Raw genomic sequence first — 65,338 nt, forward strand, 5'->3', positions numbered from 1 at the left:
ATTCTTCCAAATTTTATCATTATATAATTCATAATTCATAATCATCATAAAAATAACTAATTCAAATACATGGAATCTCAAAATTTTATTATTATGATTATTTTTTTAAAAAAAAGAGATTCGAACCATTAAATCACTATGCGGCGGCTTAGAGCAAATATTCAACAAATCATGGCATTGGGAAACGAGGGTGATCTAACATCATGCTTGATTTGATATGAAAATTAAATTTTGCATATTTCAACACATTTGAAAGCTAAAAATCGTTTTTTTTAATAAAATTTAAATCTTGATAGGAAAAGAGGAGAGATCTCCCGTGTTTGACAACTCAAAGTGGGACCATTGGGTATACGTGTCTCTTTGTTCGACGGACGCCTCATTTAAAACCAACATGAACAACACAAGACTCATGCCATTATTTCTCCTTTATTATTAATAAAAAACAAAGACCTTTTGAAAGTGGTCCCCACCTATTTATTCGACTTCTAATACTTGGACGCGTTCCAATACAAAGTCAAAACCCTTACATTGTTTTTCGGAAAATATAATCATTAAGTTAATCGACACCAACTATGCAACGACCCGTGGCGGCGATTCTGATAACCTTCACGTCAACGGCCACGATCCGATTACTGTCTCCCCCCGGCATAGCACTGTTGGGATCGAGGAAACCATGTTTAGTTATTTAAGTTTGATTTATATTATGTATCACATACTTTAATGAAGAGCCTGTTTAAAGGAGACAGTTAGCTGGTTTGCTGAAGATATATATATCAGGCACACGGATATGAAGATTATATATNCTTTCGAGCTCGTGCGCATACGTTTTCATCTCATGTTTTTTTAATGGTGGTCACTGTTTTTGTCACTTGTCAGCGATAAAAATCCATAAATAATCGGACAAGAAATCGAAAGAAGAATCAAATCAAAATCATGATAACGTGTTCTTAATCATCAACAGCATATCTTTGAATGAACAAATTAAAACAAATATAATGTGATGTCTCACAATGTAGCAAGTGCTAGAAAATTGGATTGAGTTCAATAATCTATAGCTAGGAACAGGATTTATTTAAAAGAATGAACTTATAATAACATATCTATTACGTGCTCAACGTACCAATTTATAAACTACATGAAATCATTAAAAATATCTGAAATTTCAAACTGAAAAATGTCGCTGCTGCTTTCCCTTTTGTCGTCTTGATCAGTGCTGCTGGTAGTACCGTAGATATAGTTCGAATTAGAATGCAACGGGGCTGGACTCGATGAAGGGGTCGATATATTTGACAGAACGGACTGGAAACCAAAATCATTGCTGCTATTATTGGAGTGAAAAGTAGGAGTCTCTGAAGATGAATTTATAGGATCCATGACATGTTGGCCTGACGCGTTACAGCCGTAGTTCATTAATGGTACATAATCTTCTGTCAAATCTCTGGGCATTCCATTGTTATGCTGCCATTCATTAAACTCTTGGATTTCTTGTGTTGGACTGAACCCTGAAAGAATATGTGAGAATTGTTCGACATCTCCGTATTGAGTGAACTGGTTATAAGCTTGATCTTGCTCGAACAGAGCAGCAGAAGGTGTAGAATCCAAACAAGGATTAGGGTTTTGCAAATCTTGATTAATCGGGGTTTGCATTTGAGAAGAATAATTGATTGGTGAAGCCGTGGGGGTTAGAAACTCATGGTTTTGGCGCTGGCTGGATAAAAGGGAAGTTGCCAATGTTATCAACTGAGGATTAATCAAAGATTGCAAACCTAGTAACCTCGAAAAATTCATTTGTGAGGTCGAATTGTCGTAGAAAGATGAGCGCAGGACTGTGGAAAGGTCCAGAAGATCAAGTCGAGGACTGTGAGTCACGGGGTCGATTCCCATTCGTAGAAGCCTTTTTCGAATATGCGTGTTCCAGTAATTCTTGATTTCATTATCGGTTCGTCCGGGTAGCCGAGCAGCTATTGCGGACCACCTATTAAGTCAAAGGAAGAACACTAAGAACTTTTGAGCCACCCACCAAAAAATCTTTGGAAAAGTGAGGAAATCTGAAAATGTTTACATACTTGTTTCCTAGGATGCTGTGAAGTTGAATAATCGTCTCTTCTTCTTCAAATGAAAATCGTCCCCTTTTGATATCGGGTCGGAGATAGTTCGTCCATCGCAGCCGGCAACTCTTTCCACACCTATGCAATCCTATACATGCATTAAACAAAAAATGAGTTGATGTCGGCTAAGACATCAAGAAACAAATAAAAAAAAAACAGCAAGAAATTAAACAAACCAGCATTCTTCGGAAGAGTTCTCCAGTTTCCACAGCCATTTATATTGATATAATCAATGAGCTTCTGATCTTCTTCTGGCGTCCACGGCCCTTTCTTGAGTCCATTTTTCTCACAGCAAGGACTTCTTCCCATCTCAATAGATGTCTCTAATCTATCTTGAAACTCGATCGTCACTGAATTTAGAGCTGTAATAATTAAGATTAATGGGCACCAACAACGTTTGTGGAGGAATAATAAAGTACTTGAACGTAGGAACCGTATAATATTGATATATATATATATATATATATATAGTAACTCATTGGGGATGTATATATAGTGGGGAGAAATTGAGGTATATATGTAGTATCATAAAAATCTTGGTCCAAATGAATCGTTACCGTCCTTGTTACAAACTTGTGCAACGTGTCCCTTCTCTTCTATTTGTAGTGATCTGTATAAATGGTCACTTCACCGTATCTTTTTTCCTCGTTCACTCGAATCTCTGCAGTACCAAAAATAATTCATTAATCGTGCCTCAATAAGTTAGTACTTTCGTGTACCATTAACTAATCTCTTACATTTACTTACCTTCACTTTTTAGGTAAATATTGGATGAGAAATGGTCTGTGTGCATATGTCAAATAAATAAATGCCAACACCCTAATTAAAGGTGCAATGACATAAACCTATGGTTAAATATGAGTTTGGTTCCATCTTAAAACAAAATCCCCATCCAATTGTAATCGGTATATATACATATGTGTGTTAAGATTGAGAATTAAACATAACTCAACCCCAAAATGCAGCAAGATTTGTTCAAATTCATATATATAACTTTCAAAAGGTCCATGTATAATATTTAATAATATGCTTCATAAGTCATTTCTTCATGACAAAATTCGTTTAGGAGACATGCGTGGCACAAAGTAAACTTGGTAAAAGAAATGTAAGTGCTTCTGGTTCATTTCTAGAAATTGGGTTAAAATGGTGGGGACGAAAAGGGTGACGACCGTACCACACTTTTCTCATTTTGTAAAATTACTAATTCATAATTGCCACATAATTTCTAAAAAAAAAACATTTATAATAATTATAACTTGTACTATTAAATATTAAGCATGCATCAACCCGGTGAACTAATTAGCTTTGGTGTTTTAAAATAAAGGAACAAAAGTTATATATATCCATTCTTTTATTTTAATAAAAAGTACATTAATAATAAATATATTTTATTAAGTTCATGATCCACCTATTCCAAGATTCTCAAAAATCGCAAAAAAAATTATTTCTATATCTTTATCGATAGTTTCGAATTTATAACTATAAGATATATTTATTTCACTTTACAATTTAAAGCACGAGTGAGATGTATATATATGCATCATATTATATTATGTAACGTGACCAAACTATTTTTGACAATGCCTCAAATATCATTGTCAAGCGCTCAGCTCTGATTAAAATAGGGGGAACAAAAACAAAAACAAGAAAGGCCATTAAATCATTAAATGTAAAGATTTACAATACAATTGATTTGGTCAAATATTTAATTAAAAAAGACAATGACTGAAGATAAGCACTGTCCATTATCTTTCTGACATATATATAACTCTACATACCTATTTCAGTGGGTAAATAGATTGGGCAAGACGATTGCGCATTTACATTATATATTTTTTATTTCCTTAAATAATTTATAATTATAATGGTTACTTGATGTTTCTTTATTAACTATAATATTATTTTCCCCTAAAATATTCTTTTTCACCAGAATTCATTTCGAATTTGACAGAAAAAACTAATCCAACATGTAATTATAATTTAAATGAAGCACAAAAGAGATATAATTTTATATGCATATTATATATAGTTATATAACCTACTTTTTTAGAGTAAATTGCCCAAAACACACATTANTAAAGTATATATTGGGAATCAACCTCATTTCAAATTCATCATTAAGTTATTCCACAATATAAATTAAATAACCAGCAATCACTTTTTATTTTTCAAAACAATATTGATTTTGCTGTTATCAAATTCAGTGATTCGGGAAAAAAAAATCTAAAAGTGTAAACAGATTAAATTTGCGAAAAAAATATTTAATTATCATATAAACATTAAATCATATTATATCATATAATATCTAAATGCATACACACTTCATATATATATATATACGTATACTTGGACACTAGCTAGCTAGTTTGTATATTATTGGTGCATGTGAAAGTATATGTACATATTCATATTGGAGGTTGACAAGATAATGTGTAAATTAAAAGAGCCTCTCTTTTTCACCGACTTTAGGTGTTAAGATTTGGTCAAACATGATTTTATCTGTTGTTTTGAATACAGACTAACAATGGCTATATATTCATATATCACATAAAAACGATTCTCACACATGTTATCAGATGATTTGTGATTAAGGCAAAACTTAAATTCTTCTAGATAGACCTAATGAATTAGCTAGGTTCATTATCATGCCTGAGCGGAAACACAGAAACGAATCAATCGTAGCGATCGATCAAACGGCTTATTATAGGCTACATATTTCCGTCGGATGCAACTCGCAAAATAAAATTACCCATTAAAATATAGAAGGAAATTCGATTGTTTCGATCGGTTAATTATCTCAATCATCGATATTAACTATCAGTTCACGTTAATTCTTCTTTTCACACTCGATGGCGTGCATGCATAGCATGTACGTAGTGTATTTGTGATGAAGTAGGTTAACCATTGATTTAATGAATTATATGGATACATCTAACTCTCGAATAGGTAACATTACTTGTCCAAAATCAGAAGTTTGCTTTCGTTACCCAAAAAAAAACAACAGTTTGACCCAGAGATCTAGAAAGCATCTAATTTAGGTAGATATTTGTTAAATTATTGTTAGTTCTGTTGTATTATGTTCGTATTCTCCAACCAACCTTGAATATTAGAGACTGCAGTTTTTCTTAATTTCAAGAATAATCATAACCCGTTACAGGACTTTTATCCATTTTTTAGAGACTCGAGCTCTAGCTAGCTAGTAACATGGCCAATATATATACAGTTAAGAATTTTAATGAGCCAAACTTTATTAAGAACAAGAACTACTATCGCGGAATCGTCTCTACCCGGACGGCCCTTAACTAAAAGGAACAGATGATTTATTTAGAAAAGAAGTGCCTGATGGATATTTAGCAGATATGCATTCGATACCAAAAACAACAAATCAATATTTAATTTGATAACAGAGATTTGCTCAAAAAAATATTAGACACTTGCACGTTGACAAAAATTCAAGATCCTTCCAGGAAAATACAGTTCCTCCAACCTCAGCAATCAATTATAAAAGGAAATAAATAGGAGGGAAACCGATGGAATTAACGTAAGCAATGATGTTAAACTGCAATAAATTTCGATCTTCCTTCAAGAAATAATCCTCTCGTGTTTGAACCAATCCTAATCAAAATTTCAGACCTAATACTGATTTGACACCTTTGGTCTGGGATTATTGTGCATAGCAGAATCTGTCAAGGGCAAGTATACAATCGTACTCAAAACGAAAATTTCATGAAACTTCCTTTGTATTCTCAGAAGAAGAAAAAAAGCGCACTTTGTCTCTGTTGCCTGATTCGTTAATCTGCTGATTGGTCCAAAGAGAAAACGGTCTCGAGATAGTGACAAATAAAATGCTCTCGAAAATTTCATGAAACTTCCTTTGTATTTTTAAAAACTGTTGTCTTTGATGTGTCTACGACAACGGTTTTTAAAAATCGTTGTCTATGAGCGTTTTTTTTTTTGCTACAACAACGATTTTTAAAAACCGTTGTCTACATGTGTTTCTGTGAAGGATCAAAGACAACAGATTGTGTAAACCGTTGTCTTTCAGCTGGTTTTTGTAGAACTACAACAACGATTTTTAAAAACCGTTGTCTATGAATGTGTTTTTTTGGACTACAACAACGGTTTTTTAAAAATCGTTGTCCATATGTGTTTCTGTCAAAGGTCAAAGACAACGGTTTGTGTAAACTGTTGTCTTTCAGCTTGTTTTTGTAGAACTACGGTAACGTTTTTTTAAACCGTAGTCATTGTTCTAAATTTTTTAAAAAAATCGATAAATATAGCGACGGTTTCTCATTTTAACCGTCGCTATATTTTAAATTAGCGACGGTTACGGTTTTGTAAAACCGTCGCGACGGTTTTGTAAAACCGTTGCTAATTTTATAACCGTCGCTATCAGCGACTGTTTAACAAAAACCGTCGCAAATTATCTGTAAATATCCGCGTCCTTGTTCATTTTTCACCTTCCACAAAATTTTTCTTCGTTCCACAAATTAATTTCGCTTCAATTCTAAGAGTTAAGATTATAAATATTATTATTATAACAAAGATTGTAAGTTTTTTTTATAATTATTAAATTATAAGATTATTTTTTTTATTTTCCGTATAACATTAGCACGGAATTTATATGCAAAAACTGTCGGTAATTAGTGACGAAAATCATATGAAAACCGTCGCTAATTAACGATGGTTTTCTGAGAAAAACCGTCGCAATATTTAGTTTAACAACGATTTTTCAATACTACGACAACGGTTTTTCACCGTTGTCTTTGAGCGCACCCTTTAACCATATGGTCTTTAACAACGGTTTTATTTGACCTAAAGACCACGGTTAAAAACCGTTGTCTTTTGACTTTTTTTTTTGTAGTGCTAATATATAGTCTTATCTTATTTAAAAATGAGCTAGCCTTCCACTACAAGTCTAAGCAAAAGAAAGATGAATCTGGTTCTCCACAAACATTAAATCGAGGAGCTGTATATATTGATGGATGAAATGAAATATATCCATACTCCATCAGTGCTATGAATCAAGAACTTCCCATTATATTTGCACTTCACTAAATGGGACAAAGTGAACGATCTGAAAATTTTGGTCAAAGTATAATGGCTTTATTTATTACGTAGATTATATTTCTAAACTATTATAGGAGTATTTTTCTCCACGTTGGCATGATTTGGCTGCTATAACGATTGAGATAAGAGAGAAGTTTCCTATCTTGATAATTATATTTGACTTCAAAATCGTAGTACTAATATCCAATTTGAACTCTAACTGAAAATACTCCGTCTTGTACAATCTCTCTCCCTCCCCATAAAAAGACTTCCAAATTCATAAACTAACATTTTGCTCGTCTTTAATTGTGGTATACATTCTTGCAAAGGTTGTACTTTATACTAATTTTTACAAAGAGCTCATTGAGGCTCATGAGTAGGACGTTGGCGGCACAGCAAGCTGGGATTCGAGCGATGCAGGGGATAAAAGAGCAGGTCTCAAAGTGCGATTCCACTGTGAAATCATTCAAGGATACATATGGTTCACCTTCGGTGCAGGTGAACAAGTTTTCCGGTTCAGTCGATTCCACGGTGTCGAAGGCTGTGAACCGGTTAAAACCCACAGAAGACTCGCTTCGCAGGATCATGTATTTTAGCTCTTGGGGTCCCAATTAACATTATCCTTCATCATCTAGCTGTTTTTATACAACACACACAGACACACAAACACAAATTAATATGTCTTGTAAATTAATTATCGTTATGTCTTCCGGCTAGTACTTTTGCAAACAATCATGTGCGATTGATAATATTTTGTTGTATAATATGTTTTGAAATGTAAAGAAATTTAATTTATATATATAGACCAAATATTTGGATTGCATAAAATATAATAGAACCATCAAATTCAATAATATTATACATTGAATCTGTAAAGGCTATTTTATCATTATGTGAATATCATGTTGTATCTTTTCAATTTTTCCCATGAAATTTTTTGAACATAATTGATCAGGAAAGTAGGCACGCTTCTTCTTTTTCGTTTGCTTTTGTTTTTTTCATATTGATTCTCTTTTTAGCCTCCTCGATTTGAACAGGAAGTCAGGACTTCGCCCCACTCAACAAGTTATCGTCATAATTTAAAATTTTGAACAGCTTTAAACCATGTAATAAAATTTAAGTTAAAAAGAGAAATAAATAAATAACTACGTCTATATGCTCTGTGTTTAGATATTAATGGGTCAACAACTAAAGATGTCGATGAGTCGGGTTTAACATTACATATAACTCGTTCAGAGCAGGTCTAAACCTGGTATAACGAGTTGTAAGACGGATCTAAACCCGATCAATGGGTCTAGATTTGTGTCCGAAATGGATATCATGTTTTGATGGACTGTTCCGATATGTATATTGATAATAATATATTTTGTTGCTAAATTGTTAATAAATGTTATGATTTGGATATAATTTTCACGAATGTAATACTTTTTTAAAAAAAATTATTTTATATTTACTAGAGTGGGTCGTTAGATGTTCTGCAGTTGGAGGAAAAAAACATTTTATATTCCATTCTCCGTCATGCGCTTCTCCGACTGCAGAACATCTAACGACCCACTCTCCCCCATGTGCGCTTCTCGGATGACCGACTGACTGGCGTGACTTATTTTTCGATATTCCCGTATATTCTCGTTTTTTCTCGCACTTTATTGTTTTTGCACATTTTTTTGCGAGTAGTGCTTAGATCTTTTCTTCTTGTCGAGGTTAGAGATTTGTGCGAAGTAACAGCAAAATCTACTTCATTTATCAGCAACCTTTAAAGCCAAAAAGAAATGGATCGTCCAGGAAATTGTCTTCCGATGGTCTCCTTTCCTCGCCTCTTCCTTCTAATAAAGAGATAACAACGTAATGAAATTCCATTAGAAACTGTTGTTTATAATGAAAAAATAGAAAACAAGAAGTTCACATATGAGGAGTAATTTTGTTAAATTTGCTTCGTATTATAGATATGTTATGTTATACATACGATTATGTATTGCTTTTGAGATCACAAAACTATATCAAATATATTTTTGAAATTAAAGATATTTGCGATAATTTTATAATATAAAAGTAACTTATGACCCTCGTTATACATATTATAACTCAAATAATATCTTTTGTGAATTATATTTAGAGATGGAGCAAGTGGTTACTATAATGATGTCAATCTCAATAAAATAGAAAGAGATAAAGATAGATTAAAGTTAAGTTTGATCAACGAACTAACAAAAAATTACAAATGGCGCTGGTTTTTTTGTTTTATTAATTAATTAATTTAAATATCATAAATAAATCGGCCGTTGTAAACTTTCCCAAACCAGCGATTATCCCACAAGGCACCAACTCCAAGAGCAGAAACCCAACCCCCTCCTCCGTCCAACTGCAACATGGCAATCACGGTCGACAAATCGCCGTCGACGGACGGAAAAGTATGGGGGATGTTCAAGCTTCCATTCCGAAATTCGCCGTCGACTACGACGTCATCTTCGTCCAATTTTGCTCAATATCAGCAGAATTACGGTAATGGAAACAGTGCTACTCAATCGCAGGTGGAGGCATCTGGTTCTCAAGGAAGCTCGGTTTCTTCTGTGGCCAGATCTGTGCTCCTCACACGACGTCGTTTGAAGCTCGATCCCTCGAACAAGCTCTATTTTCCTTGTACGGTCGTTTCTCTTTTTTCTCATCCTCTATCTATCTATGTACTCCTGTGATAAATTGTCATCAATCAGCTAGTAACTAAAACACTATAACATACTNTGTGCTTCGTCAAATTCTACTAAGCTTGATCTGTGTTTTCTTTCGGTGAGTATTCTGATTTGATGTTGCCTTAGTACTTTAATAAATGGTTGATCTGATTATATGGGTTATGTTGGAAGATATTTGATTTTTTTTATGCGTAGAGGTTATGTCCAAAGAAATTATACTGAAATTTTATGCTCATATCTGCTTCTTTTCTGATTTTGATTATATTGAAAAGTGAGAGTGATTGGGAATAAAATAAGTGAAAAACGTTAAAATTTGCTTCCTTTCCTGATATGTTAGCTGGATATTGGTTCTCTTATGTATGGGAAACGAGATCCATTGATGTTAGTTGGAGATTGGTGGTCTAGGGATTAAGATCTGTTCTGCCCACCTTTATCACACTCGGGGTGATGCAATTGCTGGTGTTTTTCCAATGCTCTGCACGCCAAGACCAGATTATCTTAGTTTTGTTTCTTTAACTCTTGTAGATGAACCTGGTAAGCAAGTCCGAAGTGCGATCAAAATAAAAAATACAAGCAAGTCGCATGTAGCTTTTAAGGTATGCCAAGCATTTGTTAATTTTGGTCTATTCTCCATGTTTTTTAAGGTTGATATAGAATTTTTTATTCGTCTATGATTTCCGATTGGCCTTTTCAGAGATTTGATATCATATGCCAACTTAGATGTAATCAAAATTCTTCTTCTGACTGTTGTTTATTGTTGGTTGCTTGGTTTGTCCTAGTTCCAAACAACTGCACCAAAAAGCTGTTTCATGCGTCCTCCTGGGGCCATTCTTGCTCCTGGTGAGAGTATCATAGCAACTGGTGAGTTTTAATCATAGGATTTTGCACTTATTCTGTGTCAAAATTTAAATCTGCATAACTTATTGTGGCAAAGATGAGGATACTTTGTTTCAATCCCTTCAGGAAAATATTGACTGGTGTATTTTTGTTTTTCTTTGGCCTCGATGTTTTTATTAGTGTTCAAGTTTGTCGAGCACCCAGAAAACAATGAAAAGCTGATGGACCAGAAAAGCAAAGTGAAGTTTAAAATCATGAGCCTAAAAGTGAAAGAACCAATGGACTATGTACCTGAACTGGTTTGTCCAATTCCTCTCTTATTTGTATGTTTGCTTTGTTATAGCATCAGATTTGGTTTGTAACTGACTAACTTCGAACATGAATTGGCTGTTCCCTATTGTTTCATTGTATTCCTAAGTGGATTTGGACCAACAGATGGAAATTTTTGGTTTTATTAAAAGCTATTGAAAGAAAGAGTTAAGTTCTTCTTTAAGAATCTCAATTATTTCATCCTTGAAAATGCATAGACGCTGGTGGTAAAGTCTAATTGGTTATGGAGATTTATATCGTGGCTGTATGTCTGTTTGAAGTTTATTTCTTTGTGTTATGATATCTTTTAATTTTGTTTTGATTTAGTTCGATGAGCACAAGGATCAAGTGTCTGTGGAACAAATACTTAGGGTTGTGTTTCTAGATGTGGAACGCCCCAGCCCTGTGAGTGAAGATTTTATTTTGGCTCCTCAGCGCTATGCAACTATGCACATATCGTTTGTTTCAGTGTAGACTGAACTTTGTTTGCTCACATTTCTTTTAATCTAGTGCTTCGTGGAAAGACTGATCGATGTTTGTTTTGTGTTCAAAGGCTTTAGAGAAATTAAAGCGCCAGTTGGCTGAAGCTGAGGCTGAACTTGAGGCTCGCAAGAAGCCTTCTGAAGACACAGGTCCAACGTTTATCGGAGAAGGGCTCGTCATTGATGAATGGGTTAGCCTTCTTATTTTGCCGTTTCTTTTTGTAACATGTATTTATTTTGGTTTCTATCTTATTACTCTTCTTCCTGGATTCTGATATGTAGAAAGAAAGAAGAGAAAGATACCTAGCTCGACAACAAGTGGAAGAGAGATTCTTGAAAAGCATTTTATTTTGGCTGGATATTAATGTGCTGTGCTTTTGATGGATGTCCTTTGTTATTTAACAGCTGGTATGTTGCCAAAGGGGTAAATATCAGACGTCTGACTCATCTGCCATTATCACTGATGGCGTTAAACCCGTAGCTTGAGGTAATATGTTCGAGGCTTATTGCTTATAAATATATGTAGATATGTGGTTTTGTTTCTTTGAATGAGAGAAATATTTCACTATCCTTCCGCGTTTTATATGTCATGAATTTGTTTTGTAGTCCAGATCTTCTTTTGCGATTATTGTTTGATCTCATATTTAATGTACAATGAATGGCATTTCTGTTTAAAATAAACCTAATATAATGCACTGCATTGACATTTGAGATGAAATACAGTTAAGACCCGGATTGTTGGGTTTGAACCGCGACGCATCTGATGATCCCACAAAGTGTTCCATGGAACTCCCAGTCTGGCATTGCTGGACTTGATCAGATGTGGGTCATAGATGATAAGATTATTTATTTGCTATGGGTTTTTTTATTGACTCATATTGGAGATGACACTTAAACTTGCGCATACAGATTGATAAATCCAACACTGAGCGAGCTGCTAACATGGTAAGTTTCAATTATCCGCTTAAAATAGCATTGGCGCATTAGTTGCTTAAATGAGTGACTCATAAGGATACTACTATATTACTATTTACCAAAGAAGGGAGTGACCACTCTTTCCACTTGACAATCTCTGCGTGAAAAGTGGTTATGTTATATCAGAAAACGATGCTCGTCTGCAAATATAGCAATTAAAATCGATAGGTTACCTGAGTTTCAATTTGGGTCAATTCGGGTAAACTAGAACCCAATCCAATTTTTTTGGGGGTCAAATTTCGGTCCAACCCAAATCTGAAAACCCCAACTTTAATCCGATAGTTTACATGTCTACTCCTATGATTTGAAGGATCGAATTCATTAAGATAACACAAAAAGTTAAAGTTAATCATAACTATCTCGATATAGATAAAATAGTAAAATATAATGTTACGGTTTAGATCATATGCATATAGTATGTATAGGTATTTTACTATATAGACGCTATTTGTTATTTCTTACAATTTCACAAAAGTAAGAAAATGACAGCTCAACGAAAATTCGAAACTAGGTATTGATTCCATGACAATTCATCATCTCTATTCTCTGCCCGGAATTTATTTCCTTTATACATTGTTAATTTTTTTTTTTTTGCCTTATTTAAAATTTTGTTTCTGTAGACATGCTGGTGTAATGAATGTACACATACATTGAACTGTTGAAATCGCATCATAAAGGCTCTGCAGTCATGATTCATGAAACTGACTGTACTCTCCTAAATGAACCACATTTAGACAATACAATCATGCAATAATTTGGGAGGTGGAATATAATTTTTTTTTAAAAAAGATTACACATAATATGTCAAAAGTTATATTCGGAAGAGAACATTTAATCAACCAGGAAGCTACATCGTGTATTTTATTATCTAATGCGAGTCTTCTTCTTAGACATTCCCCTACTGTTCGATTGATTGTGCTGTCACGGAACTAAAGAGATGGGAAGCCGTGGTCCATATTGCATTATTCCCATCATTTAATTCGAAGTCTTACCGATTATTTGCTCACTTTTCTCCACAAATCTAGCAGGATGAATTAACCAAGAATACTCCTCTCCTTCCTCACATTTTTTTATTTCTTTCAAGATTTACATTCTATTTTCCAAATGGTAATAGCAATATACACATAATTATCTCTACAAAAATTCTCATTCTTCAACAATCCTTTATCTCATTTCCCATTTCAGCCCAAGAAAATATACTTTGCATCTTCAATTCCATTCCATGAACAGAATAAATATTTAATTTTGAGTGAGCAATTAGCAGATGAGGCCAAAAAGGGGCAGGAAAACACAAAATTGCATGACATAGAGAAAAGACGAGCAAATTAAGGATAGACGTTAGATCAGCTATCAGACTCTTCTTTTGTATGCACGTAAACCCGTCCAAATATTGATGTCTACGTCTCACATGCCCATCTCTATTTCACGCCATCCATCCCCATGTGCAAATGGGCTCCAAACAGCACCCCAAAATAAATAGATTTTACCCTAGTGCTGTAAAAATTTTGGTGATACGTACATCGACCATCTGCTGTGATTTTATTGACTACTAATGGTTACAAGGTCAAAAATTGTAGAAGATAATCGATGGTCCTTTGTTAATGTTCTAAATGCTGACATTATTAGACAAAGTCGATTGCTGTATAAGAAGTTGCGAAGATTTACAGAACAAAAATCCATCGAAACATGATGAAACATTGGGGTTGGGGAGGATAAGATTCAAGAATGCCAGATTCCACTTAAGATGCTGCGGAATCTATTACTAGTCAATTTTCTTACAATCTTTTTGGCATCTGATACTTCAGCTTCAGCAAGCTTTTCAATGTTCTTTAAGTAACCTGAATCGAGAATCTTTTTTCTTGCAGTATTGCTACTTGTTAACAGCATCAATATTGAAAGCAGCAGCTCCTTGTTACCTGAATTGTCCTCCCCAGGATCAAGCATTTGCAGCAGTTTCCCAACATTCTGATCATTCTGCACGAATTTCTTCCGGTTTTGAGGCAGAATTACTATGTTGGACAGTGTCTCGGCTGCCATTTCACGAATTTCGTATGATTTTGAATCTAGAAATTTAACAAGAACTGGCATGAACCCTGCATCTCCCATTACTTTCCTGGCTTCCTCTGATGTCCCGCACAGCCAAAATGCTGCCTTTAAGGCAAATTCTTTCACCGAAATCTCCCCATATCGAAGAAAGTAAAGAATATGATCCACAAAACCATAATTTATTAACAAACTCAATGAATTCTCAGATGAAAAATATATGTTCACAACCCCTCTAAATGCCACCTCTCTTGTTTTTGTTAAATACGATGATTTGGGATCCAATATGCACACGAATGTACGAATTCCGCCTTCTTGAATAATCAACTTCCGAGTAGATTCATCTCCATTGACCATAGTCTGCAATAAATCAAGAGAACGCATCTGTATCACCTCAACTTTACACTTTGCTAACCTGACAAAAACAGAAACCGCCCCTTCCTCAATCATAAACCTCTTAATTTCTTCAACCCCGACGAGATTTTTCAACACCCCACATGCCAAACCAACCAATTCGTTTCCACCTCCTGCATTATTACCGCAGATCTTTAACAGAGCAGTTACTCCACCATGCGCAGAAACAGACCATGCATTATCCGAATTCGCTGTCACCTTCATCAAACACCTTGCTGCAAGTTCTTTACTCAATTCACTCCCGGAGACAAGAACTCTGATTAATGGAGCAACTATCCCTGCGACAATTAACACACCTTTATGACACTCAAACCCTGATATCAAGGACACAGCTTTAGCAGCCTCTTCTTGGATTTCCCAGTCTTGGAAATCAAGAAGATTCACAAGAAAACTTGTAAAACCATCAAGCTCCAACGCTATCTTTACATATCTCTCATCTTCTAGAATAATTTCATTGAACTCAACGAGGGCTTGTTTCTTCATTTCCCTGCTCCCTATTTTGAGCCGTGAGAGTAAATCGGTGATATAAAACTTTATATCATCCCTTGAAGCCGAGACACTAATTGGCCTCGACACAACCAACGCATAGCTCTGCCTAAGCAATCCCACAGCATAAATGTCAGATAGACTCTTCACATGAGCATCCAATCTCGAGGAAAGAATATCAAGATCGCTTTGCATGAGAAGCTTCCCGCTGTAAGAAAGCTCCAAACACCGCTTTAAAAGCTCGTCACAGTCCTCGAGGGTTGCTAGAATTGACTCTACAGTAACACGGAGTGACAAGTTCTCGCTGGATTCACAATTTTCAATGGCGGTGAGGTTGGACAAAAGCTCTTCGAGTTTATTTCTTACAGACTGCCATTTCACAGCAAAGACTTTGATTGAATGAGAAAGGGAAATCAACGAAGAGATGAGTAGAATTGCCTGCTGCAATCTTGGCTTTCGTGCGGTTGGTTGAGCGAGTGTGCTGTTACTTCCGCCACCCATCTTTTCTGAATCTCACGGGTTTCGAAGATAACTCATTTACTGGGAATGTTCCAGATTCACCGGCGACCGAGATTCCAGATTCCGGCTAGTTGGAACTTGAGGCAACAGGGGATGGAGAGAGAGTGATCTTCTAATCATGATTCCGAGAACTCTGTCCAATTAACAGGTCTTAACTTACCGAAATATTCTTACATAGATGGTGGATGGCAGGGCTATTATGGTCATTACATCAGATAATGGTTCTCTGTCAGACCGTGGCGAACGGACAACCGCTTTGAGTCAATTGCTACCTCTCCTTTTCTTTTATATTTTATTTTTTATTTTTTAAAACAATAATATTGAGTTGCTATTGTTTCACGGATTACTTGAATTCCCCAATTTTATTCCTGTGAACAACCGAAGTACAGTGTCGGAATCTAGGCTAGGCTAGGCTTCGTGACGTGCATGTCTGAGCATTACAAAATCTATTGTTAAGGGAAGAATATGGATCTTTAAATTTTTTTAATTTATTTTTTTTACTCTTATAAACCACATCTTTTTATAGATTTTTCTACCACAAAGAAAGAAAATAGAGACGTGTTGTTATTATTATGCCTAAATTCCCTGTTTATTTCGAAGTAATTTTACTCACATATAGCTCGATAACCATCACACGAGAAAAGGGGAAAAAATCACTTAGATGATCCAACAGATGGTAAGAGGAGCGATTCTATCAAAATCAAAGGTAAAAAATTTACGTGTAATTTTCATTAAATTTCAAATTTAATCAATCCTAATTTCATGGAGTCACCCCTCTAAAAATTCTGAGTTAACCCCCGAAAGGAGTAGCTGGCTAGCTAGCTCAGGGGAAAGGGTACGCTAGCATATACATTGGCATGATCATTACAACAGAAATAACGTGTTGTCTGAAAGAAAGTATATAAATCACCGAAAGAGTTGGGCCAATTAAAGTGTTATGTCTCAGTACAATTCATAACATGACAAAATGCCCATAATTTTGTGTCTCACGTACTGTTATTTTATTACATCTTGTTTCGATGTGTAAGCTCATGTTTTAAGTCATGCCAAGTAATTTGTGGCAGAAATTCCGTGCGATAAAAATGAAAATTAAATGGGGCGGTAACTATATAAACAAAGGGAAAAAAGTAATATTATAGAAATCGCATACATGCATACATTATTTTTGTTTTCCCTTTTAAGTGAGAGCATCAACAAAATTCATTTTGTTAGATTGAATTGGTTGTCACGCTGCTTATAGAAGAAAGTATACCATTAATGGTGCAAATGTTCTTGTTTAAAGCTCGTCCAGTGTTCGGTAGATATTATTAGAGGTATTCAAACTTCGGATAAAACCGAAAAAACCGAAAATCCAAACCGAAAAAACCGAACACCGAACCAAACCGAAAGCCGAATTTTGTAATTCGGATATAATTGTTAAAACCGAAGTTTATTTGGTTCGGTTTCGGATTATAACCGAAAAAACCGAAATTTCATTAAATTAATAATTTTTTTATATTTTTATTTATATTATATATTTTGATATGATATTTCGTGAATGAAAAACCATTTTGATCAATTTTTAGATGATTGTTGTTTGTTTAATTAATTTAGATCTTATATTTAAATATTTTACTAAGTAAACAGGTAGAAAGTTAACATATTATATTTTACAATATATTTATATTATTAATTTAAATAATTATACCAAAACCGAATTAACCGACCGAAATAACCGAACCGTTTTGGTAGAAAACCGAAACGAACCGAATAAAAATGGTTCAGATATCGGATTATATATTTCTAAAATCGAAAACCGAAAAAACTGAAATAAAAAACAGAAAACCGAACCGACCGATGAACACCCTTAGAAATGATAACGCATTCAAGCCTAGGGGATAAGCTCGGCCTATTTTCGATAGCTCATGTGAATTCAAGCCCAATATCCAGATAATTCCAAGAGGTCATCTTAAGGGGTAAGGCTCATCAGAAGGTCATCTCATTCACCTGGATTCGTCAGATCGTCTAAGGACCCACCCAAGACTCCATTTATCCAAATTCGTCGGGAGGTCATCCCAGCCGATATCCCATACTTCCACAATCTTGTCGATCACCAAGAAGTGGCCGAGCTCCCGAGCAGACCTCCCATCATGGTCCGAGCCGACCGCACAAAATATATTATCGCATCGATTGAGAAGGTCTAAGCAGACCTCTCGAGCCAAGCTCTCATAGAAATCCGGGTATTAGACGAGCTCATGATTACATCGGAGAGCTCTCACTCAAATATATTAATGGGTAGCTCGCAGAGATTTAATTTAATATTATCTAAGATTCTGAGAATCTAGTGTCCTACTACAGAATCAGGACTCTACAAATGAGAATTCAGAGTCCTACAGAATCAGGACTCTACAAATACCAGAGTTTTAGTCGTCAAAAATTTCAGTCGCATAAGGACTTTTCTCTTATAAATACCAGGTTTCGGTCATTGTTTATTTTATTCTTATATTAACTCATTATAGACACACAATATTCTCTATGTTTTCTATTATCTGACTTGAGCTTCAGAGATATTATACCGGAACAATCGTCCAACTCCTTTCTAACGTTCTTGTTTGTACTTGCAAATTCCAAAAGTCCAACCCGATCTTCCAAAGCGAGATCCGACCTCCCAGCTACTCTCGCGATTTTCGTCAACATCATGATCTATACATGAACGAAATACCTTTGAGTGAAGAACAAGTGATAAACATACAGGCAACAAATACCTTCGCTCCAAGAATAAAAATGGTGTGTGCAACAAAATCATGTGTATCCACAAAGAAGTACGTTGTGTATACATGTTCTTCACGACGTTCGTGTTCATGTTTGTCTTCTGAATCAATGGTTTTCATTTTTTATAAAACTATATTTAGTAACATTTATACTTAAATAATGATTACAAAAACTTATTTTAAATATTTCTAAAATGTTTAAACAGTGTATTTAAAAACTGCAAATCTCTTAAAATAAACTCTTACAAATATTACCTTATAGAATGTTGGCTCAGTGCATGCTACATAAACAAATACCCCTCAAGCCTGCAACCATGTTTTCTCTTTGCCTTGAAATGGATCGAATTAAAATTTCCTGGCTAAGTCAAAACTCAAACCTAGACTTAGAAAGTTGATTTCATTTAGAGCTAAAGTATTGATTTTATCAATATCTGATTTAACGGTTTCATAGATTGGGAAGGAATAAAATTTACTCGAACCATTTGTACGATTAGTAAATAATTGGGCTTTGTAAATTGCGACAGCCCGTGACTTCGAAGATGAGACAGGTTCATCTGAATGGTTTAATTAACCGATGAAGGCAATATAATATACATATAAATGACCCTCTTTTATGGGTGGGCTACTCGGTGGAGTTAGGGTTACATTTAAAATTTGAGATTATTTTATTTGAATGAGAATAACTGTTCCTTTTTATCAACGTGCCAGTCAATCCATCCAGACACATTAACACGACGGGGGAAAAGTGAGTACTAGATCAAGAGTAAAGCCGCCGCTAGAAATTATTGACACACACGCTCACATCTAGCTCCAAAATTTGGCGCACGTAGTGGACCTTCACCTCCGCAAAAACATTATTGACAAGTCAAGATTGTAACAATTTAAAATATGCTGCGCATGCCATGGGTTTTTGAAAGAAACACAAGCCATGTGGTTCTTACTTGAAACAAATTTAGAACCTGAAAAAGCTTTAAATGCAGCTCGAGTCTCGTCCAAAAATGAAACGCCTTCCCCAGTCTGATATGACCAGTGCTCTTGTTCGCCAACTGACTAATTTGCTGTATAAACAGAATTCGTTTTATCATTCATATTTTTCACAGGTAACCTAATATTTCAGTAACAAGAAGTATAAATCTCACCTTGCATAAACAGAATACCATAGCCATTGAGTGCTGTGGCCAATTGAAACCCAATCTCCAGGAAGCTGGGCCGCAGTCTGCTCCCCTCCCAAAGGAGCAAATTGTCCAAAGTGCTTGTACCTTTAACGATATCAAGGTATTAGGATGAAAGCAATACATAAAACTATGTGATCATATAATAAGGCCATTATGGTCTAACTGAATAGCCATTTGTTTGTCAACCTTAAAAGGATATTGAGTCAGGTTGTACCTGAAGGGGCGGAAACGGTGCCGTCCTTCACCCCTAAAGCGAATCGGACCTTCTGGACTTTTCTCACACTTCTCCATGCGGTTGAAGCAATCAGAAAGATAGGATCCCTGCTGTGCTGCAACCTGCAATGACATCAAGAAAGCATAACAGTTACATCACATGCATCCATCTAATTGCTTTAAAAATACAGCCATAATGTAGTATATAACCAAAACCTGAGCAGTTGCTGGAAGATTCTTCATTTGAGAATCCACCTGAGAAAATGCTAACTTGAACTCTTCAAGGTCTATTTCAACTGATTCCTTGACTGCATCCCCTTCTGAATCTTTCAGCAGATCAACAAAAGTATGCATTTGTTTGCTTTTCATTGATTTCAAATATAGTCCTACTTGAGGGTATCGTTCGCATACATCGTTAAGAACTTTTTGGAATTCCTTAACTGTCAGTGTGCCAGAGTTGTCTGTATCCGCTTTATGAAATATAGCCCAGATATCTTCCTAAAAAGATAAACAGATTGATTTAAGAAAAAAGGAAACTAATCTATTAGAACAGTAAAATCAAATTATTTTAGCTTAACTGACACAAAAAAGCCAATGCATGAGACAAACTCAAACTACCAGAAAAATTTCTGGTCATTATTGGGTCACTTAAGTATAACTACACAAGCATCTTGACATATGAACAGTTATTCTTATATATATGATGCCTTGTAGTCTGAAACTGGAGCCCACAAAGATTCATAATGCACTTCATGGGCAGGCTTGAGTAGTACGTAGCAGAAATGTACCCTAATCTGAAACCAGTCAACCCCACCAACTATTATTGTAGTTACTGGAGGCTTGTCTTGTCACCAAACTTCAACTTTCAAGACCCTGAATTGAATATTATATGATCCATTAAACTTCCACTCCGTTGCTGATGTACTTTCCAAGTTCAGCAATGAGCTCAAACAGTCTTGAAGGAAGTAAATGAACATACTTGGAAAGCCAACTCAGGTTACTCAGAGTATGAGAAAAACACGCTCCATCATATGATTTGCAGTACAAGATAACGGAATATAAGATGCCACCACAACAAAATACTTTGTGGTAGCTTAAAAAACAAAAAAAAATACTGTGTGGCAGGTTAATCAAAAGAATAAATTGATAGATAATAGATACCGTGACTTTGCGCTGATTGATTGTGGCACAATCTCCAAGAGCATATATGTTGTCACATCCTTCTACTCTTAACCACTCGTCAGTTGCTAGTGCACGTCTGTTAGTCTGGGCAAGCAAACAAGGATCTTCATAAATTTCAACAAACTCAAATATAACCAACTCACAACTGACCATGATCAACATAGAATTGAATATATGCACAACTCTCGACACAAATTTACCTGACCAATTTGCTTCATAAAATCCATGATAACAGGGCGGGTTCCAATACCAGTCGACCAGACAACCATGCCATAAGGTATAGTGGATACTGACCCACCATTCTTAATTTCCTTGGTGGAAATTTCTTTATCTGATACATTTACGACCATTGCCCCAGTTTTCAAATTGATGCCATCTCTCTGAAATTTTTCCTCGGCAAAAGTTGTAATTCTTTTGTCAAACCTGAGAATAATGTAGTGTAGTGCTAAGCTTCAATAAACAATTATGGTCCCACAAAGTTGGCACAGAAAAATTGTTTTATTCACCAATTGTGCAAGTTTCCGAACTTAAGGGAGTTCAATGTTTCAGGCAGAAACATCAATGCAAAGAATCAAACATTTCTGGATAGGGAGTTGGTTTTGATCACATCAGAACAAGTAGCAACGAAGAAGAATGTCAATATTGGTAGTAGATTTGACGATGGATACCTAAGTAGTGAACTCTGTTCAAGACTATTGCTGGTTACAATCTACAATTGCATTCAAATTTGCCCATTTATTGATCAATCTTGGCCCATCGAATTTATACATTAAGTTCTTTGAGTTTCTAATGAATTGTTACAAGTCAAGAACAGTCGTGCTACTATAACCTAAACTCAACTCACCAAAACACTGTGAACAAGAAACTTACATGTTTAAAATATGATCTGTAGCTTCGAGTAGTGTTATCTGAACTGTGTCTTTAAGCTTTGGATATAGTTTAACAAGATCTTCCCTGACGTAATCATGAAGCTCTGCTGCAAACTCCACACCTGTCGGACCTCCACCAACAACAACAAAATGAAGAATTTTCTTTCTTTCTTCATCACTTAGATTAGGTAAACTAGCCCTTTCAAAGCAATCAACAATAGTCCTACGAATCTTTTGAGCATCTTCTATTTCCTGCATGAGAAGCAGTTTCAAGAACTAAGTTCGCAAGGATAAAGGCGCCTTGTATAACAATCTTCATACCCCTGACATTGGGATGGTCCAATTGCATGTATTTTTATGCAACACAGTGAAATGACTAGGTTTCCATTCGGGTCAAGGGCTAATAAACCATACTTATATTCATCAATTTAAACGCAAAGTGAAAATCATCTTCTGTGCATGACAGAAGGATTATCATAGACATAGCAGTAGGTGAGAGTAACTCTGAAGATGTTACCTTTAAAAAGTGACAATTTTCGGCCACACCAGGGATATTAAATGTATTTACACGGGCTCCAATGGAAATCACAAGGTAGTCATAGTCCACAACAATTTCCTCAGTCTCATTAGGATTGTGACACAAACTAGATCGACAATAAACTTTCTTATTTTCCGCATCAATCTTGTAGCACTCTGCTTCCCAATAATGAACATCTATATTTTTCTGCCAAAACATAATTTACATCATGCAATGACTAAAAGCTAAATAATTACAATAACTTAAAATGCCATTAGCTATGCCACTAAAAAATTTCACATGAAGTCACCAACATCGAGGTGGAATTTTTTCATGTCTATAGCTTGACTTAACCATTTGGCATAGAAGGAAACTAAAGATTATTCATGAATTTGAAGCGGGTACTTAACTAGGAATTTCAATTTGGGAGTAAAATTAAATTTTTTTAATAAAATAATCATAATTATTAAAGGAATATATATATATATATATAGATATATTTGGGAAGGAAACATTCTGAAAAAAAAATTGCTTTCAAGATACAATATTAATTTAATACAATAGAAAATAAAAAAAAACCTTTTGTTTCAAGATAATCACCTGAAAATAAGAGCATACAATACCAAAGTTTCCATGACATTACGCTGTTCCATAGCAATCAAGTCTCAGAAAAACGACAAGAAATGGTACTTAAGTCATTGCAATGCAATTAGTAAAATAGAAATTTAGAGATAAACAAATATTATATAAAAGCATTATTCATCAAGCTATTTATTATATTTAGGCATTTTACTTACGTACAATATGTTGCCCAATTATTGCTAATAAATATTCGAATCTTTTAATATTATGTAATTATATTTCTAAACATAAAATTAAGTTTAATCATTCCAAATATCTTACCCGTCAACTAAAAACATAATTTATCCGCCGCACATATAACATATGTTACATAGAGCTAAATCACAATCATATTACGGAAAACGCAAACATACTAGGGAAAAGAAAGAGAAAATATAAAATCTAAGATAAAATAATGACAAACATTTAACAGAAACAACAAAATATCTTAGATTGCAGTCTCAAGTGGAAAGACTAAATATTTTAAATACAAAAAGAAGTTGAAGAATTAAAAAGAGCAGAAAAGATAGACAAACTGAAATATGATAAAGAAACGGGAGAGATGAAGAGGAAAGTGGACTGTGGGGATTGGGTACTCAAATTGTATGGAAGTTGGACTTGTGGGAGTCAGACTAGTGGAGTAACAAAAGAGAAGTTTTTAAGAACTTGGAGGGATAATTTATCCATTCTGGGGAGGAAAATCTTACAATCTAAAAAATAATACATAAACTTTAAATTTCCATAAAATAGAGGGAGGCTCGGTTGTAACCTCCCTCCATCTCTTATTCGAAGTATGAAGTATCAGAGATACATTACAATACATATCATAGAGCCATTAATTATGAACTCAAAGAACGACAAAACACCAAGTAGAACCTGATACTTTGATCAACTGCTTCCAGCATAAAGTTAAGGCGCTTTTCACTTGAAACTTATTTCAGTGAAAACGAAAACACAGATATTTGAAGGAAAATGATTTAAAAAATTATGTTTCAGGAGAAAAAGAAGATTTGCAATGCCCCTTTTATTATACTAACCTTTCTCACAATGTTGCGAATCGGTTCAACGATGCTGCGAGGTTCCACAGTGCCACATGTAACACTAGGTAGCAGTGGGGTGAATGCAAAATAGTTACGTGGGGATATCACCTGAACATCATATGAGGGGTTTTTAAGGTTCTTTAAAAAACTTGTTCCAGCCCACCCAGTTCCAAGAACAACCACTCTCTTTTTCTTGCTATCAGTCTCAGCTGAGCTGACAATATTCCCTCCATTCCCAGGATTAGCATCAGAATATGCCACAAGGCCCCCACCACTGCCATTGAGTTTAAAAAATGGAATGCAACTAAGTTTCCAAATTATCTTCATTCTATTCAATGTCAATAGGTACTGGTTCACCTTAAAATTTTATCTATGTGTCAGGTATAGTTCAAATTATTTTGTTTTAAAAATGTATTTCAATTTGTAGATATTAAGATGAACAGTTATGGCAGCTATTATAAGACTAATACCAACAAAAAATGCTGTCCAAATATGTTATTCATGAGCTTACATTAAGTTGCTGAATATGCATTCGCACGACATCAAGGAAATATCAACTTCTTTCTTTATCACAACATAACTGGTAATCAGATAAATCTTGTCGAGAATACAAACTAATTTATTTATTTGAAAAGGAAGCAACAAAGAAATGTGTGTTTCATCAGTCCTGAATTAAGTATATTGAACAAATAATTGTCTCTAACTTCCAGAAAACCTCAGGCAACTAAAACTTTTCTTTAAACTTTCATCACTCATATCTGGACCATATAGCTTTACTAAGAAACAAGATGAAACCAAATTACTTAACAGGCAGATTTATTGTAGATCAAAAGAAATAAACCATTTATTTCCACACCGCGACAGTGATTTAGATGAAACATTCTGCTTCGACAACTAATAACTGATTTCCATAATATAGGCGAGAGATCATGGGTTCTAAATCGAGTTGTAACAACCCGATCCTAGGGTGAAATACATATGAGTAGGTCATTTTCTTAATTAAATAATTGACCGAAGATATTTTACAAATTTTCTCACCCGATCCCTTACTTTTAAAAAAAGACCGAGAGATGAATTTCCTCATACTGGTCAATTATCGGGGTATTTTGTTTTTAACTTTGGTCAACTATTTAATTAAAAAATGACTTACTCGTGTATATTTAACGTGAGAAGGTCATTTTCTTAATTAAATAATTGACTGATGTTATTTTACAAATTTCCCCGTCAATTGTCATGGATCTAAACCAGTTTACCTGCTATTGACGCTAATTAAGTCCTGTAACAACAACCAATTCCATCTCCAATTAACCTTAAGAAACTAAGCACCTCAGTCCATAAGTTGTTCACTCAATTTCATTAATTGTTCAGCGTCCAACGGGCAAAATTGTGCTCCCGAACCATCTATCACAGCTTAAACATAAATTTAACCAAAATAGAACTATATTGTCTAATAGAAGAAGAGAATAACAATAAAAGGAAGAAAATCAGAAAGAACTTAAACAGCACCAAGCTCAGCAAAAAGAAAAGAAGAATCAGACAAATAACAGATCAGCGCTCACCTGACGGTGAAAACAATCAACATCTTAGCCAGCGAAGAATTCTCACGGAAAGTTCTAGTAATTTTCTGAGAAACCGTCATTTTCCGCAATTTTTCCTCGTTTAACTTGAGGTCACCTGGGAACAAAAACACGAGGAAAACAATAAAGTAATCTAATCTAACACTCCAAAAGAACAGATAATTTCATAAAGACAATAGGTGCCAGGACAGGGAAGAAGAGGTTTACTTAGAGAGAGGAATAGTATGTGCTAATTTCTGTGTTCTCCTTTCTTCTTTGGCGGGGTTTGAACTAAATGGAAATGAGGAACTTCCCAAATACGTGGGAAGTGGGTGCTAAAAGCGTGATCGTGTACGCTGTACTCGCCCATTGATTTTAGGCTTTGCGTACAACAAGCAACGAGGGGTGCTCCTCTCTTTTCTAGCTTGGTAGATGTTAATATGCCGAGTGATGAATTACAATATATNATTTATATAATTATTATATTATATAAAATGTAAAAATAAATAAAAATATTTATTTGATGGGACGGTGAAATGAGATAACGATATGGTTTAATATTTTTATATATTGAGGGCAATTAAGTCATTTGTGTTGTTTTTATCGTTAAATTAAAATTATCACATGTCATAAAAGGGACACATTATCCTTTTATAAAACTATTTATCACGCTTTCTAAAAAAGTACCAAACGTGAGACAAGGAGGATTATTTATCAATCCCTCTCTTATCCCATGTACCAAACTATACCAATATATATAAATAATGTGAACAAAAAAAAAATTTTTACTTGGGGATTGATTTCAGGATACACATCTATTATTAGATTTATTTTTATATATAAAATAACATTTGCTTTATATTATACCAGTGAACTACTATTATATATATGAATAATGATCACGATTATTAATAGGTCGAGTTGATTCATAAAATAAAATAATGATTATCATATATATGAATCATGATCTTAATCATTCATAGATACAGATGATTTATAAAATTTTGTTATAGATTTTAATTATTATTTGGATAAAGATAATATAATTATATTAAATATGTGATTTGGAAAAAAAATATGTGAGTTTATTAGCTTTTAAAGTGGATTATATATTGTATTTATGAGTAAATTATATAAAAAATATTATTTATCTAAATGTATGATATTTTCGTGAAAACTAATATTTTCCATAAAATCAGATGAGTAAAAGTTTCAATAGTATAGATATGGAGTAGAACTACACTTTTTAGATCGGGTTAGAGTTAGATTAAGTACGTACACGTTGTCTTCTTTAATTTATGACAAAAACTTGTGTGAAACGGTCTCACGAGTCGTATTTGTGAGACAGATCTCTTATTTGGGTCATCCATGAAAAAGTATTACATTTTATGCTAAAAGTATTACTTTTTATTGTGAATATGGGTAGGATTGACCCGTCTCACAGATTAAAATCCGTGAGACGGTCTCACATGAGACCCACTCTTAATTTATTACATAACAATATTATACAATTGAAACTATAACTTTTTATTTTACTAAGATGAGATAGGGTATTTAATTATTTTGCGATAGATTAGGTTATGTATGTATATATTGCTAGATACCCATTCCAAATTTCAATAACTTTGATAATATTTTTAGTTAACTTGTTTACAAGAAAATCAAAACAATGCAAAAACCACAGTATACATGAAAATTACATACAATTAGCTCGTGTGAACCAAAAAAAAACAGAAAAATCAAAACGTAGCCGACCAAGTCAAGGATTACTTCAACCAAACAAAAGTCAAACTAAGCTTATGAACTCACAAAGATTTCATATAAAAATACAGTTTTCAATAGTTCAACACATAATCAACCAAGTCAGAGATTCAATCAACCAAGTAAAAGATTCAATCAACATACGAAGAGAAATGGAGAAAACAATACAGACCTCAACAAGAGTTACATCAACATAATGAAATTGTCATATAACCTTCGAACGTACACTTGGGAATATGCCACTTTTATCCTTGATATACTCGTGTATCTCGATTTTAGCATTTGTCCATATCCCCCTTGCAATCCATTCCGGCGTGATTCTTACTGTATCCATATCATTTCTTGCTCCAACAATTTCTAGGCTTCGTAAATATGGGGCATTTTTTAAGAATAGCCTGGCCATTGATACATGCATCCCCTTGAGAGTAAAGCCCTTTATTTTGACATATCCGAGGAATGGAAATGTTGGGCCAAATGACATAAAAAAATTCTTCCCATGATGCTCCCAAAATACACTCTCCGCAAAAGCATATTTTCCAAGCTGCAAAATAGAAAATCAATTAGAAAAATGATTTTAGAAATTGTCAAAAATTATTATTTTCGTAAATTACATCAATTAAAACCCTCTCAACACATGGGCATTTCTTGAGAAAAATGGCAATATCAAGAGGGTTAATGTGGCTATCTCCTCCAACAAACAACTGAAATTCTTTCAATTTCCAAAGCAAAAAGTCCATTCCCTCATATCCATGCTTCCCAAACCTCGCACAAAGTGCCTGAATATCGATTTGGCACACAGCAATTATTTTTAGTATTTAATATAAGAAATATATGAAAAGAGATTAATAAATTTAAAATACCATAATAAATTTATACCTCAAGAAAAGTATGGTTGACAGCGAGCGTTGTGACATTAGCAAGAGCATTGATCACATTGTTTCTATGAGGAAGCAACTGGAAAGCTCGGGGAGAAGTAATATTAAGGACTACATCACTCAGATCCGGCAGATCACTCTCAAATTTGAACTCGCACATTTTGCCTTCATAATGAATTGAATGAAGACTAGGTGCATTAATCCTCATTAACAGAAGACCGGTACAGTTTTTCACAACCAACACAGTAAACCCTTTTAAATCTTGAGCCAAAATCTTCAAATTGTAAAGAAATTCGCAATTTGTCAATTCTAAGGTCCTTAGCTTTAGACAGTTTGAAAATATTGCTTCCAATGTAAAGGAGGGGACTCTAACATTTTGCAACGTTATTTGCTGCAAAGGGCACGAACCATCTGGCGTAGGTATGAAATCTAACTCACATTTATTGAGTTTCAAAAGTTTTAAATTCTCAATATTTGTAAGGAAAAAACTTAGCATGTAGGTTTGCTCCGCTACGGTGAAATCTAATTCTAACTCAGTTATTCCACATTGAATTGCCTTGTGTACCCAATTCTGCACCAGATCGATTTGATCCGTTGGATCAAAATATAAAGAAAATCGGTGCATGTTTTTGTCGGAAAAATTGAGCATAAAATTATTAATAAATTTTACGAATTCTTCTTTTGAAAATTTCCTTGAAATCTCTTTTGTGAAGGAGAGGTCGCGGCATAATTTCCAAGAATTCACAAATCTTTTTGATAAGATAGATAGACAAGCCGCATTCTTGATCGGCAAATGAGCCAAGATTTCTTCAATGACTTCTTCAGGGACATAAAAATATTTGGTTCTCTCTTGGCTTGATGGTGAATTTGTACGACTTCTTACTTCTTTAGAAGCCATTTTTTAAATGGTGAAAGGAAGAACTACTATATGGTTTTATTTTGGGTTGATCTGCTGAAAAGAACTGTAATGAAATGCAATACCTCTTTGGTGGGCATTTATAGGAGGTGAGACGGCAAGATTAGGTTTTTGAAATTGCAAGAATCATTCAGATTTCGTAGAATTTGATTTAATCTTATTTTCCTTATAGGATTCCACTTTGTACTTTAGGCAAATTGGATTATATGTTATACATCTACCATAGAAACCATAATTTCAAATTTTTTTAATAATCTCAATTTATAATTTTAAAATATAGTTTACAATTTTGAATAGAGCAGTCAAAGAACTTTGTTAGAAAAAATGAAAAAGATAAAATGGAACTTAAAAAATCTTGAAACAAAAAATAACTATGATATCGATTCCAGATAACTAGTGTAAACGAAACATGCAATATCATATTTTAAATAATCAGCATAAAGGTACACACGTTGCGAGTTCGACTGTTCGTTATACATATTAACTATTCGATCGACTGTTCGTTATACATATTAACTACTAAAATTATCCTTATAATAAATTTTTAGTAAGCTATAAAAAAATTAATGGCAATAATTACCACTTAATTGGCAAAGTGAGATGGAGATTATGAGTAGAATTGGACATTGTGTGTAGTTTAAAAATAGGTACAAAATTACAATATAAACAGTTTTATTTATTACATCTTTATTATTAAGGTCTAATTTTGTAATACCACTCTTGATTTAGCAAATAATAAGAAATAATAAAAATATATAAGATAATTTTATTTTGGTACAGTAAATTGTCCAATTTATTTTATTTTGGTCCATTGACTAGTCCAATTTTTTTGTTTAATTGATTAAGTTGTCAAACATTGGTTTGGGTGCATCAAATTTTGATTCCATTTATTTCTGGTCCAATTACGTCAGCATTTTCGATTTTGGCTTCAGCAAATTTTCAATGTCATGCCGATATTTTCTAACGTTATATTGATATTCTCTGGTGTCATATCAGCTTTTCGACAAAATAAGATTAAAAACAAATAGAAATCCAAAGTATCACCAACTTTAGTTCAAAACTCAAAATATAACATGCTAGTGGAAAAAAAATAGATATGTAGCACTTACTATATATATATATCGTGTGTGCTGTAAACAAGTGTTGTTACAATTCGAAGAATCTATGTTGATAATCCCAACTACCACTGCCGTATATTGTTAATTCAAATAAATGTTATAATCTGAAGAATAATTGTGATAATCCGACTGCCATCATCTCTACTATTGATTTCAAAAATCATGTGGATAAAATAAAAAAAAATTAATAGAAACTAAAGTAGATAAATTTGTGGATTCTTGAAACAACGTTTTAAGTACAGTAAAACTATAAAAAAGAAATAAATGAGGAGGATGAAAAAAAATCAGACGTCTTGAGAACTAAAATTCCATCTTTAAATGGAAAAAATCCCACGAAAAAACAAATTAATTTTCACAAGAAAACAAAATTTTGTATTTTCATCACCTAATTGTTATAATGAGTCGAATATATGAAAAATTACAATTTTAGTTATATAAGTTTGTCTGTTTTTTGTTTTTGTACTTTAATTTGTCAAATTACTTGGATTTTTTTTCGTTCGCAACCACTAAATCCAATTAATATTATTTATTTTACAATGACATTCTCTTATGTGACTCATGCGATAAGAATAAAAGAATACTATACAGATTAAACTCTACCAAAATAAAAAATAAATAAAAATGACACTTTTTTCTTTTCATTTTGAAATATTTGGGGTTGTTATGATTTATTTGCTCATTACGTTTTGCTTATAATTTTAATATGTGAATATTGATTTTATTCTCACGACATGAGCCAAACAGAGTGTATCAGTAATAATTAAATTATATTTTATGTATTTAATGATTTTTATAAAAAAAAATTGATCAAAACAATAAAAATCTAAGTTACTGAATGAAAACCAACAAGATTCACATATAACACTATTATCTCAAATGATACACGACCAAAAGGACATCATTCACGGACATATGATACTGGAGCAAACATAAAATTAAATCTTGTAAAAATGCACAGAAAAGGTTTGAAGTATATATGGGAAAAATAGCTTCTTGAATGCTATATAACCCGAATAGTTGAATGTTGATCAGAGTCTCGACCAGGGTGATCCATCAATGAACCTCAAATATTCTGATAGATTTGTTGAATTTTGCACATATACATAGAGACCGAGCCAAAAGGAGCTGGTGGATGCGACTGTCTCCTTCAATTTTTTAATTTAATTGATTAAGGGTATAAGATTAATTAAATTTTTTTCATCTTATCTCCTAATATTTGTTTTGCCCCCTTAAATTTTTTAAAATTGTTTTTGGCCTCCCAACCTCTATGTTCTGTCTCCGTGCCTGTATATACATATATTTTTTATATCCTTAAATTTGGGAAAATTATTCACTACAATAGTGAAACATATTTAAGTACTTCTTGCATCGGAAAACATAACAATTAATTAATGAAAAACACAAGTGAATTACTATGCAAACTTTTAATTCAAACAAAGATGACATTCCAAAATGCAAAGTACCAGAAACGTAAAGTTCACAAACTCCAAGGAACCTCAAAAAATTTAAAAACCAGAGAGAAACTGGGTTTATTCAAAATTCTTGAGAAGGCAACGGACTATCATTAAAAAAACTAGTGAAAATTAAGATTTTTCTATATGATTTTTTAAATAGTTATATTGAAATAAAAACTTTATAAATAAATTATATCTATATGATTTTTTACTAATTAATTAGATGATTATCTAAGTAAGATAATTTGTAGTATTTTTAACTTCTGTTTTTTAATAATTATTTTTTTTATTATGAATGAAACGATTATATCAAAGTTTTTTTTTTAAAAAAAAAAAGTTATTTTAAGAATAATTTGATTATTTAATAAATTTACAAATAAACGATAAATAACTGAAGTATCTTAATAAATAACTAAAATAATTATATTTTATATTTTTATTATTTATAAAACTATATAGATAAATTTTGTATTTTATAAATAATATTATTTTTATATTTGATATAAAATAAATGATTTATTTAAAGTAATTACATAAATATTGTAAATATAATAGAAAGGATTACTCTTTTATAGTTGAATTTAAATTTGATGAGTTAGAGATAAATTTGTTTTTATGCAAAAAATTTATTAAGTTTGTATTTGATGCTCAAATTATTCTTTGTTAAAGTCATTAATTAGATATGTAAACGAGTCGAGTAAAGTCGAGCCGAACATTTTCAAGTTCGAGTTCGGCTCGTTTAAGAAATATATAGACTCGAGCTCAGGTCATATAAACAAGCTCGAGCTCGCGAGCTTACTAGTCGAATACTATTAAGCTCGAGTTCAACTCAATTAAATTGTCGAGCTCGATTCGATAATCTTCACGAACGATCTCGAACGAACTTTTTATCAAGTTGAGTTTCGAATAGCTCGCGAATGACTTGGTTTGTTCACATCCATATCATTGATGCGAAATAAAATCAAATGATGAGTTGGAACACAACTGTAAATATTTTTGGAAAAATTATGTTGAAATTTCCATTTTCTTTCCACAATTTATATTTGGTGCCTAACTGCTTATGTGTGTGTGTATANATTATCTGGTATCTCGTCTGTGCACTTTTCCTCTCCCGTCACCCTCCCCCCGTGGCGCTCCGTCTTTTCGCCGTACTGACATCAATTATTCTATTAAGGTTTATAAATTGATTTCTTCTGATTCGATCAGTAAATTATCAGAAGAAATCAAGATCAGTTCGTCCTGAAAGGTTAGACCTTCGTTTCAAGAAACAGCAATTAATGAGAAGTGAAGTGATTATTACTCCTTTTTGTTTATGTTTCTTTGACTTTTGAGTTTAAACGTGGGTTTCTCTCTTTTAATTTATTTTTTATTGTAATTGTGGGTTTTGGTGAGGATTTGCTCTTACAATTGTAATCGATTGATATACAATTGTGAACTCAGGGCTTCTTCTGATTTACTGCAATGGCTAATTTTACAGTTATTTCCCTTTTTAACAGAAGGACTTGTCGATATCTGAAGTCATCCAGCGGGTGTAGAACAATCAGAACTTGATGGATGACTGGGGTAATTTAAGTCGATCTTATCTGAATGTCAAAGTTTGTATTTTTGGGTCATTATTTTTCTTAATAGTTCCCTAAACTATCATCTGTGCTTTTTCCTCCCTAAACGCCCCCCCTCCCTCGGCAACTATTTAGGGTGTTTTTTTGCAAAGATGTTTTAATATATAAAGGTTAAATATACTAGAGAAAAAAATTTCTAGACAATCTACTTTATCTTGTAATTGTAGCAAAATATGTGCATTAGACAAAAGCCGGTAAGTTTAGTAATTTTTCTTGTTTTTCCTGTTGATTGTATGGGCCAACGATCAGTAGTAATAAGTCAGCTGAAGTCCCTCTGACCTATTCATGTCATTCTTTGGACTGCAAAAGTATATATGAGGTCTCCCTCTTTTTTACCACTTATTGATTATTGATTTCTGCAGTGACGATGATAAGATCCATCCTCATCAGTTTTCTTTAAATGAATATGATAGCAGTTTATTGACGATTTTTGGTCTTTCAGAAGATGAAAATGTTCCAGATCTTATAAAAAAGGAGCAGCCGAAGAATAATTGGGATGATGAAGATTTGGAAGATGACGACGTGAAGGACTCCTGGGAAGATGATGATGATAAGCCTGCTGTGGTATATTTTGTTATGTGATACATTTTTAAACAATTTTAAATGTTGATGAAAAGTGATATTATTATTTTGTTTTTCACTCAATTCATGATGTGCTATCTGACACTTGTATATCCATTATTTTATTAGTGATGTATGGATTGTGGAATTACACTTCTGCCCTCATCATTGATGGGTAAGGTTGTGCGTTTGGTAATTCTATATGATTTTTGTTCATGTAAAAGATGCAAAACGTTGATTAAAAAATAGTTATATCAAGACACTTGCTTTAGTACGAAGTTGAATTTACAGGGTATCTTTTGATTAAATGCAATGGAACAATGCTAGAAGAGCACTTTGTTACTTCCTGTCGTTGGGGAATGTTTTGATTAAATGCAATGGAGTAATGTTAAATGTGCACTTTGTTGCTTCCTGTCATTTCATAAGTTCTGATTGTGTTTCAAAGATAACATCTCTCGATGCAAACCAGTGACTTCAGATGCTGCATGTTGGTATACGTTTTTATGGCATTTTGCTATGACTTAAGATTATCAAATATATTGGTGTCTCAACGTGTTTTTGTCCAATGTCAAGATGTGATCTTTAACTCCTTTTGTATTTGCTTGATTAGAAAGTTATTTATGTTGGATATAACATTTGTGGGGACATTTTTAATATAATATGTCATGTCAATTCATACTTTGTCGTGAATCATTTGAGAGGATACATTACGAATATAAAGTTCTCATGGTATACTATGATGTTGGACTATTTTTAGTGCATGTTTGATGTATTGACCCATTGAATTGGATTCTCTTTCACTGAATGATTTTGTCAGGCACCTAAAGCTGAGCCTACTCCTGAAAAGGTCCCTAAGAAGGCACCATCTAAATTGGATGAAAAGAAAGGGAAAGTCATTGAGAAAGTTGTTGAAACTGCAAAGGAATCCTTAGATCCTATAAATGAAAAATTTCGCCAACAGAGGTATGGTTTTTCATATGTCAGTGTTGCAAGATGCTATGCTTTATAAAATCATCATTTGTAAGTTTTTTGGGGTCTAATGTTGACATTGGGGTGCAGCAAATTAGGCTGAACGGTTATCTTATCATTTCTGTTTCATTACATGTTACTAGTTCAATTGCCTGTCAGGTTGTCAGTCAGAGCCATTTATTTTCATGTCTACACGGTTGGAGATTGGGTTGTTAACATGCCTGACCTTCAGTTGATTTGTCCACTTTGGTCGGTTCACCCTTGAAGACTTTCATCATCTGCTGCATATATTATTTTGTCACAGTTCTAAGCCATTCATTTAATGCTTATTTCCTTTACTATTGGAACGGAAGGCATGGGTGTTGATATAGTTGACAGGACCTTTTTAAAAATTCTATGATTAAAAATGGGATATGATGGTTTTCACAGACTTGTTGAAGAAGCTGATTACAAGTCCACTGCAGAGTTGTTTGCCAAAAAGGATGATGAAAAAACACTCGATAATTTTATCCCCAAAAGTGAGAGTGATTTCTCAGAATATGCAGAACTTATCTCTCATACGCTTCGTCCATACGAGGTTTGTGATGTTTGCTTCATTCCTTTTCATTGATTTGCTACTTAAGAATTATAACCGTGTATTTTCTCATACGTCAGAAAAGTTATCATTATATTGGATTGCTGAAAGCTGTGATGAGATTGTCGATGAAATCTTTGAAAGGCGCAGATGCCAAGGAAGTTGCGTCTTCGGTTACAGCAATTGCAAATGAAAAAATTAAAGCAGAAAAAGAAGCTAATGCCAGCAAAAAGAAGACAAGTATACCAATTTTCAGTTGTTTGATTCTAATATTATTGTGATAGATAATGTGATCGTTTCTTTTAACCAAGTATTCTCTTGTTTATAGCTGGGAAGAAGAAACAGCTTCATGTTGGCAAAACAGATGATGAGGTGGTTGTCGATGATTATGATGGTTACGATGACTACGATTTTATGTGAGCAGGCTGTCATTCCCATATAGGAATCCGGGTAAAAAATTTCCATTACTAAAGGAGTCGGGCAAACACGAAAATGATTCCGCGGCTTGTTGTTTCCCTAATTCAGGAATGTTTTTTGAGTGTGAACTATTTTATTTTCTTGATGAACTAATAAGCATGTTTAGATCTTCAAATATGTTTAAAACTTCTCTTATTGGAGATTCATATTCATTTTTCTTTTTTGGGTTTTTGGCTCATCGAATACCAGAGGTTTTTACTTGATCTTGGATTTTCGTAATACCAAAGAGTGTCTGTGTTGGCCAGATCCCTGTTTTTCCTTGCAACCATAGAAATGTTGAAGTCCTTTCTCCAACAATATCGGTAATGTTTTTTTTTTTAACTAACTGCCTTATTTTGGAGCACGGATAACCTACTGCATTTGATGATACAATTATTGCTTGTTTTACCCAAAATAATATAGGAATAATTGTATCCATTACCTTATGAAATCTCAGAATCACTGAAAATTCTCATGAAAAATTATCTTTCAACTCTCGTGTTTTCAAACACGTTTGAATAAGAGGGTGTGTTCTCAAGATTTAAAAACATTAGAAATTCATAAATCATTTTTGTAGTGGGGTTTTTTTGCAATTAACCCAAAAATATAAAACAAAATAACCCACATTCCGCAAGCAGAAACATGTTTTGGGTATGCGTTGGTTTAAACTTTAAAGGTAAAAACAGTTATTATATTTTCAGTTAAATATATTTCTTAAAGTTCCTCAGAAGTAATTTTTTCCCCCATATTTTCGGTGTAAATAATATTTAGAAACAGAAGTTCAAAGAAGTGATATTTACGCTTACCCTTCATTTTACTTTTTAATTTTACAAATCGACAATATTATCTTTACATGTTATTTATTAATGTTTAAATCGTTTTAAAATTTAAACAACTTTCCTATATACTTAAATATTTTGACATAATCATACCTAATATAAACTAACATCCATATATAATAAATAGAAAAAGAATTTTACGATAGATAGAATCATGTTCAAACTAGATTTTTTTAATCATAAAAAGTCTTCAAATACCATCGTGGAGAATTTTAAATTTTTTTATGCAATTGCAAACTGATCGAAATTTAAATGAATTTTTATAAATATTGACGACTGACGTAGTACAAAATTTTAAACATTTTACCTCAATTTACATAATTAGGTATTTTAATTATCAAAGTAATAATATTATTTCGTAACAATATTATAGTATAACAAAAAAATATCTTCATATTAGTAAATTCGTCAAATTGGCTTCGAGTATAAATTAAATATGCCGTAAATTTTGTCATAATTTGTGTTTTGGGTAATTAAGCAGATTAAGATAGCTGAATGGAATCCAGAAAAAGGATTTGCTAGCATTGGTCACGGAAGACTCGAACCTTCTTTCTTCTTCATCGCTTCATCCTAATTGCTCGGGCATTTCTTGCATCATAGAAACAATAGGTTCCGAAACATTGTGTGCTCAATCCGCATTTGTTGCATTATGTGCTACAATGTTGAAGAGTGATCGCGTATGAGCTATCATGAGCTTAGCATTTACAAACTTTTCTTCCTCTTTCGCAGGAGCTTTCACATGTGGTTATGAATCATCGAACTGTTGATCAAAGTCTTGCTGATTATTCATCTTTTATTATGACGTTTCCATACATTACACATTGCATCGGCATATGTAGAGGGCTCATGCGTGATTTAGACAATTTAAAAGATCATCATACTTAGCTGGAAGCTGCATTGTTACGAGCTCCTGATGGATATGGCCGTGCAGATATTTATCTGTAGCAAGTAAGTAAAAGAATGTTCTTGTCATTTACTCTAAATGGACTTGTCATTTCTCACTTATTCTATATAATCAGGATGCACGACTTGTCTTGTTGCTGAATGAAGCAACTTCCACTTCTGAGAGCTCAAGAAATGCTCGGATGATGATCATACAAGCAGCTGGCCTTCCGTTTGTGCGTATTTCAAGACACTATATATTTACAGGTGCATGATATCCTGCACTCAAGCCTTTTTCCCTTGATAATAATAATAATAATAATAAATTCAGTTGTTGCATGCTCTCTGAAGACAGAGATATTGCTTATAATGAACAATTAAACACAATGAGCTATTTGATGAATTAGTAACTAAAACTTTCTAGTTCATATCATGGAATCTGTTAATAGCAGTTGAAGGATGTTCCTAGTGTTGATACTTGGTACAATTTAACGTTGTGGCTTGTGTTTTTGCTGCGAAAAAACGTGCATTGGTGTATATTCTAGAAGAAGACGAAGATGAAATACAAATATAAAGTAACTGTCGAATCTGTTTATGTTTAAGTTCAGCTGGTGACATGTGGGGTATGAGCTACCTGTGCCTTCTATTAGTGTGTGTTCGTTCTTAATTTTTTGTACTAATTTTCACTGGGTACCTCTAGAATTTTAAACTCAATAAAAATTATTAAAAGTCGAAAACCAATATATAAATAATCTTGATCAGGTGTGGCAATCAGGTAATTAGAGTTCCGATCCGTACCAAATCCAATTAGTATAAAAAAATTGGATCATTTATAGGATAGTTCATGTGGTACCTGATTTTAAATCTTTCAAATGTTTTTTTTTAGATAATATGATAAATTTATTAAAATACAGTTGTTTTTTTGTTATATTTTTGTTGATAATCATTCTTTTGTTTCAATATATTTTAATTACTTTAAAACTATACATTTAAATTTAATATATTTTATATAACCTTTTAAATAAAAAAATTGGATAACACCCGACCCTTAGGGTTTGGCTACAGAAATAACACACCCAAAAATAAAAAAACTTATTAGTGTCCACATCTACTAGGGATGACAATGGGTAGGGTATGCGTCGTATTTCATACATTCATTCTCATACCCATTTATTAAATTTATCCCCATACACATCCACATACCCATCAGGTATTGAATTTCATCCCCATCCTCATACCCATCGGATTATCGGATACTCATACCCTACCCAAATACCATATTATCATATACAATTGAATTTTTTTAAATTTAAATTGTTTCAATGAAGTTATGAATATTTAAAAAATTATTTAAATAAACAATAAGAAAAATTATTAATGATAAAAATTTGCAAAATAAACTTTATAGAAAAAATAAATATAATTTATATATATATATATTAATTTAAATGGGTATTCAAGTCGGGTGTGGGTCGGATTATATCAAACCCGTCTCCATACCCGAACCCTAAAATCCCCATACCCGATTACCTAATTATTTAATCGGTCTAAAAATTCCTCCATACCCTCTTCTATTCGGGTCGAGTATCGGATCCTCCAACGGGTTCGGAGGAAATTGCCATCCCTAACCTCCACTCATCATTTAAGAAGAACGAAATAATTTAAATGGGACCAAAGTTTAAATAATTTAATTTAAATGAGAAAAGCTTTAAGATTTTGCATGAACGAGAGCGTCCAATCAATTTTGTGAGATATATTTTTTATTGTGTCACTTTAAAAAAAAATTCGAATCGATTTTTACCGATGTAAATAGATAAAGACTTTCCAAAACACAACCACCCCAGGTAGCACAAAGCAGCTGGTCTCTCTCTTCTTTAGCATACCCAAAAATAATAATATAATATATTTAGAATGCTAAGCTGTATTATTATATTTTTACACTCTTGGCTTCGTTTCTCCCTAAAATCTCAGTCCCCGGCTCTCTTCCCTGAGATTTATTTCCTATCTTTTCTTGCTGTCATTGAACTCTCCGTGTTCAGTTGAATCTAGGGTTTTGCATTTCAATTTGTTTTTTTTACGCCTCAGCATGAATATTTAACGATGGCTTTGTCTCAGAGTGCAAAAAAATTCCTTCTTGTGGCTATTTTCTGGAGAAAATCCTTGAATCTCATAGTTTCTGGTTAGGGCCCTGTTTCGTGATGTCTTCTTCTTCGTCGAAGAATGTTTGCTTCAACTCAAACTGCAAAGAGGCATCTGAGAAGTGGAGAAATGGTTGGCGTCGCCGTACCGGCGAGTACGCTCGCCTATGCGATCGTTGCGCGTATGATAATTGACTTACTTTTTTTTTGTTTTTTTCCTGAATTCTCATTTTCCTAGCACCAGTTTAAATTTGATGTTTTTTGTTTAATTTCGTCGACCATTTCTTTTGGTGGTGGGGTGGTGTTTGACTAGTTAGCTTTACTATACGCAAATTTTTTCACTCTTATCTTTTCTGCGTGATGTAGGTTTTGGATTGGAGATTGTAATGCAGTTAGCATTTTCTGGATTTTTTGGTTTATGGTACCCAACTGTATTCATGATGTCTTGGATTTGGATTGTTATACTTCCTCGTCCATCCTTTGATTACATTTACATTCACGTGAAGCATTTTAGAATAGGAAAACGGGGATTGAGCTTGAGAAGGAGAAAAATGTTGAACTTTGGAACGGACATCGTGGTTAATTTGAATTGTTTGTTAAGTTTACATGGCTGTAGGATGGTCCAGAGTCGAAGCTTCGAGTTTTGAAATCTGCATTGAAAATATAACCATGTAGATTGCAAATTTCAGTAATTGAATATCGAAGTTTGGTGTCAGTATAGTTTATTTGGCATCACAACTTAGAGAATTAATTTATTTTAGTTTTTGTTAACTGCATTGTGTACCCAATTCTTATTGTTTGAAAGATTTTATTTGGAATATTCTTTTCTATTGCTAACGTCGGGTCCAGTTTTGGCGTCCTGAATAAAATAAGTGAAAACGTAAGATTTACAGGTTTTGTCTAAATTTTGATGATTCGCCATCTGTGTGTAAATCTGTCAGTTGTTGATTTGATTTTCCCAATTAATGGAACATCTGCTAGGAATTGAAATTTAAGCTAGGTTTTGACTTTTGAGTCGTACTTCCTTCTCTCATTGTACTTGTGGAAGCTGCTTCTTCTTAACTCATTTTATTTAGTTTCTTTGAAAATTGATGTAGTTTAATTGAAATTCAGTTCTGCTTATGAGGAAGGAAAATTTTGTGAGGCTTTTCACTCGAGTACTTCTGGTTGGAGATGCTGTGAATCTTGTGGAAAGGTAAGGTAGCTTTAGGCTTTACCAAGAGTTTCTACAAAATGGTGTGTAAAAATTGAAATTCTAGTTTTCTTTTTTTTATATAAATTTCTGAGAATGTGTACATGTTGAATGTCGAATCCTCATTGCAGCAAATACATTGTGGTTGTATAGTGTCGTTCCATATGTTCGTACTCTTGGATGCTGGAGGGATAGAGTGCCTAACATGTGCAAGAAAAAGTTTCGTTTTGGTAAGAGTGATTTGGTTCTTTATTTAGTGTTTTTATTCTCAAGATAGGATTATGTACACTTCGTGGATGAATTTTTATTATATCTATGAATCTTGCATAAAACTTTTGATAAATTGAAAAACCCCGAACAATCTTTAGTTGTAATGACCTTTATGAAAAGCTAAGTTTAATATAACCACTGGAGGAATAAATCATGCTTCACCAAACTACGTTGTTCTCTTTCATATATTTTAGCTATCACGTTCAGGAACATAACTTTTCCTTTTCCATTCTTCCAGACTCCAAATCCGGCGTGGCCGCCACCTTCACAATCCTTTCCTTCACAATTTGAAAGAAGGAAGGGTTTCTCGGTGAAAACATTAGGTTCCATAGTTGGCTCGGGCCCAGTTCCATGGAGAATCGCACCCAGTTTATTCAAGGAGTCTAATGTCCAATCTGATGCACAGACAAGAATGCCCTTCGAAATTGATGTATTAGGTGGCATTAATTTATTTGGCACTTCTGAGAGATTACCTGCTGCTTCACCAGAGAAAAAGCGAGAATTTCCTGATGAAAGATGTTTTAATGGAAAGTTGATAGCTGGCCCATTTGACACGTTTCAGAATGGGCATGCTGGTAATTATATTGGACTGTTGAGAACTTATCATTTCTGTCACTTCCTGACTTTGCATGGAAATTTTCTGCCACTCAGTTATGTTTTTGTCTTGCTGCAGCACTTAATCCAAAAGAGCATCCATTTCTCTCCATAAATAATATCCAGCCGATAATATTTCCCATAGATGATTCTTCAAATTTCAGTTTAACCACTGCATCTTCATCCAAAACTGAACAAGATGATACTGGACAGCTCTCTGCAACTTTTTCAACACAAAATACCATTTCAATTCCGGTCGACAAGAAGGTTAGCAGTCACTATCGAATGGATTCATGTGGCAAGACTCAGGTTCGTAATGGTAGGGTCCAAGGAGATGGTCGGAGCAGAAATCAGTTGCTTCCTCGGTATCGGCCCCAAATAACTGAGGAGGAACTTCTACAAAATTCAAGCTAGTATCCTATTGCGTCGAAGGGTTCATGTTACAGTTTTGTTTCCCAAGAATAATCATCACTAAATTCTTGAAGTCCAGTTTCTCTTTGTTATGCAGCTAATTTATTGTGGCATACCCTGTGATGCTTGCTTAAAATCCATTTGAATATTATTCGGCAATTGTACTTGGTATTTCACCGATCTTTCCCTTGATTTTGCCTTAATTTATCATTAGCTCAAAGTCAGTTATCACCCCATTGTTTGAGAAAATTTTAAGTGCTAGTGATGCTGGACGTATCGGCCGCCTAGTGCTGCCAAAAAAATGTGCAGAGGTGAGCGATTACATAAGAACTGTTCTGATTAACTTACTTATTGCTTTGTACTATTTTGCTATTTATACTGTATACACGTGTAAATGTTTGAATTTGCTTTGTGGTTTGGTTTCTGAGTCAAGATTAGGCATGTGCTAAGATGTCACAAAAACCCAGTGAACTGGGTTCCTCAGAAGAGGGCTATCAGCTAAAATGTTGGAGTATAGGGACTTAGATATTAGAAATTAGACATGTGATGTGGATATGAGGAGTGTGTTTTCTTTTATATTGTTAAATTCGTGTTGTGGGTTTCTGTTGACTGTCTGGATTGGTATCATCCCAGTAATGTCATTGCATTAACAAGGAAGACACTTGTCACGTGAGAGAAGAAATCCATCTTTCAATGAAGCTATTGGCTATCGTTTGTAATTTTTCCTGAAATTGTTACCCTGTAAACGGAAGCAAAGGACAGGAGACAGTAATAATTTTTCATCTTTTATGATTGTATGATAGCCTGTGGTATTTTTAGCTTGATCTGATGTGAGGTCAGTGTGTTGCATCTGTCTTCACCTGGTATATCCTTCATTTCGATAGTGAACAATCTTTCCTAGTTTTCAAATTTAAAGAACTAAAAGAAGGTGCTTCATTTGTGGTGAGACAGGCCTATTTTCCACCAATCGCTCAGCCAGAAGGTTTACCTTTGAAAGTATTGGATGTGAAGGGAAAGGAATGGGTATTTCAATTTCGATTCTGGCCAAACAATAATAGCCGAATGTATGTCCTGGAAGGAATCACTCCTTGTATACAATCTTTAAGACTGCAGGCTGGTGATGTTGGTAATTAATTAGCACCACTGTGTCATGCATTTTGATCGAGCATATTCTTTTATCTTTCTGTTGCTCATTCGCAAAATCATTCATGACATTTCTTGGCAGTAACATTTAGTAAGCTGGAACCTGAAGGAAATCTGGTCATGGGGGGCAGAAAGTCTTCGAGCATTCCATCCCCAGATCAGGTTTATTTTTCAATCAAACAGTATAATGTCTTAATTAAATATTCATGCCAAAATGTATTTCATGCAAAATTTTAATCTTGTCACTAATAAAATAAACACAATTTAATATAGATACATAAGTATTACTATTTTATTTATTTATTTATTATCTTTTTATAAGATGGCTTGGCTTGGAATTTGAGGTGGTACATAATATGACATTACAATAATTTGAAACAACTCCAGGGTATCTTGTTGTATAAGTATGCTTTCTGCATTGCAAGCTGATTTATATTTATTTATTATGAGCGCTTGGATGGAGAAAGATCCATATGTAATTACGCCCCATTGAATTTTCGTATGCATTCATACTAATGACATTGATTAAATATATAAGTATTTCCTATTTATTGTTTATTGGAAATTCATCATTATTGAGTTCAGTTTTTCTGTTCTGTTCAAAGGGAGACGGATCTGTCATAAAAGGAAATAATGTTTTGATCCCAGAGAACTATCAAGCTAAAAATAAATGTGTGGAAGGGATAACAGTAAACGGTCACATGAAAGGTAAATCACATAGTAGCTTCCAGCCGATCAGCCATGTTTCCAAGGCAGATATTGGAAGAACCACTTCTGAAATACATGAAACTAAGCCTATTTATAGCAGCAAGGGGAAGGGGAGCATTTTGGTCTCAAAGTGTAAGCGCCTTAGAATTGAGAATGATATAGAGCTCAAGCTCAGTACGGATGAAGCTCAAGGATTGATGTGTCCGCCTGCGAAAATTGTTCCTTCAGTTTTTGTTGTAGACGGATGTGAATTTGAAGAATTCGAGGTACCAAGATTCTTGTTTGTAAAAGTACCATTGCTGCTTGGTATATAGCTACCAGTTTGTTTGGTATAGTGTAGCTCTTGGTTTACTTCTAGGTACATGTTGCACCTTCAAACTTGAGATTCTGACGAACTGCATTTCTTGTGGAGCATACGCAACCTCTTATATGAAATTAATTATCTTTTCAAACCCCGTGTGTTTAAAATCAAGCGTAAAGTCCCCGCAAATGGTATATATGTGTGTGATTTTGAAAAGCACATGATTGTAAAATACCTTCATATGGGGTTTAAAGCTTTTTTGATATTTTGCCTTTCCTTGTGAGTTGGCATTGTAGGATACAAGGAGGGTCAATGCAATAAGCCACGTCCTATTTCTTTTTTTTTTTAGATATGGCATGTGCATGCAAACCTAATGGGGAGTGAGGTCCACATGGGAAGTTTTGATTTAATCTGCAGTATCTCTACCATAGTCTCCAGCTCTTATGTTTGCTTTCCTGTAAATTTGTGCCTTGTCATGGGGGTGCGTGTTAGAGATTTTGAATGTGCGCAAACCTAAAGGGGAGTGGGTTCCACATGGGAAGTTTTGATTTAACCTGCAGTATCTCTACCATAGCCTCCAGTTCTTAAGTTAACTTTCCTGTAAATTTGTGACTTTTCATGGGGACAAGTTTTAGATGTCTGATGATCGACTGTGATTATCATGTTAGCAAGACTGATAATCACACACAAAAGTTTTTTCTTTCGTGTCATTTATTTTCTTCTCCAGCATCCTCATAGGATTCTCTCTTTAGGGAACTGCGCCAATTATTGGAAGGCCAACTATACTGGCAACAGATCCTTTCGGGTGCGTTCCTTTTTATTGGCGTAAATCTCTCTCTCACTCGTGCATTCACACGCATGTGCACATTCATATCCAGAGGATTGCTGAAATTGAGTCCTTTGATTTCTCAGAGAAAAGATAAAGTGGGTTCAATGTGAGGACTGTTTTAAGTGGCGTAAAGTTCCTGAAGATGTTCTTCTTCCTTCTGGATGGATATGTTCAGAGAATGTATGGGACCTTGACAGGTATGGTGGATTTCCATTTTGATTGTGAACTTTCTGTTCATATACTACAATGCTAAGTCAATGTTTGCTCATCTATTCCTTTTTCATTGTAGACTGTTTTAAGCTTTTTCTAGTTTTTGTGTTTGTTTACGTTATTTCAATTTTTATATGGGTTATTCTACACCAGAACTGCAGTTTCTAAACGTGCCAGTGCCCTAGTTTTTACTACCCCAGCTCTTATTGGCAAACAAATACATCAAACTAAGCTCAAGGAAGAAGTTTGCTTTGGACTTTTCAGTTAATGTTGTCTTGTCTTAGTGTTCCTTCTTTAGAACATTTCAAGGAAGTTTGTCTTGGAGCTTTTCAACTAATGTTTACTTGTCTTAGCCAGTTTACTGATTCCTTTATATCTTCCCATCTTTTATCCATCAGATCTCGATGTTCGGATGCTGAGGAATTAGCTGTAGAAAAGCTGGAAGATATTTTACCAGCCATCAACAAAGGTGCAACTTTTGTCTCTGAAATTGCCATGGTTGTATATTCTCCTTCTATATTTCTTACATTTACATATTGTTTTCTTGATGTCATCTAGTTTCTTCAAAGAGAGGGGAGATCACCACAAAGAATGCAGATATGTTTGTCACTCAGGAAAGACTCGATACTCTTGCTAATTTGGCTACCCTAGGAGATGATGAGGGCATTTCAGCTCCATCGCACTCCAGGTCAAAGCGCCCATGGTTTCCCACTGAGGAAAGCTCTAAGCACAAACAATCATGTGATTGTGCGATCTGCAGTTCATCTAAACATTGTTTTCGAACTTTGATGGAGAGGTACGTGAAGCATCAATTGGAAGAAATTGGTGAATCTGCCTCCCAGAAGTCGCAGCAGCAACAATTCCCTGAACAAGTGCACAATGTTGACACACACAGAGTCACTGACGCCAGAAATATTACCCCGAGTCGGGGAGAGGTAAGCAAGATAGTCTGTGTTGACTATCATAATGGGCGAAAGTCTTCACCCTCGCCGTTGAAAGGTCAAATAGACCTTAATATTCATCCAGAGCGAGAGGAAGACTTTTCGCCTGTATCAGAGTCTGGAACAACGAAACAGTTGCACCCACATGTCACAGAGAAATTTTTCATGCAGCAGATGCCATCAGGCTCAGGTATTGGAAATTTAGTCAGGACACGGATGCAACAAGATGGTATTGGTGGTGCAAATCTGATTAGTTGTTTAGCTGCGGATGGAGGTAATCAAGAAAACTGACTAGCTTTGGCTTGGAGCTTCCTCCGAGCTATGTATATAAAAAGGTAGGATGGATACTTGGCTTTTTGCATGGCCATTAGTGTTAGTTTCGCAGATAGCAATGCACATTATGCGGTTAATTTATTTTTCAAGTCCTGAGTAATGATTTAATGCGCTTCACTACATCTTGGAGAAAACAAAATTGATGCCGGATGTGATTGATTCATAAAATCCCCTTCTGATTTGATAGGGTAGTTGCATTTATTTGGGAGTTAAAATTTAACAGAATTTAATCTCAATTAAAAATCAGATGCCGACATTTGTCTGGTATGTCAAGTCCAGGGATGAGTCCTATGGTAGTAACTAGTAAATTTATCAAATTTCTTATACCATTTTCTCGGGTTCTGCTTCAGACCATAAAGTGATTTCTTTAGGAAAAACACTTTATTTATGTTGCTTGAGGATGAGCACCTTTCAGGTTGTTCCATGAAAATGGTTTCCTCAAGATCACCATGCAAGAAGGTTGTCTTCACATCTAGTTATTTCAATTCAAAATCCAATTGAGTGACTATTGTCAGTACTAGCCTTTTTGAATAATGTTTCACTTGAGGAGAATTTATCTCATTAACGTCTACTCCCTCAATCGAGGAATGCTCTTTGGCTACTATTCTTTGCTTTGTATCTGAATTTGTCATCTCCTGTAGAATCCTCTTTTATTTTATGAATCCATTTGCAGCCTAAAATCCTCCGCCCCCTTTGCTTTTTCAACTAACTGCCAAGTGTTGTTTTCGAGGAGGGAGTGTATTTCCTCATTCATGGCTTCCTCCCAATTCCTTTTGTGCTTGACATTGCTTCCTTGAATGAGGCTGCTTCAAATAGCTCCACCTGCTCTGCTACATTCAGAGCATACATTATCAAGTCTCCTTGGCCAAACCTTTGAGGAGGTCTTATTTCCCTCCTCTGTCTATCCCTGTCCAGTGTGTAGGAGTTTGTGGTTTCTGCTGGTGGTGCATCCACATCTTTCTCAGTTTGGCCTTGTGCTGACCCCCCTTGATCAAACATTTCATGAACTGAATCATGTTCCAGTAGCTCCGCCTCAACTTGATAGTCTATCTTGTTATCTATATGACTGCCAAGATTGGTATTCTTAGGAGTATCCCATTCTTGATTCATCAAAGGTTATATCTTGATCAAACATTTCATGAACTGAATCATGTTCCAGTAGCTCCATCTCAACTTGAGAATCTATCTTGTTATCTATATGATTGCCAAGATTATATTCTTAAGAGAGTATCCCATTCTTGATTCATCAAAGGTTATATCTTTTGTGTTAAAGAACCTAGGTCCTGCGTTTCCAATTTCTACATTTTGTAACCCTTAAAGACCCTCTGGATATCCAATGAAGATGAATTTCATCGCTCTAGGATGTAGCATGACGATCGAACACTTTTAAATGTGAATAATATTAGTTTTTGGTTATAATGAGTTGTATTTGGTGGTATTATTAAATTATGTGTAATAAATAGGTCGTACGTAGACATAAAATCACATGCGTGAAACTTGAACTCAATATATATCGATTCTAAAAGCATCCTCTTTGTTCTTGAGTAGCTACTTGAATACTAATAAAAACATGAAAAATAATTGATATTTTTGTCAATATATATATCCAAATCTGAGCACGAGTTCGATCTCGAGATTTAAATGTTCGAATTTAGATTTTAGAACTTTTCGAACTCGAGATCAAGTAACTCAATATATACATGAGTTGAGCTCGAGCTTGAGTAAACAGAAAATAAATTGAGTCGAGTCCAATTCGACTCGACGCGTTTACACCCCCTACTCTTACCATCTAACCATGATATTCTTGTGTACTATTGTTGTTTACTTGTTTTTAGATGTATATAAATGATATAAATATGATACTCATTTAAATAGTGAAATGAAATTTAACATTGAAGTCACATTCATAAAAATTTATTTCATAAAATAATTATGTATTATCCTTCTTCCAATGTATCTTATTTATCACTAGAACAAATATGATTAATTTTCTAAATAGATGATCCTAGCTCTTATAAATAATCCCCATTCACAAATTAAAAAATTTATTAGAAAATAAAATTTTACCCGAAAAAATCCCCATTTACCCCATATTTAATGAATATTTTAGTAATTAAATGAATAAATTAGTAATAAAAAAAATAAACAAAATAAGAATAGATTGGTAAAAGAAAATATGAAAATTGGACTGGACAGACGAAAAAAATTTGACATAAAAATATGATACTGATGTAACATATATATTTGTTATTTAATTAATTGATAATTAACAGATCGTTCACCCACGTGTATCTATGGCGTTGTATATCTATATAAAATAAGGAAAGGAGGAGACTAAAGGGATTTGCTGACTCAGCTAAGTGTCAACGGTCGCCTGAATTTAAGGTTTGTGGATAAGAAGCGCCCGAATTTGGACCAATTCCCATTTGTATTCATTTTTCCCAGCAAAATCTTTTAATCCTTAATGGTTATTGGGGGTGTATATGGATAAGATTGCCACCTAATTTTACTCTGCTACTTGTACCTATAAATACTCGACCTCCCATCCAAAGTTTCCATAACCATTCCTACATTTCGCACTAGACCCTTCGTTTTCTACGTTAATCCGTTTAGATCTATACTGTTAGCATTGATTTTTTTCGTTAAAAGAGAGTAAAGAAAGGAGAAGGGCAGTGAAAGTAAGGGGAGAAAAAGCAAGGAAAAATGTTGTGTGCATTCAAGAATGGCGTGGTAGATCCACCTAAGGAGTTGCATAGCCAAGCCTCGTCACAGGCTTCTCGTAAACCCAAGACTCCGGAAGAGACTTTGAATGATTTCTTGGCTTCAAATCCCAATAATGGCTTCTCTCTTGCATTTGCTGACAAGGCCAGTTTGGCCTACGCACCACCTCAAAGCTCAGTCATGTCACGCAAAAGGTAAAATGCATGAAATTTTCGTCGTGAGAAATGGAGATTATATTGATATTCATTGAATCTGATTAGAGTCATTTATCGATTTACGTCATGGGCGAAGCTTGTCTTTTGAGTGTTGAAGATTTTTACGTGTTTTGGGATAGGATATCTGATCCAAGATTGTATTTTGCAGGATGTTCTGTTCAACAGACGATATATACTGTATTTTCCTGGGGAATTTAAATAACTTGTGCACACTCAACAAACAATATGGGCTATCAAAGGGTGGCAATGAGGCCATGTTTGTGATTGAAGCTTATCGGACCCTACGTGACCGGGGTCCTCTCCCAGCCCATCGAGTCATTCAAGATCTCGAGGGCAGTTTTGGGTTTGTGATCTATGACAACAAAGCTGGATCTGTGTTTGCTGCGCTTGTACGTACAAACACGTCGTGAAAAATTTTCTTTTTCTTTTTTGTAATTTGGTGAGAAAAATATGACGAATTTGGGTCAAAATTGTTGGCAGGGTGCTGATAAAACAGTAAGCCTGTATTGGGGCATAGCTGTTGATGGCTCTGTTATGATCTCAGAAAATGTGGATCTCATAAAAGCAAGCTGTGGAAAATCATTTGCACCATTTCCTGCTGGTATGTCAATTTATTTCGTGCTACTACATTGGATCACGACAATTGTAGGAATGTAAGAATTGTCGAGCCGTTCGTTATAAAACAAAGACAATTTTCTTGAATGTTTTCGGGTGAAATGCACAGGGTGCATGTACCATAGTGAAGGAGGACTAATTAGCTTTGAGCATCCAACGTATAAGATGAAAGCAATGCCAAGAATCGATAGTGAGGGGGCGATGTGTGGATCATATTTTGCAGTTGATGCTTATTCGAAAGCTAACAGCATGCCAAGGGTTGGTAGTGCAGCTAACTGGGCAACCTGGGGCTGACAGCAGCCTTCACGTGTTGCTTAACATTACTGACACGACAAGATTGCTGCTGTTTTTCCTCTGTTTATTGGTTTTTGTTAGTTTGATGTCATGTTCTGTTATTTTCTTGGTTTGTTCTTGGGTCTTTTCCCACTCGGCATGTAAATATGATTGCTGGGGTGTTTGGAGTTTGTAACTAAACAAGTGGTTTCACAATTATGGTTGTAGTTTGATTGCATTGTTGACATTATCTTTTACCGGAATACGTTTGCGTTGAGGCTTATACATAAAAATTATATAGGATTTACAAATATTCGATTCTGAGAGGATTTTAATTCATGAATAAAGGCCAAAGCTCGAACTACATCACCACCGAGTACATGATTCATTGTGTTAAATATTCAGAAAAATCTTTTGATAACTGTAACGTTGGTCGCTGCATTATCGGCTCATAACCACATTGTGACTCACTCAATGCATGAATATCGTGTCGACAGAAATTATGGAATTCATATATCAGATACATAGAACATGCATGTATTTATCAACTCAAAGAATAATTTATAAAAGATACATTTAAGAAAAATTAGCGCACACATTCAATACCACACTCGTTAGGTTATAAACTCATTGGTGTTACCGTCTCAAAAGGATTGTCTATTAAGAGATATAATATTATGAGTTTATAAACTACTCTTTATTATTTTAATATTCAATATGAGAAATTTGTAACATTGCCGATCTTTTTAGAAGCTGATGTTTGCTGCGGCCTACTCTAGACGATTTTCACTTATCTTTCAGTATTACTTATCTTTCAGTATTTAGCGCATGCAACATGCACTTTAATTTAGCATATAATATGTATTTTTTTTGTTGCAATTATCGACATTGATATGAGAACAGCCCTTATAAACACATTAGGGGTATCATATGAAAAAGATTAAGTATTGGGTGGTATAACTTCATGAGTTTATAAGTTATTTTTAATTTGTTTTAATATTCAATGTGAGACATTTGTAGAAGCCGACATCTGCGGTGATCTACTTTAAACGACTTTCACTTACTGTATTTAATGCATTCATATTACACCTTAATCCAGCCTATAATATGTTTTTTCCTTCGATAATCGACATGATCCGTTGACAGCCTTTTTTATAGTTCATAATTTCAACTACATAGACTCTCAACGAGAACAACATTGTTATGTTATAAACAAAGAGATTACATATTAGAAAATTATAACTCTAAAAAAAAGTCAAATAAATTTTATTTAAACATATACTTTCTGGCTAATAACCAAAAATAAAATAAAGAAATTAAAAAATTATAAACTAAAAAAAAAAGACATATCACAATGATTTTTTATCATATTTTATTCAAATATATAATACGAAGCTTTACATGTATGAAATAGACGAAAATGTCTTTCGTCAATACCCGACAGTCAAATAAATACATAAGCACAATAAATCGTCACACGTGGATAAATAATAATAAGAGTATATAATCATACCAAAGTATTGAAGGAAGCTAGCTAGAATTTTAGCTCATGTATCTTCCTCACACTGTCTCCCTATTTCTCTCTCTCTCTCTCTCTCTCTCTATATATATATATATTAATATCTCACCAAACAACATAGCCAAGAAATGCCGAGGTCTGATAGATCATATGCATAAATGCCTCAACTCTCTAAAACTGTCGCCGATTTCGTTCATTCTTGAATACACAGCGTGTGATTAGTGATGAGGATTGGTTTCGATTTCTTGAGCTAGTTCTCTCGTGAGCTTATCAGCACGGTCATCATGCCCACCGGCAAACGAATAAACTCGGAAAGCGAATTGGAAGGCTCTCCAAAGCATTTTCGCGGATCCTTTCCTTTTCGCTTCATTTTCATTTCCTCTATCATTGACATTTCTCTTCTCCTGCATTTGAATCCGATATAAATTTATTCATTGTTTTAGGATTAAAAAAAAACACGAGGCACAATCTGAATGATTAAATGATGAGCTACCTTCATAGCCAGTTCCATGCAGCTTGAAGAGACATCGACCATAAGTTCTTTGATATGTACAATGATGTTGAAATCAAAGTTGATCTTGTGAGCCTTGAATTTCTTGGATTCTTCATCTTTAGTACGCTCCAGGGCATCCATTTCTCCCTTCATCTGGGTGCCATTGAGATAAGTACTCAATCAGCGAAATGAACAGGGATTTTTTTCGAATATAGTAAGAAGATGGATTCATTCGGTTAACAAACGTTAAGGCTCACCTTGTTGAAGTATCTCTCTGCCTTGTCCAGGAGTTGGGAAACAGGTGACATTATTGGCCAGTTTTTTAAAGTACTGGCAACAGAATCTAACTTTGAGTAGAGAGCTGCTGCCATTCTCAAAGCTTCCAATTTCTTTGAAGGGAAATCTTTGAATCTTGCTAGAACCTACAAGATTTTGCAACTTTATGGGATATGACTGTCGAATGAACAATCGTGTTTCTGTGAAAGTAATGAGTATGGGTAAACCTGAGTTTCATCGGTGAGTTTTTCAAGATGAGATTCTACATATTTGTGGAATTTCAGGAGCTCGGTCATGTCTGATGTTTGGAAAGAATTTATTGCTAATTTTACCTCCTTAATTGTTTTCTCATAGCTCTTGACATCTTCTTCAATTTGTTGGAAGTATGCTGACCTGATCATACATTTACACAAGAGTTGGGAGAAAATTTAAAAAAATTTCATGTTTTTGAACCACAAAAGGCGTGTCATGAATTCAAAATATGATTTTGTGTCGTAAATGGATGAGAATAGAGTATTATACCTCTTCGTTATTTCTGCCAAAGCATCAGCCATTCCTTGCTTTCCTCCAGAGGCTGCTCCAATTTTACCTTTTTTCCCTGATGATTTACCATCTAAACTTGATCCTTCTACTTTTCCTTTGAGAAGCCGATAAAGATTGCCCATCTGGGACGATCTCTTCAGTTTTGTCACAGCTTTCTTGGGACGGAGGTTTTTTGCACCAGCAAGCCCTGGAGGGGGTGGGGGAGCAGCCACATTTGCCATGTGCATTCCAGGTGGTGGTGGTGGAATTGGCCCCTTTGATCCACCCATAGGTGGGGGAGGGGGCGGTGGTGCTCCAGTCCTCACTACCATTGGTGGGGGAGGGGGCGGTGGTGCTCCAGTCCTTATAGCCGAGGGTGGAGGAGGAGGTGGTGGTAGCGGTTTTGATGTTGTGGTGGAAAACAATGGAGGAGGTGGAGGAGGCGGAATCGGTGCAAGCACAAAATGTGTTGGTGGCTGGGGTGATGGTACTGCTGGTGGTGGTGGTGGTGGTGCAGGCACAGATAATGCTTGTGGGCACAGTGTCACTGGTATTGCTTTCTTTCGAGCCTGTGGTGCTGGTATTTGAAATTTTACCTCATCATTGTGCAATGATGTAGGTGGAACACATACTACAGGCGTAACAAATTCTGTTACATTTGATCGTAATTTTGGAAGTGATGGCGGAGGCAAGATCACATCCATTTTTTGCTTTGTCAGCCCATCATGAGTAACATGTGCTTCATTATCCGGGATAGCAATCCAGTTTCTGCCCTTTTCCTCTATTTTCTCAACCAACCCAGTTCTCGTGATCTTTGGCATTTCAGTTTTCATATCATCTTCTCGCTCAACTTCCTCGATCTTGTCCATATGGTGTATCATCTCATAATCTTGGTCTCCCTCGTTGATACTACATGTTTCCTTCACTTCAGAACGCTTCCTTTCTTCTAACTCAAGCTGTTGTTCTCTCTCTGCCTTTTGGGTTTGGGTATAATAATTAGAATCTTGTACGACAGCATGAGGGAACATGTGAAACGAAAGGCGCTTTATATCAATGGGGTTCAGTTTTTCAATTGCTTGAACCCTGAGTGGCAAGAGTAGTGGTGGAGAATAAGACCCTGTTTTCCCTCCTTTAGTCGAGGATTTCCATGCTTCGGGAAGGACTGAAGTAGGGGTTGCTGGAGAACCAGAAAGAGAATTCTTGTCATCTGAATATGATCCAAACGGAGACTTTCCAAATGCTTGGCTTGCTGGAGGACTACACTGTCCCATCTCTTCGTCTTCATCACTTTCGTCGAACAAACTCTCTCTTGCTAGCTTTATTATGTCCTCAAGCATCATCAGAGCTGATTTAAAAGCGCAACATTTCAAAAACCTTGGATGAAAATTACATTTAATATCTGAACTTGATTAAGACAACATAAACAACATACTGATTTGCTCCAATTCAATGTGTCCCAGTTTCATATTCGAGTCATATTTACATTTGACCATCCACTCCTCTGTCGTCCACAAGGCTCCCAGTGATTTCATAGCATCACAGAAGAATTTAAGAGCCTGTTTTGATGAGATCAAATTTGAAAATTATATATTACCCAATATAACAGTTAATCCCTTCAGTGTCCAAATATTTTCAAAAGTATTGACAACACAGCTAACCTCGTGCATCGATGCACCTTCAACTTTTGAAACTGATAGGTCAGGTTTGATTCTAGGATGAAGTTTAAAGATATCGTTCAGGGTCAATATCAGCAGCTGTTGACGAGGAAACACCCCACAATTCCAATATGATTATTTACCAAGAAAGAAAACTAAAACTCTCAAAATTTAGAATTTGAGTTACCTCAGTTACGGTGGCGGAACCGCTGCAAGGAGCAAAATCAAGTAAGTCTCTAAAGGTGGAAATCTTGTTCTTGAGATCCGTCATTGTTACAAAGTTACCTGCCACCCCGCATGAATTGCTGATTTTTGAACCTTTTAGGCCTAATTTCATATTCTCTGATGCATCAAAGATTTTGTTGTTCTCTGGTTGTGATTTCCCCTGCCATTTACAAAGTAACGTCAATATTTTTTGGCCTTTCTCATATCTATCTGTCACATTTTATCGTCAAGAAATGTTCGAATTCATTAAAAATGAAACAATTTTCGTGAAGGAAAAATGCATACCTTAAATCCAGAAGCCTTCTTACGTAAAAAGAAAGGTGCCACCCCACAAAATGCCCTCGTCGCCATGGTCAACTGTACAAAACTTTTATAGAGTCCTCAATGAAAAAAGAATTTACCTGGTATATTTTAATGATTATTATCAAACCACTCAAATCAACATAATCTGACAACTTCCGAGCATATACACAAAATATAAACAAGAAATACAAGAGGTGTTATTTTGTTGGAGACCATCAAATTCAATATTCTAAAATTAATAATAATGTACAACGTGCTTCCCAGTTCTTGATTTTGTCTCTTAAATGTTCCTCAAAGGACAACTTCTTCTTCTCCCCTTGTTTCCAAAAGAGGGAGAGAGTGAGAGTCGAATTGGTGAGAAGGGATTCTCGATTATTTTAGGACAAAACAGCGTGGTTCCGTTTTCTGCGGGGATTCGATCATCTCTGAATCAGTCAAAAATTACGAGATAGCTAGGTTGAGGTCACAAGCAACCGATCAATCCCATTAAAAGGGGAGCATTAGCGACCCTAATCAATTCTCGAATATATATTGATTGCAACCACCATCGCCGGAGATTGTTAATGTAGGATTGATTACATGAGACTAACAACAATATCATCACTTAAACATATATATATATATATATACTAGAAAAGTGCACGTGCGTTGCACGTAAGAAACTAAACTGTTGAAAATATATTAATGAAATTTTGATAATATTTAAATTTAAATGAATTAAAATATGGCTAGTAGCATTTATCAATTGAAACAAACCAAACGACAAAAAATAAAAATCATGACCATAGACGGTATATGAATTGGAAAAAGTTATCTTATCCACATGACACATTTTTCAATATGTTTCTTGGTTGATTTTGACAACTCAAAAACTCTTTGTCGTAGTTTTTGTATTATGCGTATAACCATTTTGGTATACTCAATAAGTATATTATCATCTTTAAAACTTATTATGTTATTTAGAATCCTCATCTGAGATCTGACATGCTTGTAGTTTGCTTCCCTATCACGATATTTTTTCGGTTTTCTACATTGTTTTTATCTGGTAATCTTATATTTCCGACTATTTGTTTTTTTTTTTTGTTGAATGATTTTCATTTTATGACATGAAAAAATTCTTTTAGTCGTTATAGGCTTTCACTTGTGAGTAAAATTATGTATAACATATATATCCTTCAACAACATAACCAATGAACGGTGTTGTAATTTCTTCAAATATCGTGATATTTGTAATATCATTTTTATATATTTAATATCAATATTATCAACATACAGCTATAATGTTAATAAATTTTTAACAATTATTTCTCAATCACTGGAAGAAATAATACTTGAAAATCTATTCAAATTGCTATATATTAGAACCGAGTCCTCGTTTAATTTGACGCAATTCAGGAAAGTCATCTCATTAGTCATTTTTTTAGAAGCTTTGGAATAATAATTGCGTTCATCATATCATGGGGATAATATAGTTTCAATCTCATTTGTGTGTCTATAATATAATATTATATTATTCGTTGAACAAAAACAAATTTTCTTCTATCGAGTTTACATTTTGTTTATAATATTTTATATCTTGTGGAACGATAAAATATCTCATCTAATAATAAAATTGTTTAGATTTCATGAGCATTTTATGATAGTCAAGATTAATTATATGAAATATTGTAAAATTGTATTTGTATTTCACTATTTGGCTAAGTGAATTTATTTGACGAGGAATTTTCAATGCTACCATCTTATATCTTATGAATTAGCTGATGATTAGCCACTTTGACTAAAAAAGAGACAAAAACAACATCTTAACCACATTGGGATATATCGAGATAATATTAGAGGAAATAAAGTGCAACTGGCTCAATTTCTCAATTTACTAAAAATTCACAAAATTGATATATTGTTTCCACAAAGCTTTAGAATTGTTCTCATACCATTATAAATAGAATGAGAATTGTGTACACTTTGTTTTTCATGTATTTTTTTTTCAGGATGAAGAAATTTTTCTTTTTGAAAAACGATTTTATTCTTTGAGAAATATTAACATTTTATATGACATCCATACAACATAATCAACACAAATGACATATAATAATAAAACTTGTTAATGCTAGGGTAAAAAACTCATCTCATTGCAAGAACATTAAATGATCAAATGAAGCATATTATTTAGTAATATTTATTTAGCAGCATATATATAAAAAATTGACCAAATGACTTAAAACCTGTGTTTGAAATCAATTACATACAAACATTTCTCTCAATCACGTATCTTAATTGACACATGAAGAATTTGAAAATATCTATATTCTAAATGAGAGAAAGAAGTTTTATATGACCTTAATATTTATTAATAATTTATTTTTATTCAATCCGTCTCATCTCCCTTCGTCTTCCCATTATTATCTATCATTAATATGGTAGAAATTTTCATGAATTTGACTGCAATGTATAAATTTACTAATTAAATTAAATCAAATTAATAACTATTTTGATTGAATTAAGTACACAATTAATGATCATATTAAACTAACATAGAAAATGACTTAAAGAACCTCATAAACATAACAAATTGTAAAATAAATGAAAGGGTAAAATAGTAAGCTCACAATTCAAACTCATATATTTATAATAGAGATAATAATTAATAGATATTATTTAGAGATATTTGTTTAGCATCATATATTGAAATTGACTAAATGCTTAAATATTTGCATTGAAATCACTTACATACAAATATTTTCTCTCAATCATGTATCTTTGTTGATACATAAGTAGTCTAAAAATATCTTTTTTTTTTAATTAGAAAAAGATGATTTATATGATGTTAATATTTATTAATAATTTAATTTTATTCAACATCACTCGTCTCCATTCGTCTTCCCATTATTCCCTTAATATTCGGAAAATTAACAATTTTTTTAATTTATAACATTAGTATAGTTATTTTCTATGAATTTGATGTCAATTTATAATTAAATTATTAAATTTAAATTTAAAAGTAAAATTAAAATATTAAATACCTTAACTAAGGACTCTATTAATAATCCTATTAAACTAACATAGAAAATAATTTAAAGAACCTCATGAACATGACAAATTCTAAAATAAATGAAATAGTAAAATAGTAAGCTCACAATTCAAACTCATATATTTATAATAGTAAAATGGATGTTAGTAATATTAATTTTTTTTAAATATGTAACATGTAATTAAATTAAATTTAAAAATAAAATCAAATTAATAACTATTTGGATTGAATTAGAGTAATTGAATTTAAAAGTAAAATTAAAATAATAAATACCTTAACTAAGTACTCTATTAATAATCCTATTAAACTAACGTAGAAAATAATTTAAAGAACCTCGTGAACATGACAAATTGTAAAAATAAATGAAATGGTAAAATAGTAAGCTCACAATTCAAACTCATATATTTATAATAGTAAAATAGATGTTAGTAATATTAATTGTTTTTTTAAAAAATGTAACATGTAATTAAATTAAATTTAAAAGTAAAATTAAAATAATAAATACATTAACTAAGTACTCTATTAATAATCTTATTAAACTAACGTAGAAAATAATTTAAAGAACCTCGTGAACATGATAAATTGTAAAATAAATGAAGTGGTAAAATAGTAAGCTCACAATTCAAACTCATATATTTATAATAGTAAAATAGATGTTAGTAATATTAATTTTTTTTAAATATGTAACATGTAATTAAATTAAATTTAAAAGTAAAATCAAATTAATAATAGAGAATAATTTAAAGAACCTCATGAATATAACAAATTGTAAAAGAAAATAAATAAAAAGATAAAATAGTAAGCTCACAATTCAAACTTATATATTTATAATAGTATTAGAGTAGATTTTAAATATGTAACATGTAATTGAATTAAATTTAAAAGCAAAATCAAATTAATAACTATTTTGATTGAATTCAATACAATATTAATGATCATATTAAACTAACATAGAAAATGACTTAAATAACCTCATGAAAATAAAAAATTGTAAAATAAATTANGGTGATGGTTGTGAGATTGGTGTGGATGGTGAGTAATAAATGTGTGCATTCAATATCAGAATAGAGAATAAATGCAAGGAGAGAACTTGATATTTATAGTAGAAAATGTAATGATGATCTCGTTCTTTGTGCTGATCATTAATTATAGTGCTGATCATTAATTATAGTAGGACGGCTGATTGTACCCTATATCTTGACATGTCAAATCTCATACTAGTCACATCCCGCCTGTCTGATTTTGTCAACCACTTGGATTGGTGTCAGAGATAGGTCGACCGCCCACACCTTATTTTTCCGGTGTGATTACATGTGGCACTCATATCAAAGTGGTCTAGGGAGAACCTCTCAAGAACTTACATGAGAACCCGGCCATCCAATAGCCTGGGGTGGTTAAGTCTCGGATGTTCAACGACTCGGCTCTTTGATGGGCTTCTCCACAGATTCTCCCTATCAAGTTATACTTTCGAGGTCCAAGGCAACTTGAGATACGTATTTTACTCAGATTCTCATCTTATTGACTCGGATCGCCCATGATCCGGGAATAACCCATCTTCCTGACCCGGACACTATCCATGGTCCGGGACATCCCGGGCACTATCCATGGGGACATCCCGGGGTATCAGTATACATCTCCTATGGATTCTCATGTATATTCATATGCAATCTTCTGTTTTTTTGCATATACTTTAAGATCTTTAATTTATTTTGGAATTCAACGTCATTATCTAACTAGTAGTTATCTTTTTCTTTTTTTTTGAATAGCTAACTAGTTAGTTATCAATAAACAAGTTTAGTCGTTCTTTTCGGGTGATTCTATGCAATTTTTCGTACGAGACCATGAGGACTGTTTGGAAGCCTCGACAAATCAAGATCGTGGACTATCAAATTAGGTTTCATATATATATATATATATATGGTATATTGATGATAATTAATAACCAATAATGTATTTTTAAACTTTGCAGTACGTAAATTCAATGGTATGTGGTCGTAGATACTTAAAAATAGAGACACGGCTCTTGATATTTCCCAGGCGGCGATCAGAAAGTGTCAAATTTCCGTATTCCTCGAGCGATTTTATTTTGGAATTGTTTTCTGAAGCACTTTCAAACCAATTTCCAGTGGTTTCCCCGACAAATACTTTTTTCCCACACTTTTCTTGATGGCCAAATTAACAACACAAGTACGATTGAAGTTGAAACAATTTATGTGTTGATTAATAATATTCAACCAACCTTACACAAAATCTTTATATAATAATAATTATAAATGAAAACGATATTAACTTCGACGGCATTAATTGTTATAATTTTCAGGGATCGGTGTTTCCCTGAAAATATGTAATGTAAAGACCGGAGAGAAATCAACCAACCAACCAACCAACCAACCATCCACGTTCTAGTACTCGTCGATATATATATCGATCAGGATTTCATTCTCGCTGATTAATCTCCGGACTCCGCTTTCTTGTTTTGGAATAAGACTGCCGTTACTAATATTAATTAAATAAAATGTTGGACTGTTTCTACTTTGAAAGAAATCAGTTTCAACACAAATTTCAATGAAAGAAAAACAAAGAGATGAGTAGTAAATTAGTTAATATATTCATGAGAATGTTCTCAGAGACATTCCTCTTTTACCTGAAACGAAATAAATAATTCACAGACATCGATATGCATGCCTTACATATAAAATAATAAGTTTGCTTGCTTGTAAACTTTTATTTTAACAATAAATTTCTTAATTTTTATGGAAAAAAAAGACATAAATTATCTAACACGTAATAAATGCTAAGATCTAGCCAAATAATAAATGTTGTGGCTATATAATGACACAACATTTGACAACCTCTAGCTAGCTAGCTCCAACTATTAAATAAAGAAAAGTACACTATAAATTATCTAACCACGTAATAAAGACCGTTTGTTCTATAGTTATTACGTGACCAAGAAAGTCGTGCGGGCCGGGTGTCCGAGTTAGAAGGGTTCGATTTCTCCATTTGGGGAAAGACTATCACATTAATTGATCAAAAGAATGCGTCTCTACATCACACAGTCATTATATATCATGTACTTTGTAAACCCCATAATTTTAATTTAATGCTAGCTAGCACCGCATATATCAAATGTGTTTAATTTCATAATTACTCTTTTTACATTATTAAAAACTTCCTCAAGTCTTTTCATATTTTACATAGAAAAAATCTATTAAAAATTCTTTTTTAAATCGAACAACTTTTCTAAATTGAAAATAATTTCGTGTTAATTATTTAATATAATTTGAACAAATTAAAAATAATATTAACACATGCAACGTGTGTGCATCTTTTACTAATATGTGTGTGTGTGTGTTTTTGTGTGTGTGTGTGTGTCAATTACTCAGGAGAGAGTTTATATTAATTATGAATGCACGTAATATATATGTGAGCTTGTGAAAATTTTTGCATAATTTCAACGCTCTGAATTCTGATATATATATGTTATTAAAATGTGTCGTCCAAAAAAAGATTAACTGAGCGTCTTTGAAGGATTACAAGTTCTGGACCTGAAGATATGAAAGAAAGGCCTATGGAGTCAATCTTTTATTCAATTCCTCCATATTTGTCAAAATATATGCCCCGTGGTTTTCATACAGTCCAACGTTCCGATTAGTACGTACACAGCGAGTTTTTTTCCATTCAAAATCAAACCCTAGACCTTTCTGCAACCCACTATAAATAAGCTTCCCTTTCAGCGTTAAAAACAAAATTCATTAATTGAACCTAGCTAGCTAGCAACTTACAATTTGAAAACAGAAACTACCAACTTCTTTTTTGGGCAATGCAGCGTTCTTCAGCCGCAAGGATCAACGACATTTCCCGCCACATTCTGCGCGAGTTCCGCCGAAGAGCTCAGCCTTCTCTCCCGTGCAACGTTTTCATTAACCACCGTGGGGTCGACACAAAGAGGAACGTGGCGGGGCTGTTGTACCACCACCTCAACCGCCTAGGGCTCTGCCCGTTCTTGGATAGCAAGAGCATGAAGCCGGGGGACAAGCTTTTCGACAAGATTGACACAGCAATTCGTGAATGCAAGGTGGGGGTGGCCGTCTTTTCTCCCGTGTATTGCAACTCCTACTTTTGTTTGCATGAGCTGAGCCTCATGATGGAGTCTAGGAAAAAGGTCATCCCCATATTTTGTGATATAAAACCCTCGGAACTTCGGGTCAAGAATGACGGATCTTGCCCCGCTCAGGAGCTCGACAAGTTTAGACGGGCCCTCGAAGAGGCAAAATATACTGTCGGGGTAACGTTTGACACGTCGAGAGGGTACGTATTGTATATATAACTGCCGGGCTCTCAAATTATGCATCTGACATGCTTCGATGAACTTTTTGTGATCTAACATTACATATTATATATGTGTAAATGAATCAGGGATTGGCCGGAATTTCTCGCAAGCACGACGGATGCGGTGATCCAGAATTTAATTGAAGTGGAAGAAGAGGGCATAATAAGGAAGAATAGCAACCTTCATCGTTCTCCTGATCAAGAAAGCAATATTAATTCCACAAGATACAATGCGAAAGTGGCCAACCAACCAGCATAAACTTGGAATGTTATGAAAAGAAAATAAACGAACATAAGCTCCCAATAACAGTTTTTTATAATTCATTCATTCATTGGTTATTAAATATTTTCCCTAAGCTAAGTTAGCTAGTGGTAGTTTATCCATAAATGGATTTCTTTTGACTATCTCTAGCTAAGCAGTATATATATTACAGTTTGCTACCTGACACAGCTTGAAATATATATTCAGAATGAGTTCTATCCAGTTTCATTAATGAAATGGCAGTACTTGTGTGTACCTCTCGGTTGGGTTCCCAGAGAAGAAATGCTTTTACATTGGATCGCATAGCATGCCGATTCCATGCAATTATGCGATTCTCTTTGGTACATATATTTTGTTGCGGTTAGATATTTGCTTATGATTGGCGCTGTGTTGTATTTCGAACAATTCCGTTTTACTAGCTCCTTTAATTAGATGATTTCATTATTTTAATTTAGTTTAAGTTTTCGTTATTAATAATTGGAATGGATTTCAAAAATTCCTAATAAATATATACACATACATGCATATGAATAACTGTTGTCGCCCCACTAGAAAATTAAATAACAATTTGTTTCTGAATTAATTCGGGTTGATTCAAAGTACTCTTGGGTGTTTGAATGATTGATTTTTTAATCAGGACTGATCAGGAGATTGAAGTTTGAAGTTTATACGAAGACGTGAATATATAGGCTAATTAAAAAAGACTGTTACCGAAGATTTGACCTAAAGTTTTAAATGTGAAGTTGTTATAGTAAATAAGTACATAATAATAAATTGATGAAGTTTGAAACCTCGTAATTGGCATGTTGGATCGCACCGCAGCACGACGATGGTAATTTGCGCATGCGCAAATCTTGTGTTGAAAGACTACTAGTGAGATTCATGATTGAGCAAGAAAATGTGTCACTCTTGATAATTTATTTTCCTCTCATTGAGAGACTGATCATTATCATCTTCCATCGATGAAACAATTATGAGTTGGGACACAAACAAATATGCAACTTAAACGAAGTTGAGTAGCAAAGGAACAAGCTAGAGGTTCGTGTCGTGGATTGAAAGTATTTGGTTCTTGATTTCTCAGCACATACAATAACAATTTCATTTTTAAAATAAGGAAAAACTAACATAAATCTCAGTTTCAATCACTTTCCTAAAATTATGTTTCCCATTACTGTAACAACGAATTTTCTTTAATGGTTTTTTTAATATTGTGGATTGAAGAGTATAATCACACGGTGAGACTTTTTAATCACATAACAAATGATTCAAAAGTTTACAAATCTTTAATGGTTAAAACGGCGAATTAAAGAGATTCACTCTGTTTTCTCCTTATTTTTTTGCCACTGCTTTTGGTAAATCTCATACTGCAAATTAACGATAATAATAGGAACAGTTAAACTTATAAAATGAAGCATCCATTTCAAGAACTCTCCTCAAATCTCTACAACTCAACCCATACAACATAAATCCAAATGCAGTTTTTTGGACATTCCTGAATTTCGATCAGATGAAAAACTTTCGCTTCCTCCACTTCTTGACGACACCCATCGTCAAAATTCAAGGAGTAACTGTAAAGATCATACTGAAATTTGGAGTGCCAACGATTATTGCCCCCATTTCTGATAGCCTTCTTCAATATCGCTTTCGTTCTCCAATATAAGCTTCTGCAATGTCTCGTGCCGCAGTTCTTCAACCACGGGAACCTTCTTATAAATCCCATTTCAAGAAAATCCAAGACCGGCCGAATTCTTCTGATTCTCTAGTGCGTTCTTCCAAGAATCACATTAAATGGTTGATACTTGCGCAATGAGAGATTCTTTGTATTTCTATTTTTTCTTTTTGGTAAATGAAAGAGTTGGGTATCCACAAATCTAAAAATAAACAAGGAAACAGTCACGATTTTTGCATAAAGTAAATGGGAAGACACTCAAACACAGACAAACACCACAAATCACAATTCTTTTTGGTCTTTTAAT

The 65,338-nt window shown here is 33.9% G+C and overlaps 10 protein-coding genes across 20 annotated transcripts; 5 read left to right on the forward strand and 5 right to left on the reverse strand.

Annotated features, from left to right (window-relative positions):
• Nucleotides 1-961: 961 nt before the first annotated feature.
• On the reverse strand, nt 962-2,538 carry LOC140984186 (transcription factor MYB41-like). Its single transcript, XM_073451433.1, has 3 exons — nt 2,285-2,538; nt 2,067-2,196; nt 962-1,975 (listed from the first exon to the last, which is right to left on the reverse strand). Exons 1-3 carry the CDS (start codon nt 2,415-2,417, stop codon nt 1,132-1,134), a joined length of 1,107 nt encoding a protein of 368 aa, XP_073307534.1. The 5' UTR covers nt 2,418-2,538; the 3' UTR covers nt 962-1,131.
• Nucleotides 2,539-9,444: 6,906 nt separating this feature from the next.
• On the forward strand, nt 9,445-12,079 carry LOC140983779 (vesicle-associated protein 4-1-like). The gene is made up of 7 exons (XM_073450909.1): nt 9,445-9,794; nt 10,367-10,437; nt 10,621-10,702; nt 10,859-10,977; nt 11,315-11,392; nt 11,541-11,660; nt 11,752-12,079. The coding sequence occupies exons 1-7, from the start codon at nt 9,524-9,526 to the stop codon at nt 11,848-11,850; spliced, it is 840 nt and encodes a 279-aa protein (XP_073307010.1). The 5' UTR covers nt 9,445-9,523; the 3' UTR covers nt 11,851-12,079.
• Nucleotides 12,080-13,734: 1,655 nt separating this feature from the next.
• Nucleotides 13,735-17,155, reverse strand: LOC140984389 (uncharacterized). The gene has a single exon (XM_073451779.1). The coding sequence runs from the start codon at nt 15,886-15,888 to the stop codon at nt 14,164-14,166; it is 1,725 nt and encodes a 574-aa protein (XP_073307880.1). The 5' UTR covers nt 15,889-17,155; the 3' UTR covers nt 13,735-14,163.
• Nucleotides 17,156-18,260: 1,105 nt separating this feature from the next.
• LOC140984388 (external alternative NAD(P)H-ubiquinone oxidoreductase B2, mitochondrial-like) lies at nt 18,261-26,209 on the reverse strand. 7 transcript variants are annotated; one of them, XR_012176605.1, is made up of 13 exons: nt 26,058-26,209; nt 25,833-25,947; nt 24,271-24,547; nt 22,613-22,819; nt 22,097-22,347; nt 21,427-21,649; nt 21,206-21,310; nt 20,261-20,542; nt 20,046-20,167; nt 19,796-19,915; nt 19,598-19,714; nt 19,410-19,491; nt 18,643-19,033 (listed from the first exon to the last, which is right to left on the reverse strand). XR_012176605.1 is itself a non-coding variant. In XM_073451778.1 (12 exons), exons 2-11 carry the CDS (start codon nt 25,910-25,912, stop codon nt 19,627-19,629), a joined length of 1,755 nt encoding a protein of 584 aa, XP_073307879.1. In that variant the 5' UTR covers nt 25,913-25,947; nt 26,058-26,209; the 3' UTR covers nt 18,261-18,588; nt 19,598-19,626. The 7 variants fall into 7 exon arrangements, 5 of the variants coding, with proteins under 5 accessions (XP_073307879.1, XP_073307877.1, XP_073307878.1 ...); XR_012176606.1 differs by having other exon boundaries at nt 19,410-19,497; XM_073451778.1 differs by lacking the exons at nt 18,643-19,033; nt 19,410-19,491 and adding an exon at nt 18,261-18,588.
• Nucleotides 26,210-27,779: 1,570 nt separating this feature from the next.
• On the reverse strand, nt 27,780-29,363 carry LOC140983991 (putative FBD-associated F-box protein At1g61330). The gene is made up of 3 exons (XM_073451134.1): nt 28,467-29,363; nt 28,202-28,366; nt 27,780-28,131 (listed from the first exon to the last, which is right to left on the reverse strand). The coding sequence occupies exons 1-3, from the start codon at nt 29,361-29,363 to the stop codon at nt 27,796-27,798; spliced, it is 1,398 nt and encodes a 465-aa protein (XP_073307235.1). The 3' UTR covers nt 27,780-27,795.
• Nucleotides 29,364-33,029: 3,666 nt separating this feature from the next.
• On the forward strand, nt 33,030-36,322 carry LOC140985346 (uncharacterized). The gene is made up of 7 exons (XM_073453178.1): nt 33,030-33,199; nt 33,431-33,516; nt 34,015-34,136; nt 34,951-35,096; nt 35,532-35,679; nt 35,757-35,916; nt 36,005-36,322. The coding sequence occupies exons 2-7, from the start codon at nt 33,504-33,506 to the stop codon at nt 36,094-36,096; spliced, it is 681 nt and encodes a 226-aa protein (XP_073309279.1). The 5' UTR covers nt 33,030-33,199; nt 33,431-33,503; the 3' UTR covers nt 36,097-36,322.
• A 3,405-nt stretch (nt 36,323-39,727) lies between these two features.
• LOC140984541 (B3 domain-containing protein Os07g0563300-like) lies at nt 39,728-47,043 on the forward strand. Of its 4 annotated transcripts, XM_073452036.1 has the most exons (14): nt 39,728-40,173; nt 41,105-41,186; nt 41,315-41,413; nt 41,692-42,028; nt 42,127-42,460; nt 42,673-42,769; nt 43,410-43,584; nt 43,684-43,763; nt 44,207-44,575; nt 45,363-45,415; nt 45,523-45,636; nt 46,048-46,118; nt 46,208-46,584; nt 46,765-47,043. In XM_073452036.1, exons 1-14 carry the CDS (start codon nt 40,052-40,054, stop codon nt 46,879-46,881), a joined length of 2,427 nt encoding a protein of 808 aa, XP_073308137.1. In that variant the 5' UTR covers nt 39,728-40,051; the 3' UTR covers nt 46,882-47,043. The 4 variants fall into 4 exon arrangements, with proteins under 4 accessions (XP_073308137.1, XP_073308136.1, XP_073308140.1 ...); XM_073452035.1 differs by having other exon boundaries at nt 39,729-40,173; nt 46,208-47,043; XM_073452039.1 differs by having other exon boundaries at nt 39,730-40,173; nt 41,089-41,186; nt 41,337-41,413; nt 46,208-47,043.
• A 2,138-nt stretch (nt 47,044-49,181) lies between these two features.
• On the forward strand, nt 49,182-50,997 carry LOC140984081 (stem-specific protein TSJT1-like). Its single transcript, XM_073451248.1, has 5 exons — nt 49,182-49,308; nt 49,573-49,838; nt 50,008-50,248; nt 50,340-50,460; nt 50,584-50,997. Exons 2-5 carry the CDS (start codon nt 49,627-49,629, stop codon nt 50,766-50,768), a joined length of 759 nt encoding a protein of 252 aa, XP_073307349.1. The 5' UTR covers nt 49,182-49,308; nt 49,573-49,626; the 3' UTR covers nt 50,769-50,997.
• A 1,465-nt stretch (nt 50,998-52,462) lies between these two features.
• LOC140984214 (uncharacterized) lies at nt 52,463-56,208 on the reverse strand. 2 transcript variants are annotated; one of them, XM_073451469.1, is made up of 10 exons: nt 55,723-56,208; nt 55,498-55,597; nt 55,400-55,421; nt 55,216-55,311; nt 54,990-55,113; nt 53,558-54,902; nt 53,263-53,428; nt 53,017-53,181; nt 52,760-52,912; nt 52,463-52,670 (listed from the first exon to the last, which is right to left on the reverse strand). In XM_073451469.1, the coding sequence occupies exons 2-10, from the start codon at nt 55,509-55,511 to the stop codon at nt 52,485-52,487; spliced, it is 2,271 nt and encodes a 756-aa protein (XP_073307570.1). In that variant the 5' UTR covers nt 55,512-55,597; nt 55,723-56,208; the 3' UTR covers nt 52,463-52,484. The 2 variants fall into 2 exon arrangements, with proteins under 2 accessions (XP_073307570.1, XP_073307569.1); XM_073451468.1 differs by having other exon boundaries at nt 55,400-55,597.
• Nucleotides 56,209-62,591: 6,383 nt separating this feature from the next.
• LOC140983992 (probable 2' cyclic ADP-D-ribose synthase BdTIR) lies at nt 62,592-63,359 on the forward strand. The gene is made up of 2 exons (XM_073451135.1): nt 62,592-63,079; nt 63,188-63,359. The coding sequence occupies exons 1-2, from the start codon at nt 62,592-62,594 to the stop codon at nt 63,357-63,359; spliced, it is 660 nt and encodes a 219-aa protein (XP_073307236.1).
• Nucleotides 63,360-65,338: the final 1,979 nt, after the last annotated feature.

Source organism: Primulina huaijiensis, chromosome 9 (assembly GCF_012295235.1).
Source record: "Primulina huaijiensis isolate GDHJ02 chromosome 9, ASM1229523v2, whole genome shotgun sequence".
NCBI lineage: Eukaryota > Viridiplantae > Streptophyta > Magnoliopsida > Lamiales > Gesneriaceae > Primulina > Primulina huaijiensis.

Excerpts from the sequence above, each read along its gene's own strand:
- LOC140984186 (XM_073451433.1), bottom strand. The coding sequence starts at position 2,417 with ATGGGAAGAAGTCCTTGCTGTGAGAAAAATGGACTCAAGAAAGGGCCG. Across the intron at positions 2,197-2,284 it reads AACTCTTCCGAAGAATGCTG|GATTGCATAGGTGTGGAAAG; the intron begins GTTTGTTTAATT and ends ATGCATGTATAG. Across the intron at positions 1,976-2,066 it reads CACAGCATCCTAGGAAACAA|GTGGTCCGCAATAGCTGCTC; the intron begins GTATGTAAACAT and ends TTGACTTAATAG.
- LOC140983779 (XM_073450909.1), top strand. The coding sequence starts at position 9,524 with ATGGCAATCACGGTCGACAAATCGCCGTCGACGGACGGAAAAGTATGG. Across the intron at positions 10,438-10,620 it reads AGTCGCATGTAGCTTTTAAG|TTCCAAACAACTGCACCAAA; the intron begins GTATGCCAAGCA and ends GGTTTGTCCTAG. Across the intron at positions 10,703-10,858 it reads TGAGAGTATCATAGCAACTG|TGTTCAAGTTTGTCGAGCAC; the intron begins GTGAGTTTTAAT and ends TGTTTTTATTAG.
- LOC140984389 (XM_073451779.1), bottom strand. The coding sequence starts at position 15,888 with ATGGGTGGCGGAAGTAACAGCACACTCGCTCAACCAACCGCACGAAAG.
- LOC140984388 (XM_073451778.1), bottom strand. The coding sequence starts at position 25,912 with ATGACGGTTTCTCAGAAAATTACTAGAACTTTCCGTGAGAATTCTTCG. Across the intron at positions 24,548-25,832 it reads TTGATTGTTTTCACCGTCAG|TGGTGGGGGCCTTGTGGCAT; the intron begins GTGAGCGCTGAT and ends ACTCAATGGCAG. Across the intron at positions 19,916-20,045 it reads CACCGTTTCCGCCCCTTCAG|GTACAAGCACTTTGGACAAT; the intron begins GTACAACCTGAC and ends ATATCGTTAAAG.
- LOC140983991 (XM_073451134.1), bottom strand. The coding sequence starts at position 29,363 with ATGGCTTCTAAAGAAGTAAGAAGTCGTACAAATTCACCATCAAGCCAA. Across the intron at positions 28,367-28,466 it reads TCAACCATACTTTTCTTGAG|GCACTTTGTGCGAGGTTTGG; the intron begins GTATAAATTTAT and ends ATCGATATTCAG. Across the intron at positions 28,132-28,201 it reads TTGAGAGGGTTTTAATTGAT|CTTGGAAAATATGCTTTTGC; the intron begins GTAATTTACGAA and ends TCTATTTTGCAG.
- LOC140985346 (XM_073453178.1), top strand. Across the intron at positions 35,680-35,756 it reads ATACGCTTCGTCCATACGAG|AAAAGTTATCATTATATTGG; the intron begins GTTTGTGATGTT and ends CTCATACGTCAG. Across the intron at positions 35,917-36,004 it reads TGCCAGCAAAAAGAAGACAA|CTGGGAAGAAGAAACAGCTT; the intron begins GTATACCAATTT and ends TCTTGTTTATAG.
- LOC140984541 (XM_073452035.1), top strand. The coding sequence starts at position 40,052 with ATGTCTTCTTCTTCGTCGAAGAATGTTTGCTTCAACTCAAACTGCAAA. Across the intron at positions 42,461-42,672 it reads CTTCTACAAAATTCAAGCTA|CTCAAAGTCAGTTATCACCC; the intron begins GTATCCTATTGC and ends ATTTATCATTAG. Across the intron at positions 43,585-43,683 it reads ACTGCAGGCTGGTGATGTTG|TAACATTTAGTAAGCTGGAA; the intron begins GTAATTAATTAG and ends ATTTCTTGGCAG.
- LOC140984081 (XM_073451248.1), top strand. The coding sequence starts at position 49,627 with ATGTTGTGTGCATTCAAGAATGGCGTGGTAGATCCACCTAAGGAGTTG. Across the intron at positions 49,839-50,007 it reads TCAGTCATGTCACGCAAAAG|GATGTTCTGTTCAACAGACG; the intron begins GTAAAATGCATG and ends TGTATTTTGCAG. Across the intron at positions 50,461-50,583 it reads ATTTGCACCATTTCCTGCTG|GGTGCATGTACCATAGTGAA; the intron begins GTATGTCAATTT and ends TGAAATGCACAG.
- LOC140984214 (XM_073451468.1), bottom strand. The coding sequence starts at position 55,788 with ATGGCGACGAGGGCATTTTGTGGGGTGGCACCTTTCTTTTTACGTAAG. Across the intron at positions 55,114-55,215 it reads AAGGTGCATCGATGCACGAG|GCTCTTAAATTCTTCTGTGA; the intron begins GTTAGCTGTGTT and ends TCATCAAAACAG. Across the intron at positions 52,913-53,016 it reads CAGAGAGATACTTCAACAAG|ATGAAGGGAGAAATGGATGC; the intron begins GTGAGCCTTAAC and ends AATGGCACCCAG.
- LOC140983992 (XM_073451135.1), top strand. The coding sequence starts at position 62,592 with ATGCAGCGTTCTTCAGCCGCAAGGATCAACGACATTTCCCGCCACATT. Across the intron at positions 63,080-63,187 it reads ACGTTTGACACGTCGAGAGG|GGATTGGCCGGAATTTCTCG; the intron begins GTACGTATTGTA and ends TAAATGAATCAG.